At 34.6% G+C, this 54,092-nt stretch overlaps 2 protein-coding genes and 1 long non-coding RNA gene across 4 annotated transcripts; 2 read left to right on the top strand and 1 right to left on the bottom strand.

Annotated features, from left to right (window-relative positions):
- Window positions 1–2,172: 2,172 nt before the first annotated feature.
- LOC141388906 (decapping and exoribonuclease protein Rai1-like) lies at window positions 2,173–21,765 on the bottom strand. 2 transcript variants are annotated; one of them, XM_073959583.1, is made up of 4 exons: window positions 21,186–21,765; window positions 6,172–6,319; window positions 5,894–6,095; window positions 2,173–3,004 (listed from the first exon to the last, which is right to left on the bottom strand). In XM_073959583.1, the coding sequence occupies exons 1-4, from the start codon at window positions 21,685–21,687 to the stop codon at window positions 2,795–2,797; spliced, it is 1,062 nt and encodes a 353-aa protein (XP_073815684.1). In that variant the 5' UTR covers window positions 21,688–21,765; the 3' UTR covers window positions 2,173–2,794. The 2 variants fall into 2 exon arrangements, with proteins under 2 accessions (XP_073815684.1, XP_073815683.1); XM_073959582.1 differs by lacking the exon at window positions 21,186–21,765 and adding an exon at window positions 7,539–8,053 and having other exon boundaries at window positions 2,673–3,004.
- A 1,200-nt stretch (window positions 21,766–22,965) lies between these two features.
- LOC141391024 (uncharacterized) lies at window positions 22,966–25,120 on the top strand. The gene is made up of 2 exons (XR_012409543.1): window positions 22,966–23,286; window positions 23,346–25,120. It is a non-coding gene; the product is annotated as an uncharacterized lncRNA (long non-coding RNA).
- A 21,570-nt stretch (window positions 25,121–46,690) lies between these two features.
- Window positions 46,691–51,570, top strand: LOC141388905 (decapping and exoribonuclease protein Rai1-like). The gene is made up of 4 exons (XM_073959581.1): window positions 46,691–47,367; window positions 50,157–50,289; window positions 50,344–50,548; window positions 50,674–51,570. Exons 1-4 carry the CDS (start codon window positions 46,830–46,832, stop codon window positions 50,875–50,877), a joined length of 1,080 nt encoding a protein of 359 aa, XP_073815682.1. The 5' UTR covers window positions 46,691–46,829; the 3' UTR covers window positions 50,878–51,570.
- Window positions 51,571–54,092: the final 2,522 nt, after the last annotated feature.

Genomic DNA, 54,092 nt, shown 5'->3' with positions numbered 1-54,092 from the left:
GCACCCTTTATTTTAGAAAGGATCTATAGAAGCGCCCTTATTATAGAAGCACCTTTAATTTCCTTGTTTATCGTTAATATGATCTGATCGAATTATTACGTTGCGAATGTTTTATTATAATTGATGGTAGTCCATTGCACAGTGTCCGATTTTCCGAAAAAAACCTGGCCAAAACTCTAAAAATTAATGGATTTTGACCTAACCTTTGGTTCTTATGTTTTTCGGGCCGCTGATTACGTTTTTGATATTATTTAACCCTCTGGCGGTCATTTAAGGGGTCTTTTTGGTCCCTCCTCCTATAAAATGTGATCTTATCGGATCAAAATATTCTACAAATGTTTTCGCCATCAATTTTTACTATATGTAGGTCCTAGAATACACCAAAACTCTATATCTTACCTTAACTCCAGAAATATGCAAATTAGAAAAAACATTTTAGGGTTAATGTCGTACTTCATCAAAGTTTTGGCAAAATTTTTATGCAAAGCATCATTTTAGAAGAATGGCGTCAAAGACAAAAATGTTCTCAGCTAAATTTCACTATAAGTCACCAAAGAAATGAAATCTCTATTTGCATTACATACCAAGGAAATATCGGTATCAATTTTGCCAAAAAACCAAGAAACTAAAATAGGGGTGCAAGCTTCCACAATTTCTACAGTTTTGGAAATATTTAAGACCACTTGGAATCCTTGCACTTTAGGTGTATAATGTCTTTGGCAACTTTACTGACAAGAATGCAAGGAATATTTGTCTTAAAAAATTAATCCTCGTGCGAGTCATAAAAGGGGTCCTTTTGGTCCCTTTTTCCACAAATCTTTAAAATCTCCTATAAAATGTGGTCGGATCAGACCAAAATATTCTAGAAATTTGTTCGCCATAAAATTTTACTATAGGTCTTAAAATGTATCAAAACTCTAAATTTTGTCCAAACGCCAGAAAGTGACCCTATAATATATTCTGACATTCTGAATGAAAGAAAATCTGTACATACCTGCAAGACAAAATATCACATAAAAACGAAAAGTGCAAATATGTGCAGGATGTTTCGATGGAAATTGGTAAAAAACCCTTTCTTTTTTATGAAATGATAAATTACGCGGCCCAACTCGATCTTACTCACAACTATTTTCATAATTTATTGTGAAAATTGATCTTGAAAAAAATTAATAAGTACAGACATCAATTATTAAAGAACGCACAATTCATTGGCGACACTGAACATCTCAAATACGTTTCACATACCTTTCATTACAATTACAAAAAGAAAATATTTAATAACCGTTGTTTATTTTGCATATTATCATAGATTTATAAACAACTTAAATATTAAAAAAAATAAAATTCCAAATAGGGTCACTTCGACCTGCTTTTATACCCACTTATTAAACAAGAAATGCATATATTTTTTCATAACTACACGCACTGGGATCCTATAAACAATATCTGACCCTTTTTAGTGTAAATTGATATTTTTTTCGATTTTTGGCCAGGTTTTTTGGATAATCGGACACTGTGCATTGTCGTGAACTAAAAACTCATAAAAAGACTTTGTTTTCCGATGTTCCTGGTTTGAGACGTACAGAACATTGTATACCTTTGTTGTGACCCGTTTCTCGTTTGTATTAGGGTTATTCTATAAGCAATCTTTTTGATGATTGTTGGTAGTTGATCTCTAACGTTTAAGCCCTATCAAGGCATATTTATATAAGGTAGAAGTGACAATCAGCTGTATTCTTAATTTTTTTGTAAATTTAGTTTTCAAAATGTAATAGGGTCTACTCATGCAATTTGAAACTTCGAAAGTTTCTACCATAAAATATTGCTTTTCATCCTAAACGTGTAATAAAAATTACCTACAAGAGTTCTGAATGCTTTACATTTACATTTTGATTTAAATTTTCTTCTATTTTAGAGGATTTTCAAAATGTATTTATGTTTTTCCTAAAAAAAATTTTGGAACGACCCTATTATTAAATTTTTTCTTTGACAATTAATTTTCAATAACAACAATGTTGTTTTTGTAAATTTGTTAGTTGTTGTAATTCATGCATATACCTTATATAAAAATGCCTTGAGCCCTATATATTTCATAAAGAGCCAAAAGGTATACTTGCTTATACCGCTGTCGAGAATCCTGCCCTTTAACTAAAGTTAAACAAATTATCATAGTTCGATTTCATAAACATTTTATTAGTTGAAACAAATTATTTAATTAAATACACTTCAAAAAAAAAACATAACATATAAAATATTTTTGTCTTTGGTTTAATCAGAGTGTCTTTGAAATAAAAAAAATCATATGTTTTTTCGTGGTTTATAAAAAATACATACATATTATCGAATGTATATACTATTTATACTGAAGTTAAACCAATGGTATTTGTAATACTAGAATCTAAGGCAAAGAAAGAAAAAAATAAACAGACTTCGATAAGCATTAAAGAAAAATAAAATACTTTATAAGTAGACAAACAACAGTTGCGTTTATGGTTCGATTGAAGACTGCAAATGAGTAAACAAGTGACCGATTTCTTATGAGTAATGATTTATTTTTTTTAATTATGGGTTTATCTGTCTATTATTTGCGTCGATTGCAATGCACTTCGCAATTCAATTCCAGGAAAAAAGTATATTCGTTGTATTGCCCATGTTGATATCAGATAAAAATCTTTTGTTTTTCTTTTTTTTTTAAAGTAATATAAAATAACATTATTGTTAAGGCGATATACATATATGTATGCATGTATGTATATATATGGATATAATATACATAAGCAAATATCATATATATTTACTTGCTAACAAAATCAGCATAATATTTTGGAATAAACATCTTATCTTCCCTGCCTTTATAAACTTCATAAGTCGTAGTTTTATTCTTGGCATTGAACTTAAACTCATACACAGTATCCAGGGAATTAACATCACGCATAAGATTCTCAACATTTTCCAAGAATTTATGTAAGAATCCGTAACAAACTTCGGGTTTCCAAGAGAATAACTGAAAATAAAAAGAAATCACACATACATACAGTAATATTTGCATATATAGTATAGGAATCGATAAAATGTTTATGATTGATTTATGGGCAAAAGATCTTTCCTTCTTCTATAGATATTCTATAGACAGAAGACTTATTAAACGAAGATGTATACCTCTTAAAGTTATTCTATATGCAGATGAAAATATGACCTTTTAATAGTTATCCACAGCCAATATTTTAAACGTGTTCTTTAGTCCAAATAAAGGCCGCACAGTGTCACCGTGACCGTGGCCCAAAAATGGTTAAAAGCAAGTACTTCGGAATACAAATTTATAGATGAGGATTTACAGTAAACATCTCAATTTGAAGGAATTTTAATTAAGGTATTGATTTGTCAAGTAGTTTGTCCATGTGAAAGTTCAAATCAGATTATTGTTGGAAATGTTTATTGTTGTGCTTATTTTACTAAAATTAATAACTTGTATAATGCTACAAAATGTTAATATTTAAAGTAATTTATCGTTCTAAAGTTGCTTGGGATGTAATAAAAATGTATATAATTTTGTTTGGGGTTACCCCCTTTTTAACAAAGCGTTTGGCGGAGTTGGCTATAGCTCGAAAACGAATGGACCGATCATCATATATTTTGGTGGGCTTTTTGAGTACGAAATATTATTTCTTTAAAACGAGAGACTATTAAAAATATCAATTAAAAAAAATGTTTGAAAGCGAAAATCAAAATTCTATTTTTTTACAAAAACGTGTCAAAAACCGCTTTTAGAGGAAAATTCTTATATTTTAAGACAAGAGTTTTATGTATTCAATAAGCTCACAAAAAATATGAAGACTGAACACCAAATTTTAGTCATTTCGGGTGGATAATGAGACCACAACCTTCAAAATACCGAAAATGGGGAGGTAGGTTTCTATGCGGGCTATATGAAGTGAGAACCTATACCGACAGATTTCAGGTGGAAAGTTATAAACCCCCAAGGAAGACTAAATACCAATTTTCAGCCATTTCGGTGAGACAATGAGGTCAAAACCTCCAAAATACCTAAAATCGGGAGGTAACGTCCTATGGGGGCTTTATGAAGGCGTGGACCTATACCGACAAATGTCAAAGTGTAAGTTTTGTACCCCCAACGAAAACTAAATACCAAATTTCAGAAAATTAACCAAATTTCAAAATATCGTAAATCGGGAGGTACCGTTCTATGGGAGCTATATCAAAACGTGAACCTACACCCACAATTCTCTGTTCGAATGTTTCATACCGACTAACCACCAAATTTCAGTTGTTTCGGTTGGCCGTTGTGTCTAAAGCTTTCAAAATATTGAAAATCGGGAGGTACGGTTGGTTCTATGGGGGCTATATCAAAACGTGACCGACCATCCCTGTTTTTGGTTCTAAAGATTGTATGTCAATAATAGGTACGAGTACCAAAATTGATGCATCTACTATAGCTTCTTCTATTTTTGGCCACAGTTAATATGAACTCGCGGCATAGTGGGCCGGGTCGGGGATGCTGTTTATGCAATTTTTTTTTAAGGGTTTCGACAGTCAGAAAGTCGTGACGACGAAAATGTCATATACCTGTATAAAACGTCGCACTGTGGTTCAGAATCGTTTTTTCCTGGTCAAAATTCTGCAACATTTGAATGGATAGAGATAATTTCATAATTCCGTTTATATTCGACAGATAATAAAATCAGCTTTGCGGTGAATCATGGTTAAATTCGGACTGGTACTTGCAAAGAAATTAAAGGTCAGAGTTAAACTTTCGATTTTTAATACTAATTTTCATCAAAATATAAGTGTTTTTGTGTTTTGTATCTTCCTATACATTAAAAATGCTCAAACCAGAACTAAAAAGTTTTTACATTTTTTACCACTTTTACACATTTTGCGTTCCCGTGCACAAAATTTATATGAAAATCGTTTACGACTTTTACAACTTTTACGACTTTTACCACTTTATAAAGTACGGGAACAGACCAAAAAAGTACATTTTTTAACATTTTTATTTAAATTTAAAATTTGTTAAAAAAAAATAAAAAAAACTCCTTGGGTTTTTATAAAACTTTTCATAAAACATAAAAATAAACTGTAATGAAAAAACACATTTTTTCCCCATGTAATTTCAATAAACTTAAAAAGGTCTAAAACAGTGATGACCACCAACAACAACTTTCCTATGCCCGCGGGCATACGACACACGTGCACTGTAAACATATTCGTTCGTTTAATGCATTGTTTACGTTTCCACTCACACTATCGCAAGTTATAATCTGCAAATGTGTGATTTTGGCCATCACTGGTCTAAAAGAGGGCACTCTAGTGCATCTTTCTGCGAATACCAAACGTTGTTCCATGTTGTTTCCTAAAAGTTCTACTCCACTAAAATTTGAATTTAAGTAAAATTTAGTACCTGAGGAAAAATAAAATAGATCGCTACGGTAATTTATTAAAACAACAAAAATCCTACCCACCTAACAAAAAAACAATGAACACAATATCTGTTATAGTTTCCGACAAATAGCTTTTTCTTTTTCCAGAAATAAAGGGAAAAATTGCCGTCTTTAGGAGTACGCCACGCCCGCAACTTCCGATACTTTGACTTAATTTGTTGGTTTCCTTAGTTTCAATATGAATAAACGGTGACCACAAAAAATAAGTTTTGGCCTGGAATATCGATTTCTGAATCATTGTGCGTCATAAACTTTTACATAATTATGGTATTCGAACTGATAAGTTTCAAGTTGGCAGAAAAGGAGAGTATATTTAAATTTTCGCTATGCATTTTGTCCACAAATCAATTCCAACTACTCTCTCTTTGTGTAGTCTCAAATAAAATCTATCCAAATTTTCCATTAACCGTATAGGAAACATAATTTGATCTTACCTTAGGAATATCCGATACATTATGATGTTCAATGGGTTTCTCTACAATACCATGTGTATTCTTATATGCCACATATAAGTCCTCAATATTTGATAAACGTGATTGTATCCAATATCGTAGAAAATAGTGTTCTTTCTTTGCAGTATCCCACATTTGCTTGGTAAAAACAAAACGACATTGATTCAACAGATCCATATCAGTTCTGGAATGAAAAAAATAACAAGTACATGTAAATATGTCCGTAAATCTCTAAGTACTGTTATGCTAAAATAACTTACAAATTTTCCAATTTCTTGTCAGATATAATGCCCTGAACTTCACCAGCATAAATCAGCGAAAATTTTCCTACATTTGCACGATGTAATGCACTCAAAGCGATATTCATATCAATCGGCTCCTCTGTATTTGGTTCATTGTCGGGAGAGTCTACAAAACATTTTTCAAAAAAACAATAATTAAAATTTACAGCCTGTTTATGTATTTCGAAACGAAAATGTGTGCACACGAAACACACCCAAAATATGAGAATGTGTGTGTGAATTTTATGGATTTAGGAAAATAGTTTTAATAATAGTTTTGATTTTCAAAATGAAACCCAATAAATCCGACGAATATGGTTTATTTTCAAAATTGTCAAAAAGAAATTTTGAAAAAAGAAAACATTTTGTTTGGAACGAAATAAAAAAATAACTTCATTCGTTTTTGGAGGAAAATTTGAAGATTTCAGATGCAGATTGAAGGCTGATTGAATGCTTTGCTACACACTTATCAAGCTTACACGTACAGAAGGAGTTCATCGGATGGACAAGCCAATTGTCCATCCGATTAACTCCTTTATGTATTCATTTTCTTATCGACATATGTACATAAACATGTTGTTAGATTAGGTTTAAGTAAAGTAAGTAAAAGTAAACATGGATCGTTCGGGTTCGCCGACAGCTTAATACCCTCAGCCTATGAATGTACAAAAAAGTGGCCTAATTTTGAAAAGAAATAGCATTTTCGTGACGAAAGAAAATTTTGAAGTTTTCAGTGTAAATTTTGGCCTTCAAAATTCCACAAATACCAATGGCTTTTCTCATATTTTTACAGAGCCCTAATCTTGACTTGTTCCCATTTTGGTCTTCAGTCGTTTTTGGACCATTATTTCAGGGCATACCTTTTACATCGACTGGAAATAGTCTAAAACAAAAGTTCAATGAGGGACATTTCTGAAGGCTGAAGGTAGGTACATATTTATAATTAAGTAAATCTAAAGGCCTGCGTACATAAGCTGCTCTGCCTGATTGCCTTGCTTTCCTGCTTCATTTTTGACATAATAAAAATAAAAGAATAAAGAAGGCCGAGGAAAATTCGAACTGGGTTGCCCTTTTCTTTTTTATTCTTTTATCAGAAGTATGCAAGGTAAGCAGGCAAGGCAGCTTATGTACGCAGGCCTTAAAGGCCTCGACACATAGCGGCTGGCTTTCTGGCTGAAGTCATTTCTGGTAAAAGACTAAAGACCAAGTTCAACCTAATTCAAATGTGGTTCTGACATTTCTTTATTCCTTCCCCAGAAATGACTTCAGCCAGAAAGCGGGGCTTATAACACTTATGTGTCGAGGCCTTAAATAATGGGAGAAAATGAATGAAGCACACTAAATACCAGCAAACAAATATTTTTCCAAACGCTGATGATGCATGTTTTTCGGGTTTTCATCCAATAGGCAACTCAATTCGCCGGATATGTAAAAGCTGCCATTGAATCTTGTTATCCAAATGTAAAAATCATCTTTAGAATAGCAGAATTCCATTAATTTAGTTACTACACGACGACTGGTATATATAGGAGTTGTACTAGATTTTGTCGTCTGATCCTTATTAATCGTCATGTCATATTTTAGGGGCAAATGAAGTCTAGATGCTAATTTACAAGGTAAAGTGTAGCGAGTTGCAGAATATCCCTTATTTAAGTCGAATGGATAATGCATAGATTGTGGTTCCTTAAAATATTTCAAATACTTAGCCGCTTCAAAATGCTCATAATTATATTCATATAATCCTAATAATTGTGGTGGTTCCAAAATGTATTTTGAATCGAATTGGAAATATAATATATCTCGCCGTGAAATATCCATTAAAAATCTTTCTCTCCAATTTGAATTTGCCATGTTTGTAATTTTTATTGTTTTGTTTCAAAATTACTTCAAATCGCGGTATCGAGAAACACAGAAGTGAAAATTCGGGGAATCACAATGCCATATTCATAGGATGCCATATTCATAGGAAAAGGCCCAATTATCTTCATGGCACAATAAAACAGGTAGATGTATCGGTTAATTGCTACCACAAACATTTCAATATAAAGTGTCAAATCCCTTTAAGCGCTCGGCACATACGATGCATTGAACGTGCGGTACAACAACCACATGAAAAAAGTGTAAGTGATGCCAAGTTTTTTGAAGAACAACAATGTGGCTGACGCATTAAAGTTAAACATAATTTAACTTTTTTGGGACAACGGGTGTCCCAACGTGTCACTAAAGCGCTCGGCACATACGGTGCGTTGTGCGTCGCGCTACAACAACCACATGAAAAATGTGTAAGTGATGCCAAGTTTTTTGAAAAACAACAACATGGCTGGCGCATTAAAGTTAAACATAATTTAACTGTTTTGGGACAACGCATGTACCAACGTGTCACTAAACGGACCGTATGTGCCGAGGGCTTTATACTACGGTTATGCTTGGTTTACATTTACGAAATCCACTCAATTTCAACTGCCAATTTCATTGCTTAAACGTCAAATGAAATCCAATGGATTTCAGATGAGATTTCATTTGACGTATACGCAAAGTTTTAATGACAGTCGAAATTAAGTGGATTTTGTAAATGTCAACCTATGCTTAGTTTACATTCGGCGTCGTTTCGTGATTTCGAAAGCGTTTGTGATTTCGCGCGGAATCAAGGTAAATTTATCATGATGTCGCATACAAAAATGAAATCATATCATTTCGTGATTTCAGCGAAATCAACATCGAAATCACAGTACACATGATATACAACCCTGTTTTTGCCTAAAAAAGTACCAAAAGTTGCAACACTTTTCACGTACCACAATAAACAAGGTAGATGGTCAATTGCTGCAACAACAAATTTTAGTATCAACATTTGTAAACAATAGCTTCGTTCCCGTACTTTTTAATGGTAAAACTCGTAAAAGAGAGAACTGCAAAAAATTTGTTTTCACACACAAGTTTTTTGAAATAGTTCGGGAACGGAAAATACGTCAAAAAAAAAAAACTGGAACAAATGTCAAAGTCGGCATATCAGCCAATCAGACGCCGGCAACCATGTTACTATTTTTTTACTCGCCCAAATTTGTCGTGTAAAAAGTTTTTAAAGAGAGCGTCATTCAGCGCCATTTTTGTTTAAAGAGAAGTGAACATTTTACAACTTTTTTGTGTACGGGAACGCTTTTTCGAGTAAAATGTGTAAAAGTCGTAAAAATTGTAAAAACTTTTTAGTTCTGGAACACAGCAAATGTGAAAAAAATTAAATTACTTTGTTACAATTCTATTTTTCATTGTGTTCCCATACTTTTTAATGGTAATGTTAGAAAAAATAGCGAATTGTCAAAAATTGCTTCCCCATACAAATTTCTTAAAAAAATACGGGAACGGAAAAATGGCGGAAATTGCCAATCTTAGTAGAAACTGGGCCAAAATTGTATGGCAGAAAACAGGAGAAGAGGGTGTTATTTGGCGCTATTTTTGTTTAAAGAGAAATGCAAGTCTTGCTAGATTTTGGAGTACGGGAACGCATTTTTAGCACTAAACGGGAAAACTACTGCAAGTACTAATATTGTGCAGGTTCTGAGCACAACTTTTATCTATCAAAATTTATTATTAAGATGTCTCAACGATAAAATCATATTTTTTATTTTTTTCATTTGTTAGTACTTTTAATACGATATATAGATAATTTTACGATAAGTTTCCAAATAAAGTTCTAAAGATCTATATTTTTATTTTTTTGATGATTAATTCAATTTACAACAACTTGTGAAAATTCATGTTCGATCAGCTGCGCATATGCATCTACCTTGATCATTGTGATATGTTTGAAATCAACAAAAAATAAGTGTAAACACCGGGGTGTATTTCAGGATTTCGTGAAATCTACTGGATTTTGGAGCGCTAGTGTAAACTTGGCACTAGCATTACACTAGAGTTTTTTGTCGGTTAAGTGTAACCGGGGTATTATTTCGTTATAGCTTAAAACATCTCGTCGGTGTCATGCTTAAAGCTGTAAACAGATACAACGTTTGATTAAAGTTTTGTGTCGTTTTGGCCGTTTTTACACTGTTGGGCATGATGCCGAAAAATTCAAATTCATTTGAAATATATGCCGACAAACAGATAAACGCTGGACTTTGGCATCGTCGTCGCCCTGTTGTTGTTGTTTTTTTCTCGACCCCAACGCAAAACTTTAATCAAACGTTGTATCTGTTTTAAGCTTAAGTGTTCCATACGCCATTTGCCTGATTCGAGAAATACTCAAGTTAATGTTTAAGGCCATACAGGATAAAAATGGTGGAACAATTCAGCCCATGGAATCTTTTTTTCATGTTTTTGGCAGTTTGTGTCACATGGAACACGTTTTGTCACATTTCAACCAAAACATTTTTTAGTAATCGTGTTCCACCTCCCTTATATGAAGTGCTACTGTGGAGTTTAAAAATCAGGACTTTAAATGAAACATTTATTTTTCTCATATAAATACAATAAGGACCATTATTATAGGTTTCCTTAATATTTATTTAAGGGATTGCCTCCACTTATCACTATTTTTTTTGTGGTAAAAATTTCGATCGGACAAAACGGATTGATATTTCACATTTCTAAGGTAACATAAAACATTTAAACGCGTTTTTCTTATAATACCATTTTCGTAGACGGTGTCCACACTAGCTTCAAGTCGAATATAAGTTTTTTCGTATATTTTTGTGGACTTACATCAAAATTTTGTCTTTAAACTAGGGATTTTTTGTTTAAACGTTTGATAAATTTTTGTTTTTATATAACAATATTCAAAAATATTTGGATTTATAAACTATTATTCTTCAGGTTTTAAACCAAGTCCCTTAAATCAATTTGTTCCATACGCCACATTATTCGTAACTTGGCAAAAATGGGCAATTTTTTGTTCCAAACGCCTTCATTTTTGGCGCGGAACAATTCGTTTTTGTCTCTTTTTGTTACATACGCCAAACGACATGGATATGGAACTAAAAAGTTCAAAGTTGTTTTGTTCCATACGACAGGCTTTATGGATATGGAACAAAACGACAAGATTTTTTGGGTCACAAAGCGGATATAGAACATACTGGCATCTGAATATCTCAGTAACTATAAGAGATTGAGAAAACCCGACCAAAAAAAAAAAACTGAAAGAGCATGGTTCAAAACCTTGTAAGGCACCTTTATCTCAAAATGTCAAAAATGGCGTATGGAACACTTAAGCATGACACCTACGATCTGGGTTTACACTATCTACGAATGTCATATGAGATGTCAAATTTGCTACCTGTGAATGTTGTACACATATGGTCTGTTCCTTTACTTCTGAAAATGGTAAAACCGGCAAAAGTAGTAAATGTTGAAAACTGCTCCCATAAGAATTGTATTGCGTCTGAAGTAAAGGAACGCTTTTCGAGTAAAAAGTGGTAAAACTTAAAGATTCTTGAACGTAAAGGAACAGAGCTATAGTGTGACCACTATGAACATTTTTATCTATCAAAATTATGTGGCAAATCATATGTAAATTTTTCATTTAGGGAGTGCTCTATTGGGCCATGTATTTTCGTATGCAGTTGAGAAATTAATTGTTAGAAGTAAACAATTTTACCAAAAAATGAAGGAAATAGGTAAAGAAAACGAAAATGTGAGTACGATTAATGTTTTTAACAATATAAGCTGTGTTCCAGAACTAAAAAGTTTTTACAATTTTTACGACTTTTACACATTTTACTCGAAAAAGCGTTCCCGTACACAAAAAAGTTGTAAAATGTTCACTTCTCTTTAAACAAAAATGGCGCTGAATGACGCTCTCATTAAAAACTTTTTACACGACAAATTTGGGCGAGTAAAAAAATAGTAACATGGTTGCCGCCGTCTGATTGGCTGATACGCCGACTTTGACATTTGTTCCAGTTTTTTTTTTGACGTATTTTCCATTTTTCCGTTCCCGAACTATTTCAAAAAACATGTGTGTGAGAACAAATTTTTTGCAGTTTTCTCTTTTACGAGTTTTACTATTAAAAAGTACGGGAACGGAGCTATAAATTGTGTTTGTTGCATGATTTATATTTTGTGGTCATACGAAATTGTATGCTAGTGTAAACGCAAAAACTAAAAGTGGTATGGACTTTGACAAACGTAAAGGATGTCGAATGGATAAAAGAAGTGACAACTCATATGACATTGATAGATACCCAGCAAAATTTGACGGAAGGAGTTCTTTGCGATGACGTGATTTCATGTCATCTTTTGCATTGGTTCAAAGGAAGTCGTGAAAGATCCGATCTTTTCATTAGGATTTGAACCAATGCAAAGGAAGTCGTGAAAGATCCGATCTTTTCATCAGCATTTGTTCCCATTCCATCGATCCAATAGAGATGATGTTTGTGTTTTTATTTACACACCTGTTTATTTTCATTTTGGTATGTTCCAGTACTGCAAAAATCTACTAATTTTTACTATTTTTTCCGATAACATAAAGGAAAAATTGTTATCGTAGTAAAAATAAGTAGATTCTTGCAGTTTCTGGAACAGACCAAAGTTGTTAGAACTGTCGTCGTGATGTTGTCTCACATTTCCTGCATATCAAACAACTAAAACTTCTAAACAATTGGTATTATATGAAGTCCCAACCATCGAGCTAAAAATAGAATCGGACTGCACACATTGCTATTCCCTTGTCTGTTCTAAATCTGACATTGAATGAAATCAATCAAATCTCGCTTCTTGGAATTTGAAAAAAAGTCCGAAACGAAAAGGAACAAGAATCTGAAAATAAAGAAGAAACTACTTTTGGAAAGAAACAATTAAAAATAAATTAATTAAGCATAAATGGTATTTTCCATAAAAAGTCTCTCCTCCCCGTTCGTTACATTTAATTCTTAGAGATCCCTAAAGCAAGCCGGGTTGTAGATCCCTACATATTTCCGTCACTAAACAAAAGAGTATAAATTACCATGTTGTTATAAAATAACAAAACTATAAAATAAAAGTAATTTACGAAATAAAAATACTTAAAGGAGTGCATTTGGAGTCCATGTTGAAATCTGAACTGGTGATGGGAAGATAATTGAAAAAACCTTTTGTAAGATGAAAGAATATCAGTTGCGGAGAACGGAGGAAGTAATCTTTTGCGTTGTAGCGGTGGCGATTACATTGCAATTTTGGATGTAAACTTTTGAAAAACTAAACTTATAAATTAATTGTAGCTATTTCATGAATTCGTTTGAATTAATAAAGAGTTTTGTTTTTCATGAAAACCATATTTCAATACAGCATTTCCATTTTCCAAACAAGACATGAAAATTTCATGCCAAGGGGTTGGTGAAAATGACATGCCAAAGCATTGGTTAAAATGACATGTCAAAGCATGGGTGAAAATGACGTGTCAAAGCATTGGTGAAAATGACATGTCAAATCATTGGTGGAAATGACATGCCAAAGCATTGGTGGAAATGACATGTCAACGCATTGGTTAAAATGACATGCTTAGGATCCAGAAAAGAACGTCATCTTTTGGGGTCCACGCTCATATAAAATTCATCGATGAAGATGCTAAAAAGATGACATGCTAGATCACTTGCACCCATGATTGAATGTCATCTTTGGCATCGAACATTTTGCTGGGTAGTGTAATCACCCCTTAAGGAGTGCGCCAAGTATTATGTTTGTTAAGGCCTGCGTACATAAGCTGCCTTGCCTGCTTACTTCTGATAAAAGAATAAAAAAGAAAAGGGCAACCCAGTTTGAAATTTCCTCGGCCTTCTTTATTCTTTTATTTTTATTATGTCAAAAATGAAGCAGGAAAGCAAGGCAATCAGGCAGAGCAGCTTATGTACGCAGGCCTTTAGCTCTCAACCTCAAAAAATCCCTTTATAACAAAATTATTTTTTATACCTATTCAATATGCCTTGGGCTGAACCAAGATCTATTTGCCAGGTCACGTAAGTAGCACAACAATAACTCTACTTTGGCAGAAAATTCTTCAATATTTCAAAATGTTTGTTTGTGTTTTCATACAAATGATTCACAATAACAACAAAATTGACAAATTGAAACCAATAAGCTGATCGTTTTACACCACCTTATAATTTCATCATGGGCTGAGCCATGATGAAATTAATAAGGATAACCAGAAACTACAACAACAAGACTATTTTGAGTCGAAGTTATTCAAGCCGTCAAAATTTTTGCTTACATTTTAATACGTATAATTCACGATAACGAAGAATTTGACAAATTGGGTGAAAACAGCTGGCCTAAAGCTGGAAACACATCCAACTAGAGTTGTGCCAATTGAACTACATTGAACTATATAGTTCACTATCTAGTTCAATGGTCACCGGTCGTATGAATGAACAAACTGCGTATACTTAATATCTCACATTAGTTTGTATTATGTTACTCATACGTTTTTTAACTAGGACCGTGAACTAGGTCGTTCAATTGCCCAACTCTACATCCAACATTTGAGTTAAGTTTTGTGTCATTTCTAGAAGAAGAATAAAGAAAAATTTAAACTTGGCAACACTTTGTCTTTTATTCATCTACCAGAAATAACACAAATCGTTACTCAAACTTTGTAATAAGTTTACATTTGTCCCAATTTACATTAGGCATATGGTAACCCTTTGCCTCTCAGCCCCCTCTCTCACCTACAAATTGACAATTGCCGCAAGTAAACTCGCCTAATGTAAATTGGAACTTTACGAAGTCCACTTGATTTCAACTGTCAATTCCATTGCTTAAACGTCAAATGAAATCCAATGGATTTCAGATGAGTTTTCATTTGACGTATACGCGAAGGAATTGACAGTTGAAATCGAGTGGATTTCGTAAATGTAAACCAAGCATTGGGTGCCACCGTGGTGCAATGGTATGCACACCCGCCTGGCACGCAGAAGGTCGAGGGTTCGATTCCCCGGCTAGGCAACATCAAACTTTTCAACGGTGGCAAAATACCCCTCAGTAATGTTGGCGACATTTTCTGAGTATTTCAGCTATGTAAAACTTCTCTATAAAGTGGTGTCGAAAGACACGCCGTTCGGACTCGGCGATAAACAGTAGGTCCCATATCATTGAGCTAATATGAATCGGGGTGCACTCATTGATATGAGAGAAGTCTCCCTTGTCCCGTCTAGGATGTTTGTGTAACAATTATTATTATAAACCAAGCATTGGATGTGTTTAGGGCTTAATTAAGATGAGTTCATTTGACGAATGGCACAATTACTAAGGTAGATGCGTAAGCCCATCTGATCGAATTTAAAACATCAAAAAAACTAGGAATTTGCCACGAAAAAGCGCAACAAACACAATTTGTCTGCGTTTTGATTGCCCGAATAAATTTGCTGCAAAGTTCATATGCCAAGGCGAATTGTTTTGTTTTTCGCCTTCTTTACAAATTTTGACATTTTACGTTACAAAACAAATAAGCAAAGACTATAGTCGGACGGGGCCGACCATATGATACCCTACACCACTACCCCTAGAAATTAGCTTTCAGCAAATCAAAATTCATTTATGAAACAAATAAACTTATTGTAAGAAATAAGTTTGTGGATTCTGCCACCTTATCACATCAAGCTTAAATAATAATATAATAATTGTTCCACAAACATCCCATAACCCTGCGTTTACAAATGACAAGACAGTTGACTTCATGTATTGATTGTCAAAATCCTACAACTTGCCTGTGTGACGTAGGCGTCCAGACAACTGCGAAAACAGTTGTAAAATTATGTACATGGTACAATAAGAAAGGTAGATGCATCGGCGAATTGCTACAACAAAGCAACTTTTTTTGTAATGTCTCTTTTTATCGCTTGTGTTTGTCTATAAAGTGTAGACATGCTATCTCTTACTTACCGAATCATATGTTTTTTTGTTTTGATTTTTCATGGCGAATTCATAGTTTTTTGACGTTTTAGATTCGATCAGCTGGGCTGAGGCATCTACCTTTCTAATTGTACCATGATTATGAATGAAAATCACCGATTTCTTTTTGTTTTCCGTTTACATATTTTGTTTTGTACATATTCTTTTGTTTTCAGCACATTTGAATTATCATCTCACTTCTTTTTCACAAAAATGTCACAAATTTGTCAACCCGGCTGTCTGTGAAAAACTGATGGACAGCTGAGAGACAAACGACAAATGTATGCAAGTGTTAGTAAATCAGAGTTGTATTTGAAGATAAACTGTCTGGTGTAAACGCCTAGTAAGAGTATCATATCAATGAGTACACCCTGATTCATATTTTCTGATATGGGGACCTAAAGTTTATCGCCGAGTCCGAACGGCGTGCCCTAAGCCACCACTTGTAGTGAAGTTTTACATGACTGAAATACTCAGAAAACGTCGCCAACATTACTGAGGGGTATTTTCCCACCGTTTGAAGTTACCTGGCCGGGGAATCGATCAAAGGTGGCGAAATACCCCTTACTAATGTTGACGACATTTGCTGAGTATTTCTGCCATGAAAAACTTCTCTAAAAATGGTGTCTTAGGGCACGCCGTTCGGACTTGGCGGTAAATTGTTGTATGTATAAATCTCAAAATTATACGCCAGGAGGAGGTCAGTGAGAGCCTTCACCTTCACCAAAATTAATATTTCAAAAAAACTTTTACGGTAGCGACACCGAGTACATTATGAAAAAAAACGTGGCGAAGCGACCCTATGCTGCAATATATCACACCTCTTCAACAAAAAGGTAGTAAGTCCCAATTTACATTGGGCGAGTTTACTTGCGGCAATTGTCATTTTGTGGGAGAGAGAGGTGAGGCATATGGTAACCCTTTGCCTCTCAGCACCCTCTCTCACCTACAAACTGACAATTGCCGCAAGTAAACTCGCCTAATGTGAATTGGGACTTACTGAAGCTTTTCTATTTTTCAGTAGAGACAAAAACTGTTGGTACATAAGTAGTAGTATGAAAAGTGAAATACCGGTATTTTTGACGGCAGATTTTTACAGTGGGTAGGGTAATTCATTTTCTTAATAAAAATATAAAATATGTATAAAAACCCAATTGGACAATTAATACGCCTGGGCTCCACGTAATTCGCAATAATGATAGACACAATTATAGCATGGGAGGAAAATGTGGTTCTCTACAGAAAACCCACTTTATATTAGGCAGTAGTCCCGTTATCTACCAAACTCATTATTGCAATTTGAATCAGTGGAAAGGTCAGTCGTTCTTTTTTCGTTCTTTGGCGGTATATGCCCTCCAGAAATTAAAATGTGGACCAAATATAAAATGTTTATATTTTTCATACAAAAGTAATGGTCCATTTCACCCACTAAATAATATCAGATCATCATCCAAAAGTGTAGGTACCTCCTTCCACCTAAAGTCTTACCTCGTGCAAAATTTCTATTGAGCTGTAATTGGGACCTCTAACGTGTTTATGATAACACTACAAACAAAAAACTGTATATATTTGGCTGTAACTATATGTGTGTTCGTTTACTTAAAATTTGTACAAATTGTTACTGGATGTTGTTCGTTTACTCTGCAGTACAATGCAAAAGACCTTGGTCGTTTACAAGAAGTTACTGGACTTGTACAAATTTGTACAAATTGTTGAGTAAACGAACACACCTTATGTTATCTGATCACGTACATCAACTTAATTGACATCAATGGAAAGGTCAAAAGATCGTCTCCAAGTATAACTTACTTGCCAGGAATGTCTCTTCCAGGAATAAAGATATAAGCTGTATATTAAAAATCTTCGCAATTTTCACACAAAAGTATGATCCATTTAACCCTCTAACAGCCTGTTTCGGTATGTCGAAAGAAAAATGTGTGCGAAAGAAACACGTCCAAACTCTTGTGTGTTTTTCAATTTTGTTTTTTGTTTTGAAGCAAAAGCAAAGGTAAAATTATTTCGAAAACTAAAGTTCGGGCGTGTTTCATTCCCACGAAATCTTCTTTCGACATACAGAAAATGGCTGTAAATATTATCTGATCGCCATCTTATTTAAAATTTCGCGCTGATCGGACTATTATTGCGACCTACAGAGCCGTTAGAAAATTGGATAAATATTATGTTTTTGGTCCATTTCACCCGCTAAATATTTCACGATCATCACCAATAACAATAGGGATCTATTCTGGTCTGAACCCGACCTCCATACATTTCGTGACGATCGGCCTGGAGTTTGATTACAATTTATAATGGACGGACGGACTGACGGACGGACACACATCTCAAAATCGCTTTATCTCATCGAGATATGAAGATTAGTATACCACATTAGGGGTCTCCGACGAACATTTCGCGGTGTTACATGAATTTTTACTAAAACATACTTATAGTAAGTTTACATTTACGAAATCCACTCGATTTCAACTGTCAATTCCTTTGCTTAAACGTCAAATGAAATCCAGTCGATTTCGGACGAGTTTTCATTTGACGTATACGCAAAGGAATTGACAGTTGAAATCGAGTGGATTTCGTAATGTAAAACAAGCATTATAATAGCCTTTACACATTGTGGTGTAGGGTATAAAAAGTAGTTTTGTTGTAGCAATTCGCCGATGCATCTACCTTGGTAATTGTGCCATGCGTCAAATCATGGCACAATTACCAAGTTATGGGTACTTTTCACGGTATGTTTTTTACATATGAGTTGTCACTTCTCCCATACAAAATGTATATGCGAAGTGACAACTCATATGTAAAAACATATCGTGTAAAGTACCCATTATTAGATGCATCAGCCCAGCTGATCGTTTTTAAAATGTCAAAATAAAGTGGAATTCGCCATGAAAAATCAATCACCTTGTTAACAAATTTTGACATTTTACATAACGAAAAAAGTTGTTTTGTCCCCACCACACCAGCGTAAATTTCATTAAAAAATTCATGAAATTATGCGTTTCTAGAAGAGTTACAAAGTAGAGTAAAATCATAAAATTGATTTCATGAAATTTTTGAATGAAATTCACGCTAGTTGCTAAGTCCTTGGTCAAACTAGCGAGTTTCTTAAAACGAATAATGGGAAGAGGCGACAACCGAATACCATGTACAGCGGTTTCACTACCTCATACCCCTCGCCTATAAACTCGAAGTCGCCATGTTGAAACAGCGCTAGTGTGACCTTCGACTAACTTTGATGTTGCAATTCTCCGATGCATCATCAACCATGATTATTTTGCCATGATTTGAAGTATACGCAAAGAAATTCACAGATGAAACCCACTATATTTCGTAAATGTAAACGTACTATAAAATAACTATACATTGGTCTGTTCCTTTACTTTTAAAAATGGTAACAGTGGCAAAAAATGGTAAAAGTGGTGAACTGGTCTCATATAAATTGTATGCTTTTTAAAGTAAAGGAACACTTTGCAGGTTAAAAATGGTAAGAAATGGTAACCTCAGGCACGTAAAGGAACAGAGCTCATGTGTAGAGCATGAAAATATAATAAGAACCATGGTACAATAAGGAAGGTAGAACAGGTTCGAAAAAACTATGGAAAATCAACCCTACACGTATGCCCGCTTCCTTTCAAAATTGTCTATGGTGACAAACGTCAAGTTTTGTTTTTGTTAATGTTTGTTTTGTTTCATATTTTATTAAATTTTTAAAATTAATGAAATGTGTTAAAATATGAATAATACGATATATTCAGTCTTCGAAATTGCCTTTAAAATTTCATAAAGATTTATTTACAGGACAAGACAATAACTTTTATGTGGATCTACTAGAAATGTCCCTGCTAAAGATCGTAACTGTTGGCTAATACGAAGAAAAGAAAAAGTATCAATAAAGTCAGGAGAAGTCTTCGTTTTATGAAGTGAAAGATTGGATTCTGTTAATTATCAATCTGTAAATTCGAGTCCTTGTAAGAATACAGAACATTAGCAAGAAAAATGTCAAGAAAAGCAGCTTTCATATTTCCACAACCTACATATTTACCACAGAAACTCCGGAAGTGACAAGGAGACTTCTCTCACATGTTTTTTACGACGAGTCTTAATGGCTGTCTAGCGACCCCCAGAAATGTAGCCTGCAGGCGTGCTTACCATTTTACGGCTGCAAGGACTACTTAAATTCTCAAACGTACGCCAGAAAATGGAGAAAGTGAAATTCTTCTTATTGGAGGTTAAGATCACATTGTAATAATAAATCCGAACAAAAATATATTGGGAATTTAGCGAAAGATTCACCTTTTTTCTTTATTTTATATTCAATAAGAAGTTACATTGTTAAATAGAATTTAATATCGTGACATAACTTTGTTTACTTGGGAGACTTGCCCATATCAATCAATTTCCCCCTGAATGTACGTAACGTTTCCGTTACATCTTCATGTTCCATAGTATCTGCAATGTTCAATCTGATTGTTACTGTATTTCGCTTTATTGTGTGTCCTTGTCAACAATGTACTTCACATTTGGAGCCATTGAATTTAAATTTAATATCACATCCAGCAGACCACTCAGAGCTACGGTTATAGTCCCCAGGAATTTAAAAAATTACCATTTGAGCTCCTAATCAGTTTTTGATACGTCGCATCTTCTCACTGTTATTGTTTCTGTGTTTATTACGACTACAATTCTTTTTTTTTAATTAATATTCAGTAATGTGTGTATGTATTTTTTGGAATTTGTCAAAAATGGAATATTCAAAACAAACCGTAACAAAATGACGTTGACACAAGTTGGTCACCAAAAGAAAAAAATTATAATCAGCTGTGAGCTCTGTCATACCTTTCTTATTATACCATGATAAGAACAACTTTTTGTACAGCATCGACTTTAAAAATGGGATTGCGTTTTCAGGGCAATATTTGCTACATGTCCATATTTACATTAGGCAATTTTCCTTGCGGCAATGTCAGTTTGTGGTGAGAGAGTTGAGGCATTTGGTAACCCTTTGCCTCTCAACACCCTCCCTCACCCACAAACTGACAATTGCCGCAAGGAAAATTGTCTAATGTAATTATGGATCGTTATGTTTGATATAGTATGTATCATGGTAAGTATGTAAATACCTGCAAATAAATACTGTTCCAATTGTTTATGATGAAGTTGTTGTGGCTTTTCCAAACCAGCAGCAGGTTCACCAGCCATATATAAGGATCCATTGAATCGTGTTACCAATACGTGGAAATCATATTTACCATAGCACCATTCCATTAAAGAAAAAAGTACACGACGACTGGTATATACATTAATAGCACTAATTCCGTTTGACTTAAGCCCATCAATATTTCCAATAGCATATCTTAGAGGTACATTGAGCCGAGAATCATATGTACCAGTTACGCAGCAACGAGCTTTCGAATATCCCATATTTAAATCAAGCGGATAGCGCGAAAGTTTGGGCTCCTTAAAATATTTTATATAATTGGACGGTTCAAAGACCTCATAAAAATATGAATAAAATCCAAGCAGTCTTGGCGATTCTAAAATTATTTTTAAATTTTTCAAATCTATTAAATCACGTTTACGAATTTGCATAAAGGCGTCGTTTTGATTCCTCCATGTAGTCATTTTGTCGTGCTTTTATTTATTGTTGTTTTCCGATGTTTAAACTGTACCGTTTAGAAATAACTCAACGAGTAATTTGTCAGCTACAGTATTTTATCAGCTACAGTATGTACAGGCATTGTTCTTTGTTTGGGGAATCACATAAATAGTCATTTATTGTGAAATTAACCCTGTAGAAAGCATGGGGACATGTGTCGACATGTCAACACATTAGCTCTGTTCCAGAACTAAAAAGAGCTTTGTTCCTTTTCTTTTTTAATGGTAAGGGTGGTAAAAGGGAAAAGTGTCAAAATTGCTCATAATTGCTCTCTCATGAACATTTTTACCAGAAAAGTAAAGGAACGGAAAAATGGTAGATCAGGCAGCAATGTCAAAAAGAAACATAAAAAATCGATTTTCGTCTTTTATTTCACAGTTTTTAATTTAGTTTTGTCAGCGTTCGACTTTTTCTTCTGTTTTTCATCCAGTTTCGTCGTTAATCGTCAAACAAAAGTCGAAAAATCAGTTCTGCCATTTTTTACCTGCAGAAATTTTGCTGGTAGCCTGTGGTAGAAGAGAAAGCCATTTTCGCTCTCTCTCCACTCTCTTAAAAATTGCTACCAGTTTTGCCACTTTTCGGGGTTAAGGAACGCTTTGCAGGTTAAAAATGGTAACCTCAGGTAAGTAAAGGAACACAGCTAAGTTTTTACAATTTTTACCACTTTTACGCATTTTTCGTTCCCGTACCTGGTTTAATAAGAAAGGTTAGCCAAAGCTTTATGTCAATTTAAATTTTTTCATTCGAGTATTCCTAAAACTTCAAAACAATATACACAAACTTTGTATGTGTGTGTGGAGTTTGAATAATATGTCAAACAATTTTAAAAACAATCGAATTCAATGATTTTTAAAATTATTTTTGGAACATTTGTATGGAAATAATTCGTCAGGTTATCATTGAAACAAACATTTTATCATGTCTACAACTTGATTATGCGGAGAAACATTGGTCCTTCATTCATTTTTCGCGATTTTTATAAAATGCTCAAAATTGGTGTTGTAAACAAACCCACTTGTTGCTTAATTTTGAAGTTTTAGGAATTCAGGAAAAACAAGGGTTCTATAGATTTTTTTCATTTAAATCTACCTCTTTACTTATACCATGGTTCCCGTACACAAAATTCCCTGTAGGAAGTGTGGGGACATGTGTCGACATGTCAACACTTTGTCTACTATTGATACTTTTATCTTAGTAAGAAGAAGCATTGATTATTTTAACAGCTGATAGCCCAACGATTGTTTGGTGTAAAATAATTTGGTGCTTCGTGAAAAAAGTGTTTTTGTGAAAAATCAATAAAATATCGTGAATTTAACGTGTGATTCAGCTTTTAATAACAAGTGAAAAAATTGGACAATTATGAAAATACAAATTCTGAGGCGGCTGACAACATGTGTGGTGAAACTTCGACAATTAGACATTTTGTGGAATCTTTAGAGAAGATTGTGGAGCCTGGCGAATATAATGTCCCGTCTTGCTGGAAATGCTGAACCCAATATACATCTGATATTTGAACACGACATAATAATGAGTTATAATGTCCACTGTTTATACAGCTGTAATAGGTGAGCAAATTTAAGGACATTTTGTTTTTTTATACATGTTTATTCTTTTCAATTCCTAGATGTTACATCAACATTCAGCGAATCGCATGATAAAATGTTAAGTGCAGCAGAAGAAGAAATATTTTGAGCAGACAAGTCGCACCAAGTCTTATGGCCAAGAAAATAAAAGGCGATGATATTTCTGACAATGAAAACGACTTTGTTATTATTTAAATTTTCAAATTTTTAGCCAGCCTCGAAAACATTGACTTTATTTTGAACTTATGTGGAATCTTGGACTTAGCCCTTATTTAAAACCTATAAATAAGGGCTAAGTCCACTCACTACTCTGACTCACTACCTCCAATGTCAACACATGGTTCCTCAGGAACTACTGACTTACTAGTTCCAATGTCAGTACTGACTTTCGAATGACACGTTCATAGTCCTGGGTCACACTACAGTAATTTCACTGAAATTTTGATATGAAATTATGCGTCTCTAGATCGACGTCCATAGTAGAGTGAAATCATAAAATTGCTGTAGTGAGGAATTCGATTTAAGAACACCTAATTTCATGAAATGTTTTAATGAAATTCACGCTAGTGTGGACCGGGACATACAAAATGTCTATAGGAAATTACATTAGTTGTATACAGTTTGTCAGTAGTACTGTTGACAATGTCAGTAGTAAGTCAGTATAGATTCACTATTGACATTTCCTACAGGGTAATAAATTTGCAAAAATACTAATACAATTTATATTTCTCAATAATGGGTACTTTACACGATATGTTTTTTACATATGAGTTGTCACTTTTTATATACAAAATGTATACTCTAAGTGACAACACATATGCAAAATAACATATCGTGTAAAACACCCATAAGATAAATAAGGACAACCAAGGCACATATATATAAGGTAGAAGCGACAATCAGCTGTATTTTTACTTTTTTGTAAATTTGGTTTTCAAAATGTAATAGGGTTTACTCATGAAATTTGAAACTTCGAAATTTGCTACCATAAAATACTTCTTCTCATCCTAAAATGACGTACAACAGCTCTGAATGCTTTATATTTACATTTTGATTCAAATTTGTATTATTTTAGAGGATTTTCAAAATGTATTTATGTATGTTTTTCATGAGAAATTTTTTAGAACGACCCCATTATTCAATATTTTCTTTGACATTAAATTTTCTATAACAACAATGTTGCTTTTGTAAATTTGTTATGGGTACTTTACACGATATGTTTTTTACATATGAGTTGTCACTTTGCATATACATTTTGTATGGGAGAAGTGAAAACTCATATGTAAAAAACATATCGTGTAATGTACCCATTAGTTGTTGTAATTCATGCATTTTTATATATTGTATAAATTTCCCTTGAGGACAACGATAGTTATACCATAGTATAATAAAGTGGAGGTATGCTTGGTTTGTCTGTGTTTAGACACACAAATTTCTCGGGAAAGTAAATTGAGTTTTTTGGGAGAGTGCGGAGAGGAAAGAGCTCCTCAATACTCTTTCCTACCCCCTATTGCCTAAAAACTGAGTTTGTGTGTCTAAACACGGACTTTACATTCGGAATCGTTTCTTGATTTCGCGAAATCAACAAAGTTAACAATGTGTGTATGCATATGTTTATGAATAGCATGGCCCAATAAAGACGGTCATCCAATCGGCAAATTCACCAAAAAAATACAACTCTGCACCTTCATTTGTTGTCAAAAGTTGTTGTTGCTGCGAATAAAAATTATTTCGCCTTGATTTTGTTATTATTAAATATGCTTATTTATTTTTGATTTCTTTTATATCACACAACAATAAACGCCACAAACACAAAGATAATTGTAGACAAATGTTTTATTCGGACATTTCAAAAGAATTTAAACATTTTTTAACAGTTAGTTGAAATAACCAAAATTTGTTTTGATCATTTTGCTATGGGTAACTATTGTTACGGAATTAGATTTAACTAATCTCCGTGTAGACGTTGTTTTATTCCCCAGTACGATTTGTACCAAATAAAACAGAGTTCGTTTTAGATTACGTTTCTACAATGCTTTATTTACTTTATTACACTTATTCGGAACCGACTTTAATTACTAAGCACACAGCAAGTCTCTAGTTAGTACGCAGCTATTCTTTAACCGATCTGTTCAGTTCAACGCTTAAAACACAACTCAACTCGTCATTGCCAGTTCCCCTGTATTTATATCCCACAGTCTCCCTGGTCTAGAATTATCCAGTAATCTGGCAACATCTCGAATCTGTGCAGCGAACACACAGACGCACATTCGCACTAAGCGAACAACCATACTCACATACATACAAGTAGACCAGCACAGTAATGACGTAATTACAACAACAAACAAATACACGAAATACAAGAAGTAGAGACTAAACGATAATTACATGATTATGGCAAGACAAATAAAAGCACATTAATAAAAGGTAAAGTAACATCTAGAATAATGAAGAGAGTTCTACATGGTAGTTGCTTAAATAAAGTAACTGCGTAATAAAGACTTAGCGTTACAATTCAAATTTTTAAATTAACGGAAATTAAACTAAACTAACTTAAGCCTATCAGTTACATTCGTAACATTGCCTCCCGCTTAAGCCTGTTCGTCCCGAATAGGCACAGTTCTCTCTCGGTGGTATGGACATTGGTAACACTGCCTCCCGCTTAAGCCTGTTCCTCTTGACTAGACGCAGTTCTCGTTCTGTAGTGGTGGCAACTGATTTAGATGTACCCTCTACTCCGTCAGCTTTGGTCTTTTGCTCTTCTGGACGACGTTGTCTTCTCTCCAGGAATCGTGACGTTATACCTTCTTTCTTTGTGGTCACCTTCCTAAGTGCCACCTGGTCTTCATCAGACTTGTCCTTCCTTGCTGTACGGCCGCTTTTCGATGGACCTTTCCTCGACGCACATCTTCGCTTTCTCGTCCTCGTTGCTGGATTTTTCCGCTTTCCGACAGGCCAATTGTCGGCGGCTTCCACCTTCAGCGTACGGACATCGACAGCGATCTCGCCGGATTCTGCCTTTGGGCGATGTTTGCTTTTCTCGTTGTAGCCCACACTTATCGGTATTTCCACATTGGACCAAGTCATCACACGGTGCTTTATGTCCAGGTTGATATCGAAGGCAATCATGAAGTCTACACCAAGTATGACTTCGTCCACAATATCGGCCACTATAAAATCGAAATTTACAGATTTTCTACCCATGCTCAGCCTTTGGTAGGCCTTTCCATGCACCGTTGTAGTCTCGCCTGTGGCCGTCCGCAATTTGACTCCATTTAACGGCAATACCTTCCCTTTCACCAAATCCGGTCTAATAATGGACTTTGTTGCACCGGTGTCCAATGTCAAGGTACGCAATACACCATTGATAAAGCCTTTAACCGTTAAGTTGTGATTCTCCTGCTGGACTATGGCTATAGAGATAGTGGGACCATCGTTTTCATCCTCTGCCAGCGGCGCCTCGTGATTGACGGAATTCACTTTATTTGATTCACCTGATGTCTCTATTTGCAGATTCTTGGCCACCGGTCGGTCGTCGCTTTTTGAAGGCGGTGAGGTGGATCTGGGCCTTGCTTGCCGCAATCTGCATTCTCGGGCCATGTGTCCAGTTTTCCGACAGTTATAACAAGTCTTTTTCGTTCTAGCAGCCCCTCGTTTCACACGCATCAGTGCATCCTTCAGCAGGTCGACAACGGTCTGGGAATTGTTGTCCTCAACTTCCAGCCTCCGCACGTTGTAAGCTTTAGGTTTCACCAGCATCTTCGCGGTTTCTTGGGCCAGGGCAAATGACACGGTTTCTGCAAATGTTCCCATCGGTGCCGCATACGTCGCAAATATTATCTCTGGATCACGAATACCACTAGCAAATGTCTCAATCTTTATGCGGTCCACCAACGGATGTGTCTCTCCTGGATATGCCAGCTGCGCCAATCGCTCTATGTCAGCCGCAAAGTCTTGTAAGGTCTCATTTGGCTTCTGGACTCTTCCCCTCAGTTCCATTCGGTAGATCTCTTGCTTGTGTTCACTACCGTACCTACGTTCAAGAGCAGCCATTATATCTCCATAGTTGTTCCTAGATGCGGCGGGAATACTCTGTAATACGTCAGCAGCATCACCCTTCAATGCCATAAGGAGTGATACCGCCTTTTCGTTGTCGTTCCAAGAATCTCTAGCAGCCACTGTCTCGAACTGTAATTTGAACACATTGAAAGATGTAGAGCCGTCGAACACTGGAGGCTTAATTTTTAACGCGTTATGGATAGCTCTCACTGGACCGCCTTTAATTTCCAGTTCCGACATTTTCTTTTCTATGCCCAGAATCTTCTCATCTTGAGCCAGAAATTTCTCGTCAACAGACAAAATCTTTTTATCCAACTCTTTCATTTGTACCTCCACGTTTTCTACTCTCTTTTCAATCACTATCGTGATATTCTCGAGTTTCTCGTTAATTTTTCTAGAATTCTCTTCCAACTCCTCTTTTAAGTTTCTTGAATTTTCTTCAAACATCCTAGAATTCTCTGCCATTAAGTTTTCGGTGATTTTTCTAGAGTTCTCTTCTAACTTTTGCTCTAATTTGTCGTCGAATTTGGCAAATCTTTCCTCCAATTTTCTGGAATATTCTTCACTCTTTCTGGAATTTTCTTCCATTTTAGCATCTAATTTCTCAATCATTTTACTGGAATTTTCTTCAACCATTCTACAATTTTCCGCTTTCATTTCCATCACAAGTCTGGAAGTTTCTTCATTCTTTCTAGACATCTCTTCTAACATCTTACTGTTGTCAGATTTCATTTCCAGCATCATCAAAGCCAGCATTGATTTCAAATCGTCACCCCTGGCAGCTACCGACGAAACTTCCTCAACGCTGGATTCGCCCTTTGCCGATAACTCGACTTCCTCCTTACCGTCGAACTCATATTCATCGATGTTCATTCCACGGCGCTCGAACTCTTCCAACAAGCGTTTTTGTAGTTCTGCCTTGTTGCCCGTTGAAGACAAATCCAATTTACTTAGCTCCTTCTTCAAGTCTTCCACTCGTAGATCCTTAAACTTCATTGTAGGAAGATCGTAATCCCACTTCTGACACCAATTGTTACGGAATTAGATTTAACTAATCTCCGTGTAGACGTTGTTTTATTCCCCAGTACGATTTGTACCAAATAAAACAGGGTTCGTTTTAGATTACTTTTCTACAATGCTTTATTTACTTTATTACACTTATTTGGAACCGACTTTAATTACTAAGCACACAGCAAGTCTCTAGTTAGTACGCAGCTATTCTTTAACCGATCTGTTCAGTTCAACGCTTAAAACACAACTCAACTCGTCATTGCCAGTTCCCCTGTATTTATATCCCACAGTCTCCCTGGTCTAGAATTATCCAGTAATCTGGCAACATCTCGAATCTGTGCAGCGAACACACAGACGCACATTCGCACTAAGCGAACAACCATACTCACATACATACAAGTAGACCAGCACAGTAATGACGTAATTACAACAACAAACAAATACACGAAATACAAGAAGTAGAGACTAAACGATAATTACATGATTATGGCAAGACAAATAAAAGCACATTAATAAAAGGTAAAGTAACATCTAGAATAATGAAGAGAGTTCTACATGGTAGTTGCTTAAATAAAGTAACTGCGTAATAAAGACTTAACGTTACAATTCAAATTTTTAAATTAACGGAAATTAACCTAAACTAACTTAAGCCTATCAGTAGGTGCGTTCGTTTACTCAACAATTTGTACAAATTTGTACAAGTTCAGTAACTTCTTGTAATCTGCTAAGGTCTTTTGCATTGTACTGTAGAGTAAACGAACAACATCCAGTAACAATTTGTACAAATTTTGAGTAAACGAACACACATAGTTACATTCGTAACACTATGTTTTTTTGTTCAATTTCAAACTATGACAATATATTTTGCCAGGAAATGGAGGTATCAGCTTGTCTTATTGGATGACCTTCTATTTGGATCATGATGAATAGAATAGACAACATAAGAAAGTCCCGGTCCACACTAGAGTGATTTCATTCATGGTTTAATAATAAAGGTTAGCTAAAGCTTCCTGTCAATTTAAATATTTTTTCTTTCGACTGTTCCTAAAACGTCAAAAGAATATACACAATCATTGTATGTGTGTGTGATGTTTGAATAATATGCCAACAATTTTAAAAACAATCGAATACAATGATTTTCAAAATTGTTTTTAGAACATTTGTATGGAAGAAATCCTTCAGCTTATTATTCCAACAAACATTTTATCATATCCACAACTCGATTATGTGGAGAAACCTTGGCCCTTCATTCATTTTTCGCGTTTTTTATAAAATTCTCAAAATTGGTACATATTTTGTAAACAAACCCACTTGTTGCCTTTTGGCCCCGGTACATGCAGTACGTTGTGCGTTGCGTCACGCGTTAAAAACAACAAACACATGAAAAAAATGAAAGTGATGCCAAGTTTGCTCTTGAAGTTTTCATGTGGTTGTTGTAACGCGACGCACAACGTACCGTATGTGCCGGGGCCATTTTTGTTTACAAATTTTGAAGTTTTATGAATTCAGAAAAAACAAGGGTTCTATAGATTTTTTTTTTATTTAAATCTACCTCTTTTATTTCATTGAAAAAATTTCATGAAATTATGCGTCTCTAGATCGACTTTCATAGTAGAGTAAAATCTTAAAATTGCTGTAGTGAGGAATTCGATTTAAGAACGTCTAATTTCATGAAATTTGTTAATGAAATTCACACTAGTGTGAAACGGGACAAAATAAACTGATCATATTCTTATGTTGTCTATTCTACTCATAAACAAATGCTCTGTTCCAGAACCTGCAAGAAGCTACTATTTTTTACTACGATAACATTGTCCCAATTTACGAGTTTACTTGCGAGAATTGTTTGATGCCTTTGCCTCTCAACACCCTCTCTCACCCACAAACTGATAATTGCCGCAAGTAAACTCGCCTAATGTAAAATGGGACATTTTTTCCTTTATGTTATCGAAAAAAATTTTAAAAATTAGTAGGTTCTTGCAGTACTGGAACAGATCAAAAGTTTTAGTATTGATGTCAAAATGTGGAACAGAAACTTAATTGAAATTTTAATAAATAAATACCAAGAGCATGAAAACTTGTATAACGTTCGTCATCAACATTGTGCGAATCGATACAAAATGTTAAACTCATTTGTATCAATTTGGAATGAAGTTAAAAATTATAACAAAAATTTAACAAATATTTTTACCAGTTGCAATAATTTTGGTTTAACAATTTACACCTACTTGCATTCAACAATCATAACATGTATGTAAAATCGTCCATGTTTGTTACAAAAATTACGCTGCTTACAATATTACGAAAAAATGCAACCCCACAAGTACGAAAACGGTGATGCATGCATCAAAAGTCGCAGCGTGTGTACTCACAGATCGAAATCACAGTACTCATGATGTACAACCCTGTTTTTGCTTTAAAAAAGTACCAAAAGTTGCTGCACTTTTCACGTATCACAATAAACAAAGGCGAATTGCTCCAACAAAAATTGTAATATCAATATTTGTAAACAAAGTAAAAGAAATTAAATTACTGTGTTACAATTTTGAATTTTCATTGCGTTCCCTATTTTTTCGTCGTAAAATTAGCAAATGAGCGAAATGTGAAAAAGTACTTTCAAACAATGCGGGAACGGAAAAATGACAGAAATTGCAAAAACTCTAGCCGAAATGTCAAAATCAACGTATCAGGCAATCAGATGACTGCAAACAAGCAGCTAGTTTCTACTCGGCCGAATTTGTATAGCAAAAAGTTTTATTCTGCTACATTTTTGTTTAAAGAGAAGTGCGGGTATAGAACGGGAACGTGTTTCTGGCTCAAAACGATACAAAAATAATACACGTAGTACTAGTTTGCAGGTTCTGGAACACAAATTTATGCCTGTTGCAGAACCTGCAAAAATCTACAATATTTTACTACGATAACAATTTTTCCTTTATTTTATTAATAAAAAAATATTAAAAATTTGTAGATTCTTGCAGTTCTGGAACAGGCCATTTATCAATCAATTTTGATGCTTCAACGATAAAATCCTTTTTTGTACATTTGCTACTATTATACACAGGAATTATGGCATATGATGCCTGTTCCAGAATCTACAATTTTTTACTACGATATCAATTTTTCCTTTATGTTATCGAGAAAATAGAAAAAAATTTTAGATTCTTGCAGTACATATACACAATTTTACGAAGAATTTCGAAATAAAGCAGTAAATTTCTATATTGTCGTATATTTTTAACGACAAATTAAATTTGCAAAAACTTGTTTTGAAAATTCATGTTCGATCAGCTGAACATATGCATCTACCTCGATAAAAAAATACAGCCCTGTTGCCATGGCTTAAAATGTCAATTGACATGGAGCAATAATAAAGGTAGATGTATATTCTTAGTTAGTCGGTTTTACAAAAACATTTAAATTTAGAACTTCACCTTTTATGTTAAAAGTACCAAATAGAGTAAAAAATAAAAATCACTTAAGTTATGCTCCAGAATATTATTGCAAGATAATGGTCTGTTCCAGTACTGCAATAATCTACTAATTTTTACTATTATTTTCTATAACATAAAGAAAAAAAATGTTATCGTAGTAAAAAGTAGTAGCTTCTTGCAGGTTCTGGAACAGAGCATATGTGTTCCAAAAATTGTACCCAAAACTTTAGACAGTGAAAACAAAAATGTTATTCTTTTATCTTTTACTTGAAAAGTTTGGCTGATCTAAAATCGTGATTGCTGACATGCTATTTGCGGATACTGCGACATTTCTTCATTTTATAATATTTGTAATTTTTTCGTTTCCGTACTTTTAGAACTAATTTCAATAAATACCAATACTTGACAAATCGTTCATATTAAAACATCAACAATTTAATTTAGCCACGCCAATAAATTTTCTTTTCCTTATTTTCAATTTTAAGATATAGTGTTAAAGCAGTTTTTATTGGAACAATTAACCGGTACACCTTTATAATTGCATAATACCAAGTTTATACTTGCGCTCCAAAATCCACTGGATTTCACGAAATCCTGAAATACACCCCGGTGTTTACACTTATTTTTTTGTTGATTTCAAACATATCACAATAATCAAGGTAGATGCATACGCGCAGCTGATCGAACATGAATTTTAAAAACAAGTTGTAAATTGAATTAGTCATCAAAAATATACGACAACATAGAACTTTACAACTTTAATTCGAAAATGATCGTAAAATTATATATGTATATCGTATTAATTGTGCATAGTACTAACAAATGAAAAAAATAAAAAATGATTTTATCGTTGAGACATCATAATAATAAATTTTGATAGATAAAAACTGGGTTCGGAACCTGCAAAATATTACTACTTGCAGTAGTTTTCCCGTTTAGTGTTAAAATTATGTACCTGTACTCCGAAATCTAGCAAGACTTGCACTTCTCTTTAAACAAAAATAGCGCCGAATAACACCCTCTTCTCCTGTTTCAGGCAATACAGTTTTAGCCTAGTAGAAACTAGCAGCATGTTCTTTGGCATCTAAATACGATAGATGATACGTTGATTTTGACATTTCTGCTGGAGTTTTTGCAATTTCCGTCATTTTTTCGTTCCCTTATTTTTTAAGAAATTTGTATGGGGAAGCAATTTTAGACATTTCGCTCTTTTTTCTAACATTACCATTAAAAAAGTACGAGAACGCAATGAAAAATAGCATTGTAACAAAGTAATCTAATATTTTTTTCACATTGTTTACAAATGTTGATTCTAAAATTTTTTGTTGCAGCAATTGACCATCTACCTTGTTTATTGTGATACGTGAAAAGTGTTGCAACTTTTGGTACTTTTTCAGTCACAAACAGGGTTGTATATCATGTGTACTGTGATTTCGATGTTGATTTCGCTGAAATCACGAAATGAGATGATTTCATTTTTGTATGCGAAATCATGATAATTTTTGCTTGATTCCGCGCGAAATCACGAAACGCATTCGAAATCACGAAAAGACGCCGAATGTAAACCAAACATAATGTCAACAACAGTAAAAAATTTCAACCCTGCTTCTGACAGAATAGGCCATAACAAGAAAAAAATTGTAATCAGCTGTTAGCTGTAGGCCACAGCTTTTACATTTGGTATGTTCCATTGCCACCGTGGTGCAATGGTATGCACACCCGCCTTGCACGCTTAAGGTCGTGGGTTCGATTCCCCGGCCAGTCAACATCAAACACTTTTCAACGGTGGCAAAATACCCCTCAGTAATGTTGGCGACATTTTCTGAGTATTTCAGCCTTGTACAACTTCTCTACAAGTGGTGTCTTACTAGGCGTTTACACCAGACAGTTTGTCTTCAAATAAAACTCTGATTTACTAACACATGCATACATTTGCCATTTGTCTCTCAGCTGTCCATCAGTTTTTCACAGACAGCCGGGTTGACAAATTTTTACATTTTTGTGAAAAAGAAGTGAGATGATAATTCAAATGGGCTGAAAACAAAAGAATGTGTACAAAAAAAATATGTGAACGGAAAACAAAAAGAAATCGGTGATTTTCATTCATAATTTTACAACTGTTTTCGCAGTTGTCTGGACACCTACGTCACACAGGCAAGTTGTGGGATTTTGACAATCAATACATGAAGTCAACTGTCCTGTCATGTGTAAACGCAGGGATAGACACGCCGTTCGGACTCGGCGATAAACAGTAGGTCCCATATCATTGAGCTAATATGAATCGGGGTGCACCTGTCCCGCCTGGGATGTTTGTGGAATAATTATTATATTATGTTCCAGTACTGCAAGAATCTACTAATTTTTATTATTTTTTTCGATAACATAAAGGAAAAAATGTTATCGTAGTAAAAAATAGTAGCTTCTTGCAGGTTCTGGAACAGAGCAATTATTGTACTAGGGATACGCAAGTCGATTTTCGAGTAATCGATTCCTTGATTCTTTGATTTGAGGAATCTAAAAATCGGAACCGAGTTTTTACTTCATAGAGAATCGAAAGATCGATTTTCTATTATGATTCTTCGATTCTTGCAGAGGGAATCGAAATATCAATTCTGTTTTGACTTTTTTATGTACCACGAAAATGAAATATACAGATTACATTGGTAAGCGCAAGACAACAATAGGTGTGTTCGTTTACTCAAAATTTGCACAAATTGTTACTGAATGTTGTTCGTTTACTCTACAGTACAATGCAAAAGACCTTAGCTGATTACAAGAAGTTACTGAACTTGTACAAATTTGTACAAATTGTTGAGTAAACGAACACACCTAATATTATATTATTTGTTGTACTGATGAACAAAGTTAATATAAAGGCCTCTGCACATACGGCGCGTTGAGCGTCGCGTTACAACAACCACATGAAAACTTCAAGAACAAACTTGGCATCACTTACACATTTTTCATGTGGTTGTTGTTTCCAACGCGTCACACAACGGATTGTATGTGCCGGGGCCATAACGGTATGGCAGTGTTAAACGCGAAGCATTGTACACTAAAACGTTCACATTTTCAACTAAGGAAATCGACATGACGATTCTTTTATCCAAGTGAGTTCTAAGTTAGAATCAAAGGATCGAAAGATCGATTTTTGCTTGTACTCGATTCCCTATATTGTACCATGAGTTATACGCATGGAGCAATATACAAGGTGGAACTCTACGGTCAGCTGTTTTTACCCAATTTGTCAAATTCATCATTATCGTGAATTATTCGTATTAAAATGTAAGCAAACATTTTGACATCTTGAAGAACGTTCAATAGTCTGTTGTTGTAGTTTCTGGTTCACCCTATTAATTCTATCACGGTTATCTTCTTCTGGCATATATCAATTCCACCATATTTGGCCTGGAATTTAAAGTGACATGAGGCACTAAAGGCCTGCGTACATAAGCTGCCTCGCCTGATTGCCTTGCTTTCCTGCATGGTAGAACAAATATAAGGTAAAGTTAATACTACAACAAATACAACTCAACAACAACCACATTGAAATTTGTTTTTGTTTGTAAACCTTAGTGTCAACGTACATGTAAACAAAACAAGGAAATGTCTATAAATTATTGGAATTTAAAAAATTAATAATTTTTCACATTTTATTGAATATTTTGAAGAACATGAATGAAAACTCGTTAGATTTTCAATTTGAATGTTTCCATATAATTTCACTAAATGCATAATTTCTCGCAGAAAGTAGAATACTTGCAAAAATGTTTCGGGTCGCTGGTAATTCATTGAAAAAAGAGAAGCTGTTTCAATCGTTTGCTTTTGAAAACAAAAAAGCACATGTTTATTAGGGCTTTATTCTTTTCAAGTTTAACAAAATACCACACATATTAACAAATATTGTACCGCCTCTATAAGCGGTGTTTTAGTGTGCGGCATGTCGTTCGGACCTGGAGGAGGTTACATGTCAATGATATGAAGCCGTCTTTATGGGCTTCAGCCGTCTTTATGAATAAATTTGTTCTTCAAAAATAAATAAATACATAAAATGACGTATGGAATTTGACACTAACACTACAACCCAGTTCAGTCAGCTGGGTATTGCTGCTACCTTTTCTTACTATTACTACTTTCTGCTCCACTAATTTCGATGTGTAAAAAATGGAAAATCTGTCAAACTGCTGATTCGACATTTATTTGACAATTAAGGCAAAAGAAAAAATGAAAACTACGCGCTTTGCCAAAGCAAAATAAAATGAAATAAAATAATAAAAATGTAAACCAGTGAAATAAAATATAAAAAAACAGTGAAATTTATTTTGTTTGTTTTTTTTTAAGCAGCCATGTTTGTTTTTTGACATTGCTGCCAGATCTACTATTTTTCCGTTTCTTTACTTTTTGCAAAACTTGTTACGTGAGTACAATTTTCACAGTTTTCTGAGAGAAGAGAGAAATTCTCTCTTTTGCTATTTTTGCTATTAAAAAGTAAAGGAACAAAGCTTATATGTTTTGGTTTTGTTTCTTTTGATTCCTCTAATGTTGCCATATTTATGTTTGGTTTACATTCGGCATCGTTTCGTGATTTCGGGGGCGTTTCGTGATTTTGCTCGAAATCAAGGAAAAACGAATTCATCTCATTTCGTGATTTCAGCGAAATCAACATCAAAATCACAGTACCCATCATATACAACCCTGTTTTTGCCTAAAAAAAGTACCAAAGTTGCAACACTTTTCACTTATCACCATAAACAAGGTAGATGTGCGAATAGCAAAAAAAAATTTTAATATCAAAATGTTGTAAACAAGGTGAAAAAAATTGAATTATACTTTGTTTACATTTACGAAATCCACTCGATTTCAACTGTCAATTCCTTTGTGTATACGTCAAATGAAAACTCATCTGAAATCTAGTGGATTACATTTGACGTTTGAGCAATGGAATTGACAGTTGAAATCGAGTGGATTTCGTAAATGTAAACAATGTATTAGTTTGTTACAATTTTAATATTTAAGGCCTCGACACATACGAAGCATGGCATTCTTGCTTAAGTCATATCTGGTAAATGACTAAAGATGATTTCATTTTTGTATGCGAAATCATGATAAATTTTGCTTGATTCCGCGCGAAATCACGAAACGCCTTCGAAATCACGAAACGACGCCGAATATAAACCAGGCATAAGTTCGACCTAATTCAAATGTGATTCTGAAATCTTTTTATTAGGTCGATCTTGGTCTTTAAGGGCTCGACACATAAGCGGCATGGCTGGCTTGTTAAGTCACCACCATCTACTGGCATATTCGTAAATGAACAAAAGGAAAATGATAACATAGTTACCATATGTTACCATTTTCCTTTTGTTCATTTACCAAATATGCCAGCCGATGACTACAGCCAGCTAGAAATCCTCTTATGTGTCGAGGCCTTTAGTCTTTTATCAGATATGACTTCAACAAGAATACCATTCTTCTTAAGGCCTGCGTACATAAGCTGCCTCGCCTGGTTGCCTTCCTTGCTTCTAATAAAAGAATAAAAAAGAAAAGGGCAGCCCAGTTCGAAATTTGATCGGCCTCCTTTATTTTTTTATTTTTATTATTGGGCTGTTCCTTTACTATTGAAAATGGTAAAACCGGTAAAAATAGCAAAAGCTGTAAACTGCCCCCACATAAGTTGTATGGTGTCTGAAGTAAAGGAACGGTTTTCGAGTAAAAAGTGGTATAACTTGAAGATTCTTGCACGTAAAGGAACATAGCTTATGTCAAAAGTGAAGCAGGAAAGCAAGGCAACGGCAAAGCAGCTTATGTACCCAGACCTTTATGTGTCGAGGCCTTTAAGCCCTAAACTCATCCAACGTTTGAGTAAAGTATTGTGTTATTTCTGGTGGATGAATAAAAGACAAAGTGCTGCCAAGTTTCAATTTTTCTTTGTTCTTCTACCAGAAATGACACAAAACTTTACTCAAACGTTGGATGTGTTTTCAGCTTTATTGTGTTCCTGTTCTTTTTTCATGGTAAAATTAGAAAAAGAGCGAAATGTCAACAAATACTTTCCTATACCCTATACAAATTTGTTCAAACATCGTGAAACGGAAAAATGACAAATATTGCAAAAACTCTAGCACAAATGTAAAATCAACGTATCGTGCAATCACATACCAGCAAAGAAGCTGCTAGTTTCTACTTGGTCAAATTTGTATAGCAGAAAATGTTATTCTGCTCCACTTTTGATTAAAGAGAAATGAGAGTTTAGTACAGGAACGCATTTCTAGCACAAAACAGAAAAAAATTATTAGTGGGAAAAAATTGGCGATGTTTACCAAGGGGTAAGGCAGGGAAGACTATAAATTAAAGTTGTTTTAATTAAATATTAAAACAACGACTATGGGATTAAGCCTGACTATTTTGAAAAACAAAATAGAAGTCGTCATCCCAAATAAAAACGCCAACCCTCCTAATTGTGAGACCGGGCACCGTCGAAATGTTGTTTATTGCTGTAGTATGCAATACCAACAAATTAGTTATGTGTTTTTTCGTCGAGAATCGACGAACGCATAGCAGTGGGAAAATTTGTTTTGTTTGCAAGTGAAGTTGCTTGGGTTTAGGTAGTGCCAAAGAAATTCTATATCAGAGTGTTTCCTTGCTCACGTATCTATTTGAGCGAGCAATTGACACTTGGGTATAAAAAGTTTCTTGTTTAAAAAAAGAAACAAGGGAACTGATGAAGATCTGTGGCGGGATCTGAAACTATAGTCTTCCCTGCCTTACCCCTTGGTAAACATCGCCAATTTTTCCCACTAATAAATTAAAGTTGTTTTAATGAAATATTAAAACAACGACTATTGGATTAAGCCTGACTATTTTGAAAAACAAAATAGAAGTCGTCATCCCAAAAAAAAAAAAACGCCAACCCTCCTAATTTCTAATTATAATTGAAAAAAAAAAACGAAACACATTTTTATGTTAGTATTATACACATTAAATGTGATATACATATGTTGATATACACAATTGTACGATTATTTTCGAAATAAAACAGTAAATATGTATGTACGTTGTCGTATATTATTAATAACAAATTAAATTTGCAAAAACTTGTTTTGAAAATTCATGTTTAATCAGCTGCACATATGCATCTACCTTGATTATTGGATATATTTGAAATAAACAAATAACAGACTGTTTCTGTATGTCGAAAGAAGAATGTGTGCGAATAAAACACGCCCAAACTTTAGTTTTCGAAATAATCTTACCTTTGCTTTTGCTTCAAACAAAAAAACAAATTTAAAAAACACACAAGAGTTTGGGCGTTTTTCATTCGCACACATTCTTTTTTCGACATACAGAAACAGGCTGTAAGTGTAAACAACGGGGTGTTTTTCAGGATTTTGTGAAGTCCAATGGATTTCGGAGCATAATGTAAACCAGCTATTATACTAAATAATGAGATTTTCGGAATTCTCTAAATCGATCCAAATCTAAAGAAGCTAAAACAGAAACGATCGAAATGAAATTACAGAATTCCGGTATGTTGCCACTTTTACCCACCAAAAATTTTGGAAGTTGTGCATGTGGAGTTATGATTTCACAACATCCTTCGATGTAGTCCACAAGGAGTTATGAAAAGGCCTGGGGCTCAATTCTGTTTCTATGAAAATGTGAAATGAAAACTTTTATAAAGGAGAAAACTGTCAGCTTATGTATCCATTGGCTGGTTTCTTGTTCTATGAAAATTTGAAATGAAAAATATTTCCTTTATAATTTTTTTCATTTGACAGCTTTTTCTTTTTTAAAAGTATTCATTTTAGTTGTTGGCGTTTTTTATTGTTGGACTGCAGAATTTTACATCTTTGTGTTTATTTCAGCTCTAGTCCATATTTTGTTGTATTCAAGTATTTGAATAACAACAAAATGTTTTACAGTGGATATGAAATTGATTAGTTGCGGGCGGAGGGTGGGGAATACTATAGTTTCAGTTGTCACCAAACAACTTCATCAGTTCCCTTTTCCGCCGACTCTGTATCGATAAACAGGTCAATAAGCCCATCCAGCAAATTAAACAAAATGAGAAAATTGCTGTATGGCCCTAAAGCTGATTACCCTACAATTTGAGTCGAACTAAAGAATTTCATATCCACCACTGTTTTTATGTCGTCTTTGCTTTGCAAAGAATGCGAACATATGAGTGTTGCTTCAATAAGCGGGGGTAAAACAACGAGAAAGTTGTTGTTTTTGCATTACGCATTGATCAACAAGGCCGTGCTGATGCCTATTATTGTTGTTGGCGTTTTTTATTGTTGGACTGCAGAATTTTACATCTTTGTGTTTATTTCAGCTCTAGTCCATATTTTGTTGTATTCAAGTATTTGAATAACAACAAAATGTTTTACAGTGGATATGAAATTGATTAGTTGCGGGCGGAGGGTGGGGAATACTATAGTTTCAGTTGTCACCAAACAACTTCATCAGTTCCCTTTTCCGCCGACTCTGTATCGATAAACAGGTCAATAAGCCCATCCAGCAAATTAAACAAAATGAGAAAATTGCTGTATGGCCCTAAAGCTGATTACCCTACAATTTGAGTCGAACTAAAGAATTTCATATCCACCACTGTTTTTATGTCGTCTTTGCTTTGCAAAGAATGCGAACATATGAGTGTTGCTTCAATAAGCGGGGGTAAAACAACGAGAAAGTTGTTGTTTTTGCATTACGCATTGATCAACAAGGCCGTGCTGATGCCTATTATTGTTGTTGGCGTTTTTTATTGTTGGACTGCAGAATTTTACATCTTTGTGTTTATTTCAGCTCTAGTCCATATTTTGTTGTATTCAAGTATTTGAATAACAACAAAATGTTTTACAGTGGATATGAAATTGATTAGTTGCGGGCGGAGGGTGGGGAATACTATAGTTTCAGTTGTCACCAAACAACTTCATCAGTTCCCTTTTCCGCCGACTCTGTATCGATAAACAGGTCAATAAGCCCATCCAGCAAATTAAACAAAATGAGAAAATTGCTGTATGGCCCTAAAGCTGATTACCCTACAATTTGAGTCGAACTAAAGAATTTCATATCCACCACTGTTTTTATGTCGTCTTTGCTTTGCAAAGATTGCGAACATATGAGTGTTGCTTCAATAAGCGGGGGTAAAACAACGAGAAAGTTGTTGTTTTTGCATTACGCATTGATCAACAAGGCCGTGCTGATGCCTATTATTGTTGTTGGCGTTTTTTATTGTTGGACTGCAGAATTTTACATCTTTGTGTTTATTTCAGCTCTAGTCCATATTTTGTTGTATTCAAGTATTTGAATAACAACAAAATGTTTTACAGTGGATATGAAATTGATTAGTTGCGGGCGGAGGGTGGGGAATACTATAGTTTCAGTTGTCACCAAACAACTTCATCAGTTCCCTTTTCCGCCGACTCTGTATCGATAAACAGGTCAATAAGCCCATCCAGCAAATTAAACAAAATGAGAAAATTGCTGTATGGCCCTAAAGCTGATTACCCTACAATTTGAGTCGAACTAAAGAATTTCATATCCACCACTGTTTTTATGTCGTCTTTGCTTTGCAAAGAATGCGAACATATGAGTGTTGCTTCAATAAGCGGGGGTAAAACAACGAGAAAGTTGTTGTTTTTGCATTACGCATTGATCAACAAGGCCGTGCTGATGCCTATTATTGTTGTTGGCGTTTTTTATTGTTGGACTGCAGAATTTTACATCTTTGTGTTTATTTCAGCTCTAGTCCATATTTTGTTGTATTCAAGTACAACTAATCAATTTCATATCCACTGTAAAACACTCATATGTTCGCATTCTTTGCAAAGCAAAGACGACATAAAAACAGTGGTGGATATGAAATTCTTTAGTTCGACTCAAATTGTAGGGTAATCAGCTTTAGGGCCATACAGCAATTTTCTCATTTTGTTTAATTTGCTGGATGGGCTTATTGACCTGTTTATCGATACAGAGTCGGCGGAAAAGGGAACTGGTGAAGTTGTTTGGTGACAACTGAAACTATAGTATTCCCCACCCTCCGCCCGCAACTAATCAATTTCATATCCACTGTAAAACATTTTGTTGTTATTCAAAAATTGTAAAAACTTTTTAGTTCTGGAACAGAGCTTATATCTTCTTAAATATATCATCCTTTCTATGATTTTGCTCGTAACACGTTCACGTTCATCACAAATTTTTTCACAACAAACGCATCAATAATTTTTTTAATTATGACTAAACAAAATGACAGAATATTTTTTTTTTCTGTTTTGTTAAAAAATAAATAATGTTGACAAGAGATTACAGGAGAGAAATATTGTCGATTACACTATCCATCGGTAGTCTATAAAATAGTCAATATATTACACGCTGCATTACCTGTAACTAGTGAATTGACATGATAGGCAGGGAAGCCCATTTCCAGTGGCAAAAGCGGGCTATAGGCTATTTTGTGTGCCATTTTTGGGTGTAAAGTAACTAGGATCAATGAGTAACTAGTTACATGCCTATGTCAAAGTAGACAATTGCTATTTATTGAACAACTGGGATATTTTGTTGTATTCAAGTATTTGAATAACAACAAAATGTTTTACAGTGGATATGAAATTGATTAGTTGCGGGCGGAGGGTGGGGAATACTATAGTTTCAGTTGTCACCAAACAACTTCATCAGTTCCCTTTTCCGCCGACTCTGTATCGATAAACAGGTCAATAAGCCCATCCAGCAAATTAAACAAAATGAGAAAATTGCTGTATGGCCCTAAAGCTGATTACCCTACAATTTGAGTCGAACTAAAGAATTTCATATCCACCACTGTTTTTATGTCGTCTTTGCTTTGCAAAGAATGCGAACATATGAGTGTTGCTTCAATAAGCGGGGGTAAAACAACGAGAAAGTTGTTGTTTTTGCATTACGCATTGATCAACAAGGCCGTGCTGATGCCTATTATTGTTGTTGGCGTTTTTTATTGTTGGACTGCAGAATTTTACATCTTTGTGTTTATTTCAGCTCTAGTCCATATTTTGTTGTATTCAAGTATTTGAATAACAACAAAATGTTTTACAGTGGATATGAAATTGATTAGTTGCGGGCGGAGGGTGGGGAATACTATAGTTTCAGTTGTCACCAAACAACTTCATCAGTTCCCTTTTCCGCCGACTCTGTATCGATAAACAGGTCAATAAGCCCATCCAGCAAATTAAACAAAATGAGAAAATTGCTGTATGGCCCTAAAGCTGATTACCCTACAATTTGAGTCGAACTAAAGAATTTCATATCCACCACTGTTTTTATGTCGTCTTTGCTTTGCAAAGATTGCGAACATATGAGTGTTGCTTCAATAAGCGGGGGTAAAACAACGAGAAAGTTGTTGTTTTTGCATTACGCATTGATCAACAAGGCCGTGCTGATGCCTATTATTGTTGTTGGCGTTTTTTATTGTTGGACTGCAGAATTTTACATCTTTGTGTTTATTTCAGCTCTAGTCCATATTTTGTTGTATTCAAGTATTTGAATAACAACAAAATGTTTTACAGTGGATATGAAATTGATTAGTTGCGGGCGGAGGGTGGGGAATACTATAGTTTCAGTTGTCACCAAACAACTTCATCAGTTCCCTTTTCCGCCGACTCTGTATCGATAAACAGGTCAATAAGCCCATCCAGCAAATTAAACAAAATGAGAAAATTGCTGTATGGCCCTAAAGCTGATTACCCTACAATTTGAGTCGAACTAAAGAATTTCATATCCACCACTGTTTTTATGTCGTCTTTGCTTTGCAAAGAATGCGAACATATGAGTGTTGCTTCAATAAGCGGGGGTAAAACAACGAGAAAGTTGTTGTTTTTGCATTACGCATTGATCAACAAGGCCGTGCTGATGCCTATTATTGTTGTTGGCGTTTTTTATTGTTGGACTGCAGAATTTTACATCTTTGTGTTTATTTCAGCTCTAGTCCATATTTTGTTGTATTCAAGTACAACTAATCAATTTCATATCCACTGTAAAACACTCATATGTTCGCATTCTTTGCAAAGCAAAGACGACATAAAAACAGTGGTGGATATGAAATTCTTTAGTTCGACTCAAATTGTAGGGTAATCAGCTTTAGGGCCATACAGCAATTTTCTCATTTTGTTTAATTTGCTGGATGGGCTTATTGACCTGTTTATCGATACAGAGTCGGCGGAAAAGGGAACTGATGAAGTTGTTTGGTGACAACTGAAACTATAGTATTCCCCACCCTCCGCCCGCAACTAATCAATTTCATATCCACTGTAAAACATTTTGTTGTTATTCAAATACTTGAATACAACAAAATATGGACTAGAGCTGAAATAAACACAAAGATGTAGTATTCATTTTACAATTTCATATAAACAGAATTGAGCCCCTGTTCAACTAACAGCGAAACCAGTTCACGTAATTTGGTGACTGTGTGGGTTCGAGTCCTTGGCTTTCCTTTTTCACTTGCAAACAATTTCCGATAATCAAGCTTAACTCTAAACGAGAAAATTAATAAAAAAAAAAGATTTAAAATTTAATTGTAATTGGCATCGAAATTACTCTATACATAATGTGATACATTCTACACTTCATATATTTATTATGCGGCACTGAATAGAACAGATTGGAAATCTATTTATTACATTTTGGAATATTCGGTGTAGATCCTAATATATTCTGACAGTTCAGTTTATAAAAAAAGTTCAAAGTTGTATGATTGTCACTTAAGGTAGAAAAACAATCAGCTCGTCGCTTGCTTTCTTCGCTTTTCTCCAGTAAAAGAATAAATTACAAAAGCAACTTAATTCAAATTCGTCTTGGCTTTTTTTCTTTTATCCGAAATGAAGCCACGCAAGCAAGAAAAATCCATTGTGTTTCTACCTTGACACCTTATATCATTACACCATGCGTTGTCGTTAAATTTTTATGTGATGAAAAATTATATACAACGACATCTATTCAATCAGCTGAGCTGTAAATATGTTTTTGCTTTTTTTAACACAAAAAAATCAATCCATATTGTTGTTTTTTAGTTTATTTTTATCCATATACATATAAAATTGTCTTACCCAGCAAAAAAGTTTGGAAGTAGTGCAATGCAGAGTTAGGATTTCAATACATCTTTCGATGCAGTCCACACGGAGTTATGAAAAATGCACTCCGCTCGATATATTTTAGAAGCACTCGCTTAAAGATCCCTAGCCAAGCAAACCATTTTTTGATTCCTACAGTCGCAGTCTCTTTTTCTGAACACAAGGAATAGTTTCTAAAATTATAAGAATATGTTTTAAAAAAATTAAAGAAATACAAATTAAAGTTATGAACATTGCTGTAATTCAAAAGACGCAAATTATTTTTGAAGTGGAGTTGGAGTTTTTTTGGGAATCTGAATTGGAGTTGGAGGAAAAATGAAAAACCATTTGGATGATGAAGCAGTATCAGTTGCGGTGTCACAAAAAGCAGAGCGAAGGAAGTAAACTCAAGCTTCGTTTCCGTACTTTTTAATAGTAAAACTCGTAAAAGAGAGAAATAGAGAAAAATTGTTGTCACAAAAAAGTTTTTTCAAAAAGTTCGGGAACGGAAAAATGGAAAATACGTCAAAAAAACTGGAACAAATGTCAAAGTCGGCGTATCAGCCAATCAGACGCCGGCAACCATGTTACTATTTTTTTACTCGCCCAAATTTGTCGTGTAAAAAGTTTTTAAAGAGAGCGTCATTCAGCGCCATTTTTGTTTAAAGAGAAGTGAACATTTTACAACTTTTTTGTGTACGGGAACGCTTTTTCGAGTAAAATGTGTAAAAGTCGTAAAAATTGTAAAAACTTTTTAGTTCTGGAACACAGCTTCAGTTACGATCAAATTTAATGCTTGGTTTACATTTACAAAATCCACTCGATTTAAACTGTCAATTCCATTGATTAAACGTCAAACGAAATCCAATCGATTTCAGATGAGTTTTCATTTGACGTATACGCAAAGGAATTGACAGTTGAAATCGAGTAGATTTCGTAAATGTAAACAAAGTATAATGGAGAGTTTTTATAATTTGTGTTAATGTAATAAAGTTAATATTTTTTTTAAACGAATAAGCAATGTATTTTATTTATTTTGGGATATTTGCAATGGCTTGCATTTTATAGTATCTTTAGACTGCATTTTAATTCAATCCAAAACACTACATCAAAGGCTGTGATTTGGATCGAAAATGGAGTGTATCTTAGCTGTGTTCCGTGGAAGCAAAATGGAGTGCATCCTAGCTACGCGCTCTCTTGTAAAATTCATAGAAAAAGATGTACTCCAGCGGCAATTGTTCTAGTGATTTAACTGTATCCGTGGATGCAAACTTTTTGCTGGGTATGCTTGGTTTACATTTACTCGTTTTCAACTGTCAATTCCTTTGCGTATACGTCAAATGAAAACTCATCCGAAATCCTTTGGAATTCATTTGACGTTTAAGCAAAGGAATTGACAGTTGAAATCAAGTGGATTTCGTAAATGTAAACCAAGCATTAATTTTCCCCAAACAAGAGCTCTGTTCCTTTACGTTCAAGAATCTTCAAGTTTTACCGCTTTTTACTCGAAAAGCGTTCCTTTACTTCAGACACAATACAATTCATATAGGAGCAGTTTACAACTTTTACTAATCTTGCCGGTTTTACCATTTTCAGAAGTAAAGGAACAGACCAAAGCTTTTTTTCTGAACAATACAGTAAAGGTAGAAACACAATGAAATACGCCGCTTTTATCACGCTCAGTTTCATTTAAAAGATTAAAGGCCAAATACTACCTACTTCAAATGCTACCTAATTCATTTGATTTAGGTAGTACTTGGCCTTTAATCTTTTGAATGAAACTGAGCGTGAAAAAGCGGCGTATTTTATTGTGTTTCTACCTTAATGGCAAGCAAACCATGTCAACCGTTCGGTGTAAATAGCGCACACTAATTGAAAAGAAGAAGAATAAGAGAATGAAAATTGGGATTCCTGTTGCCCCCGGTAGAAGGACAACATCATGGCCTGTAAATTGCTGCACATCAATTCTGCAGATTTCGATAAGTTCGAACAAACACCAGAGTATATGACTAGGCCACGGATTGTGAAGATTTACGATATAAATTACACTCGTTTTACACCAGCTAAAAAGTTAAGTTATCTCTTCAAAACCCCAAATTTAAGTGAATATCCACTTGATATTAGTTCTGATTTGGGAACTCCAATTGAGTTGAAATATAGTACTCAAACTGGTCTGCTAAATCCCCTGTTGCATACTTATTTTGGGTGCGACGAGAATGAAAATGATCTCGACGATAGTTGTGTCAACAGGAAGAATAACCATAATAAGAATGTCGAAATGATTGATGTATATAGCAGACGTGGAGCTTTGGAAAAAATCATGGCATTTTGTTATGATAAAAATGATTTTGGTATATTGGTATCTCGTTACAACGGTAAGATTTTTATGATAGAGCGTCCTAAAAATGAAGAGACATTTGAAAAAGAACAAACTGGGAATACGCATCACAGACGTCTAATTCAAATTACAAGTGTTGGTGAGTAGTGAATAATTATCATTCATTAAACATCCCTAAGAAGTTTTAAGCAAAGATGTAAAATTTACATCATTTAAGCTCTGTTCCTTTACGTTCAAGAATCTTCAAGTTTTACCAATTTTTACTCGAAAAGCGTTCCTTTACTTCAGACACAATACAATTCATATGGTAGCAGTTTACAACTTTTTCTACTTTTGCCGGTTTTACCATTTTCAGAAGTAAAGGAACAGACCATTACATTGTAAATATACTAAGATGGGAAAAGTCTATTGTTAACCTTTGTCAATAGATGGAGTTAAGCTTTGTTGTTACGATATCATAACAACATTCTGTTAAGTATGTAGTTAACAATATGTGTGTCTGGTTACTTGCAAGTTCTTGCTAGAAGAAATTTCTCCAGCAAAAACTTGCAAGTTCTCAATGAATAACAGAGAGTTAACAGAGACAATGTGAGTTAAAAGACAACTTTCAGTAACAATTGGTACAAATTGTTAAGACAGACTTAATTTCAGGTGTTTTTAACCGCCAAGTTTATATTCAATGTTGTACAAAAATTACCATTTCGATGAAAAAGATTAAACTGGACATACGCATCACATACGTCTAGCTCAAATTACAATTGTTGGTGAGAAGTAAATAAATCAACACACTTTGTGTAATTATCCCGATTCTAAACCAAATTCGTTCGAATTATGTACTACTAAACTTCTGTTATTATAGTCCGGTCAAAATATACATGCGTATAAGGGGGAAATAGCAAAAATTCCCACAAAGCTGAATTTTGGTGGAGAGCTAGGGTTAGCCATTAGAAGCAACGTCCTAAAAGTCCCCATCGATCACATGTGTGCAAAACAAGTTATTCGGGGTCAAAGGACATTTCTGGAGGCATTATTCAGTTTTTTTAATTTTTCTCAAAAACGGTAGGACTTAACAAGAGCCGGCTAAAGTAAAAGTTGTAGATTCAATAATTACCTACAAGAGTGGTCTTTACGATTCTTAAAACAAACTTACCATTTTCGAGATATCGCGATCTAAAGGTCAAATAAAAAATTAGCCGCGTAAGTACATTATGAGGCGGACCGGTTAAAGTAACGACACTATGTGTTAGATACTTCCTTAAGCTTTCAAACGATATCCACTTTGCAATAATCGGTTCAGTAGAACCGGGTCTAACCCGGTTTTTAAATTTGGCCTTTCGGGTCGAATAACCGGCGAACCGGATCCGCAACCGTTGAAAAGTATACATTTCCGTAATCAGCGTAACAAACCCTACCTTCGGACAAAACTTGAAAAAAAATCGCAGAGTTTTCGTTGGGGTCGTTCCCGTTGGGCTTTCGATTTTACATGTGGGTTAAATGGGCTATTTTTGCATAAAATGACTCTAACATTGAATAACTCTACTAAACACGCTCCGATTTTGTTGGATTTTTTAGAAGATAGCTATAATTTCGCTCTTCAAGAAAATATATATTTTTTGGGGGACAAACCCGATTACTTCGCTTATTTTAGCCGGTTCGTCTGAATATGTGCATATTTCCCTTATAAGTGCATAAAAATCATATGTTTTTAAGAACAGCTATATCTCAATAATGGTTCCTTCTAGGAAAAAAATTATTAAGGTCAAACTTGTAGATAATTTTCCTGTTTACAATATTTACTTTAGTCGCTTTTTGATTAGATCAACCGTTTTCAAAAAATAAATCCGAAAACCTAAAAACCCTTAAAATTTGACCTTTGACCCCGAATAATTTTTTTTTGCACACATGGGATCGATGGGGACTTTTAGGACGTTGCTTCTAATGGCAAACCCTAGCTCTCCACCAAAATTCAGCACTGTGGGAATTTTTGCTATTTCAATGTTTATTTTGACCGGACTATTATAGCAAATATTGTTTAATTGAATACAATGTCACTCCTTGAGATCCATACGAGTATTTTTTTTTTGGCTTATCTTTCCTTTACCGACCCACCTCAGAAAATTATGAAAAAATTACCACAGATAGTGCTTTTTATCCCGATTCCAACCATGTATTGCTTTTGTTGCGGAAATATATTCTTCCCTAGATATGGGCCTCCAAAGTTCCACAAAGGCCCTAGTCTAAAATTTTGGCAAACCACCGCAGAAAATTATTAAAAAATTACCACAAAAAGTGATGTTTATACTGACTTCGACGATGTATCATTTTGTTGAAGGGTATGTATACTTCCCGAAATATAGGTCTCAAAAAATATTAAATTTAAAAGAAAAATTTGTTTCCATTCCCGAGATTTGCACCTGTCCATAGGAGAAAATCCTAAATCCCGGCCGAAGGCCGGCTATTTTGTGAAACATATTTAATTTAAAAGAAAATTTTGTTCCCGTTCCCGAGATTTGCACCTGTCCATAGGAGAAAGTCTTAAATCCCGGCCGAAGGCTGGCTATTTAGAGAAAAATATCTAATTTGCCAAAATTTTAGACTAGGGCCATTGTGGAACTTTGGAGGCCCATATCTCGGGAAGTATACATTTCCGCAACAAAAGCAATACATCATTGGAATCGGGATATATTAACACTATCTGTGGTAATTTTTTTCATAATTTTCTGCGATGTTTTGCCAAAGTTATAGTTTAGGGTCTTTGTGGATCTTTGGAGGCCCGTAACTCGGGAAGTATACAACAAAAGCAATACATGGTTGGAATCGGGATAAAAATCACTGTCTGTGGTAATTTTTTCATAATTTTCTGCGGTGGGTCGGTAAAGGAAAGGAGTTCCGTTTTTTTATATTTTTTTCCTTTGTGTCCTTTAACAGCTGTTACACCTGACGAATCCAACGGCAACGATGACAATATATTTCAAACTGCAGTATATGAAGCTAACTTGGCAAAGTATAATCTACACTATGGTGGAAGAACACAATTTATTAAAATCGCTGACGAATCAAAGTATGTAATTCTAATTCACCGAGAATGCCGCATTTTATCCGTCTCCTTTTTCAGAAATAATTTAAGTGATATGAATAAAATTGATCATGTTGCTGTTAAACAAATGTGGAGTACAATACGAGACAAGAACATCAAACTTTTAAGATATTGGTTACAGGGTTATTTGGCCAATGTAAGAGAATTATATCTTGCATACAAGGACCAAAGGGGAATCGTTCAAAGTCCAATGGAATGTTATAAATCATGTGAGATTCCCAAAGTAAGTTAAAATATAGTCACCTGAAATGCCCAAAGACGTAACCCTCAAAGGGTTACGTCTTTGGACATTTCTGGTGACGATATGTAGTTTTAAAATCCTGTAATCATTTTTTTTTTCGTTTTTAGAAATGTTATTGGAAACCAAGTGTATGCACAACATTTTTAAATGTATTTTTGGATAAAGTTGAAGATGTTATGACGAATGTCGACTCGGTGGATATTGTTTATGAATTTCAATTTCACGGCCTAAACAAAATAGTTCAATACACTAAAAGATCTGGTATTGGATTTATACCAAAGGAATATGCCGATAAAATTAAGGAATTATAAAAGAAGAAACCACTTTTATTGTACAAAATTTTTTGTTTAATTTTTATACTGGCATTTTTTAAGATAACGTTAAGGAATTCTCATCTCAAATTTTCCAAAATAAATAGATTAATCAAAATGTATTTACATTAGGCATATGCATGAAGAACGTCATAGCTGTTATATCATATTTTTAAATGCTTTAAAGAATTAAGTTATGTATATATGTACATATTTATAGAATAAGACAATTTATTACAAGTTGGATTTGGTAATTGGTTGGATTTTGAGAAACTCTTTTCAGATTTCAACTTATAAATATTCAAAAACAATCTGTTTATAGAAATTTTTGATAACATACAATTATTTGGCAAGTGAAGGAAAACGATTCGACTCGTTTTTCCATAAATCAAATTGGTATATTGCTAATTTAAGTAATATTTTATTGAAGTTAAAAATGGATTTAAAAACATTATTCAAATAAGAGGCCTTTGCGAAGCAAAACTATATATATCAGCAAAGGCACCCAGAATATATACCATTTCGATTCTGCAAATCGAGTAGATTCGGGTTTCATCACATACCTGTATAACTGAAAGTTGTTGGTATAACGATCTTTGACAGATAACATAAAATCTGTTATTTTGTTCTTTAAAATCTAACCAATAACTACTAAATAAAATATTGAATAAAATACATTTTTATATATATCAACGAATGTTTGTCTTCCCCACCATATGAGGATATTTTTTTCCTATTTTGCAATCGTTATTTGGTTGTTGGTCTTTTACCAATCATCCTTCTGATGTTCGGGTAACAGAACGGATTTTTCGGTACATCATTACTGTGGATGTCTCGCAACATACCTGCTGTTCGAACACCCAAATAAAGAACACATTTCCCAGCAATTATTTTCATAAATGGGAACCTAGCCCATAGTGCCAAGATCGGTTCCAAAAGCTACAAAACATACAGTATGCAAAGTTCATATTCGTACACACTTAAAAAATGAATAAAACGTTATTAATTCCATATTTTATGTGCAGATATGAAATAATTGATAGGAATTACCATACCAAAGAAAGATTTAAGAATAACAAAACAAATTTTTAATTTACTCCGTCATTTAGGTATAGATGGCGCCAATGTGGGTGGCAAAGTTCGTATTCGTACACCTATAAGCACTATATATTTGCTGTTTTTAAGGATTTTCAAAGCAAAATTCCGCAAATTTTTGTTTTCTTCTTTTGGAATGCCTCTGCTATAAAAATATGTAAAAATAACGGTAATTTTTGTTGAAACTTATTCTTGTTTGGTGATGTCTGCAGCGGGAGAAATAAAAAACGGCGTGTTGCTCTGTTGAGTGCTTTATTACGAGTGTGTTCTTATACTAATGTTTACAGCTTACTTGCTGCATATGAAAATATTTACATACACATCTTGTGTGTGCCAGTGCGAACTGATCGCCTAATGCTCATGATGTGTGTTGTGTGTTGATCGAACTTATCGTGGAGGTTCTCACATTACAACACTCCTCCTCAACACACATACACACATGTCAAAAACTCAAATATTCTTTATTTTCAAAACTCAACATTTTTTGTAAACATATTACATTCTGTAAAATACACACAGTATTTTTCTTTAACGACTTACGTTCTAAAAATATCATATTTACAATGATTAACACATAATCTCCTCCTGCTTCAAGTTCCCCTCTCATAAGGGATCAACAACGGTTGACCTAACTGTTGTTTTTCTATTTCTTCTGCGAAACACATTCGCTCGGCACTGCTGGTCATCTTCTTGCTTCAGTGGGCTCTCCCCATCATCACGACCGTAACGGCACTTTTTTGCTTTTGTTGTTGTCTTCGCAATACAAAACTTATTTCTTGGCTCCATGTGGAAAAACAAATCTCCGACCCTTTTCGCCGTCAAAACAACCTCATGTTTATTTAGCTATGTCCGTCCGTCTGTGCGTCTGGCTGGCTGGTGCGCACTATAACTCTCGAACGGATTAATCGATTCGGTTCAAATTTTTGGTTTTGAAATATTTTGTCCAGATTCGATTTAAGTTCGAAGATGGGCCATATAGATCCACTCCTTCAGGTACCTCCCCCACAAATGTTCAAAAATTGTCGCAAAACTTGTGCGCACGATAACTCTTGCAGGGAATAACCGATTTGGTCCATACTTTGCACATCGTGTAATTTCTACCAAACTTAGATGAGGTTCCAACATGGACTCAATCGGTGCACTCCTTCGGGTACCTCCCACACAAAATTTCGGATATGTTCAGATTAGGACCAGTTCTCCAATCGCTTTGATTTTTGTTGCAACAACTTGTATTCACTGCCCCCCATACGACGGTACAAGTTTCATCAGGCGCAAGTCCATACTTCCTGAGAAAATAGCCTGAAAGTTGCAAAAGGCCCCTATAACACCGTGTGTAGTTGTTGGTGCGCAAGATAACTCTTGAACGGATCTGCCGATTCGGTCCAAAATTAGGCCTTCGTATTATTTTGTCCAAACATAGTTTAAGATAAGCCATATCGGTCCACTCCTTCAGAGTTGAACTGAACAGATCGGTTAAATAAGAGCTGCGTGCTAACTAGAGACTTGCTGTGTGCTCTGTAATTAAAGTCGGTTCTGTATAAGTGTAATAAAGTAAATAAAGCATTGTAGAAACGTAATCTAAAACGAACCCTGTTTTATTTGGTACAAATCGTATCGGGGAATAAAACAACGTCTACACGGAGATTAGTTAAATCTAATTCCGTAACAATTGGTGTCAGCAGTGAGATTACGATCATCCTACAATGAAGTTTAAGGATCTACGAGTGGAAGACTTGAAGAAGGAGCTAAGTAAGTTGGAGTTGTGTTCTACTGGCAACAAGGCCGAACTACAAAAACGCTTGTTGGAAGAGTTCGAGCGCCGTGGAATGAACATCGATGAATATGAGTTCGACGGTAAGGAAGAAGTCGAGTTACCGGCAAAGGGCGAATCCACTGTTGAGGAAGTTTCATCGGTAGCTGCCAGGGGTGACGATTTGAATTCAATGCTGGCTATGATGATGCTGGAAATGAAATATGACAACAGTAAGATGTTAGAAGAGATGTCTAGAAAGAATGAAGAAACTTCCAGACTTGTGATGGAAATGAAAGCGGAAAATTGCAGAATGGTTGAAGAAAATTCCAGTAAAATGATGGAGAAATTAGATGCTAAAATGGAAGAA

The sequence above is a fragment of the Musca autumnalis genome, unplaced genomic scaffold (genome assembly GCF_047663935.1).
Source record: "Musca autumnalis isolate F117 unplaced genomic scaffold, ASM4766393v1 scaffold_1, whole genome shotgun sequence".
Classification (NCBI taxonomy): Eukaryota; Metazoa; Arthropoda; class Insecta; order Diptera; family Muscidae; genus Musca; species Musca autumnalis.
This window is presented reverse-complemented; position numbering and strand designations above follow the sequence as displayed.

What these genes read in the sequence shown, in the direction of transcription:
- LOC141388906 (XM_073959582.1), bottom strand. Translation starts at nt 8,043, where the DNA reads ATGGCAAATTCAAATTGGAGAGAAAGATTTTTAATGGATATTTCACGG. An exon ending in GGAAAAATATTTGTTTGCTG is followed by an intron (nt 6,320 to 7,538) that starts GTATTTAGTGTG and finishes AATGTTTTGTAG; the next exon opens with ACTCTCCCGACAATGAACCA. An exon ending in GACAAGAAATTGGAAAATTT is followed by an intron (nt 6,096 to 6,171) that starts GTAAGTTATTTT and finishes TTTTCATTCCAG; the next exon opens with AACTGATATGGATCTGTTGA.
- LOC141388905 (XM_073959581.1), top strand. Translation starts at nt 46,830, where the DNA reads ATGGCCTGTAAATTGCTGCACATCAATTCTGCAGATTTCGATAAGTTC. An exon ending in AATTCAAATTACAAGTGTTG is followed by an intron (nt 47,368 to 50,156) that starts GTGAGTAGTGAA and finishes GTCCTTTAACAG; the next exon opens with CTGTTACACCTGACGAATCC. An exon ending in AAAATCGCTGACGAATCAAA is followed by an intron (nt 50,290 to 50,343) that starts GTATGTAATTCT and finishes CTCCTTTTTCAG; the next exon opens with AAATAATTTAAGTGATATGA.